The sequence below is a fragment of the Rutilus rutilus genome, assembly GCF_951802725.1.
Source record: "Rutilus rutilus genome assembly, chromosome: 22".
NCBI lineage: Eukaryota > Metazoa > Chordata > Actinopteri > Cypriniformes > Leuciscidae > Rutilus > Rutilus rutilus.
The window spans coordinates 2,388,905-2,454,762 of NC_140227.1; the positions used below are offsets into that span (position 1 = coordinate 2,388,905).

The window sequence follows — 65,858 nt, forward strand, 5'->3', positions numbered from 1 at the left end:
GTTATTGCTGTTTTTTTTTGTTGTGCTAAGTTTTGGACAAATTGACTATATTATTCTTGTAACAATTTGATATAATATAAATATTGCCTTGCAATAATAATTGTGCATTATTCTTTCTTACATGATTACACTTTGAAATGTATTCACCTGTGGTACACTGAAAGCATTTGACTTTTATAAGGAAATGAATCAACATTGAGAATAACCTTCAAAGTTGTGGTAAAAAAAAGGATTTTCAACCACAGTCTTGAAAAGAATATTGGCAAATATGTCAATGGACTTCCTGTGGTCAATAAACATAACATAGACATCACATCCTCATTTGTTACTGCATTTGGTTCAAAATTTGTAGCCAAAACCCTTTTTTCGGACAGCAGCCATATTGAATTTAGGGAATTTGGAGGGTCTTGATATACCCAATCATAAATGTAAGTATTCCTATGGGTTTCCCATGGTCAAAAAGGGTAAAATCAAGTTTGTATTTGTATCTCATCTGGCTCAAAAGCTATAGCCGAATCCCTTTCAGGCGGTGGCCATATTGGATTTAGCCGCCATCTTGGTCTCAGGGACCACTGGCTCGGGCAACCTGGCTAAATCATTTCAGTATGCCTTCAGCTACATCTGTGCCAAGTTTGGTGCTTGTAGATGAATTTGCGCGAACAATGTGGTGTAAGGCCCTTTACTACAGTCAAAACTGCTTTTTTGGACAGTGGCCATATTGGAATTGGAGGATTAAGGGGTCCAATGCACCGGGCCATAAATATTAACAATCCTATGTGTTTCCCATGATCAATTAAGCTGAAAAAGATATCAAGTTTGTATTTGTAACTCATGTGGTTCAAAAGTTATAGCCGGAAACCTTTTCGGGCAGCGGCCATATTGGATTTGGCCACCATATTGGCCCCGAGGGTCGCTGGCTCCGGCGCCCTAGCTAAATCATTTCAGTATGACCTGAGCTACATCTGTGCCAAATTTGCCGCTTTTAGATGAATTTGTGCGAAAATGCGCTTAACTAGGTGACTACGTTTTGCAGACGTGCCATGTGCTGATGTTCCAACAAAAAGTTGTGACAATTTGAGCTTAAAGTTTAGAGAATGTTTCGAAAAATGTGCCAAAGCGATTGAGAAAAACTGTAAAAACAGCTGAGCAACTGTTACACTACTAAATAATGTAGTTAAGTCAGTAATTTGGCTACTTTACCTATTTAAAGGACAGAGTGTATCAGTTAATAAGACAAAAAAGTTTCATTTTTGCACTGAATCTGTTTTAAATTCTTGCCTCAAACTAAATTTGTAAAGATGCCAAAGATGGATGGAGATTTTTTTGTGTATTTTTAGCGAATTACCACGAGTCATCTGATTTAACCCTCAAGCAGTTTTCCTAAAAAGAAAACAGCCCAAAAACAGTTAAAGTAATGGTGGTAATTTTCCTTGTAGTTTAAATGCAAGATTGCATAAGCAGCGTGAGAGAGGACAATGTGTTCAGGAAGAAATTTGAGGTATATAATTCAAAACATGTTAGAAATGTCCTATATGAATCTCCAATGTAATGCACTGCACACACACACACACACACACACACACACACACAGTAGGATTCAATAGTCTGAGAGCACTTGTGAAAATGCTGATGTAATACATATAAAAAACATATTTAAAAAGTAAATGTATGTTTTTAAGCTTGAGCATTGTCTTTTTGGCTCAATTCTCTGTTCGTTATCTGCTACACATGCGACTCATTTTAGTGTAAATCTTTCTTCTACTCATGTAGGAATTTTAAGTCAGAGTGTCTGTGATTTCTCTCTCTTCATGACCCCTTGGCCCAGGATTTCTCTCACAGGAGAGCAAATGAAACCCGTGGAGAGGAACTGGAGCAAATGAGCATCTTCATCATGATGGAGAACATTAGCACAGCGGCCAGAACAGAGAGTGAGAGACTTTGCTCATGACTACTGAGCTTTTTGCCTCAAGTGGAAACAGCTTCGTTTCCGCTAATAGTAGGATTGATTAGATTTCCTCATGGTTACATTTTGATCATGGTTAGAAAAACAACCACAAAAACAAATATGTAAAGCGATAATGCAGAGATATCTTTCAAAATTAAAACTATTTTTCTCCAAATCTTTGGCCAAAATGTTCACACACAGGCATGACACACAGATTCGGACTCTCAAACCAATGATTTAACTGATGCTCTTAATTCGTGGGTCTGGTGGACCCGTTGCATTTTTGTGTTTTTAATTCTACCCAATCGGTAACACTTTATAATAACGTTCAGTTGTAAGTCATTTATAAGTGGTTAGTTAATGATGAACTATTCATTTACAAAACATGCATAAATGATTAGCAAGTGATATACTAACATTTTATGTATGTTTTGTCAATTCCCTTACAAGTCATTTACAATTGATTAGTAAATGATTAACTAATCATTTACAAAACATGACTATGCGTTTCATGAATGTTTAATAAATGATGTTACATTTTTTTTAATGTTTTGCTCACATCAGGTGCACAGTGTTTAAAGACTCCATGTGTTTCAGAGAAGACAGCTGTCTATACCCTCATTAGTCAGCACTTACACTGCAGTGCACACTACACTACACACTACAGAAGACAGCTGTCTATACCCTCATTAGTCAGCACTTACACTGCAGTGCACACTACACTACACACTACAGAAGACAGCTGTCTATACCCTCATTAGTCAGCACTTACACTGCAGTACACACTACACTACACACTACAGAAGACAGCTGTCTATACCCTCATTAGTCAGCACTTACACTGCAGTACACACTACACTACACACTACAGAAGACAGCTGTCTATACCCTCATTAGTCAGCACTTACACTGCAGTACACACTACACTACACACTACAGAAGACAGCTGTCTATACCCTCATTAGTCAGCACTTACACTGCAGTGCACACTACACTACACACTACAGAAGACAGCTGTCTATACCCTCATTAGTCAGCACTTAAACTGCAGTGCACACTACACTACACACTACAGAAGACAGCTGTCTATACCCTCATTAGTCAGCACTTACACTGCAGTGCACACTACACTACAGACTACAGAAGACAGCTGTCTATACCCTCATTAGTCAGCACTTACACTGCAGTGCACACTACACTACACACTACAGAAGACAGCTGTCTATACCCTCATTAGTCAGCACTTACACTGCAGTGCACACTACACTACACACTACAGAAGACAGCTGTCTATACCCTCATTAGTCAGCACTTACACTGCAGTGCGCACTACACTACACACTACAGAAGACAGCTGTCTATACCCTCATTAGTCAGCACTTACACTGCAGTACACACTACACTACACACTACAGAAGACAGCTGTCTATACCCTCATTAGTCAGCACTTACACTGCAGTGCACACTACACTACACACTACAGAAGACAGCTGTCTATACCCTCACCAGTCAGCACTTACACTGCAGTGCGCACTACACTACACACTACAGCAGACAGCTGTCTATACCCTCATTAGTCAGCACTTACACTGCAGTACACACTACACTACACACTACAGAAGACAGCTGTCTATACCCTCATTAGTCAGCACTTACACTGCAGTGCACACTACACTACACTCTACAGAAGACAGCTGTCTATACCCTCATTAGTCAGCACTTACACTGCAGTACACACTACACTACACACTACAGAAGACAGCTGTCTATACCCTCATTAGTCAGCACTTACACTGCAGTGCACACTACACTACACACTACAGAAGACAGCTGTCTATACCCTCATTAGTCAGCACTTACACTGCAGTGCACACTACACTACACACTACAGAAGACAGCTGTCTATACCCTCATTAGTCAGCACTTACACTGCAGTGCACACTACACTACACACTACAGAAGACAGCTGTCTATACCCTCATTAGTCAGCACTTACACTGCAGTGCACACTACACTACACACTACAGAAGACAGCTGTCTATACCCTCATTAGTCAGCACTTACACTGCAGTGCACACTACACTACACACTACAAAAGACAGCTGTCTATACCCTCACCAGTCAGCACTTACACTGCAGTGCACACTACACTACACACTACAGAAGACAGCTGTCTATACCCTCACCAGTCAGCACTTACACTGCAGTACACACTACACTACACACTACAGAAGACAGCTGTCTATACCCTCATTATACACTACACACTACAGAAGACAGCTGTCTATACCCTCATTAGTCAGCACTTACACTGCAGTGCACACTACACTACACACTACAGAAGACAGCTGTCTATACCCTCATTAGTCAGCACTTACACTGCAGTGCACACTACACTACACACTACAGAAGACAGCTGTCTATACCCTCATTAGTCAGCACTTACACTGCAGTGCACACTACACTACACACTACAGAAGACAGCTGTCTATACCCTCATTAGTCAGCACTTACACTGCAGTGCACACTACACTACACACTACAGAAGACAGCTGTCTATACCCTCATTAGTCAGCACTTACACTGCAGTGCACACTACACTACACACTACAGAAGACAGCTGTCTATACCCTCATTAGTCAGCACTTACACTGCAGTGCACACTACACTACACACTACAGAAGACAGCTGTCTATACCCTCATTAGTCAGCACTTACACTGCAGTACACACTACACTACACACTACAGAAGACAGCTGTCTATACCCTCATTAGTCAGCACTTACACTGCAGTGCACACTACACTACACACTACAGAAGACAGCTGTCTATACCCTCATTAGTCAGCACTTACACTGCAGTACACACTACACTACACACTACAGAAGACAGCTGTCTATACCCTCACCAGTCAGCACTTACACTGCAGTGCACACTACACTACACACTACAGAAGACAGCTGTCTATACCCTCATTAGTCAGCACTTACACTGCAGTGCACACTACACTACACTACACACTACAGAAGACAGCTGTCTATACCCTCATTAGTCAGCACTTACACTGCAGTGCACACTACACTACACACTACAGAAGACAGCTGTCTATACCCTCATTAGTCAGCACTTACACTGCAGTGCACACTACACTACACACTACAGAAGACAGCTGTCTATACCCTCATTAGTCGGCACTTACACTGCAGTACACACTGACACCTGTTATAGATGATGTGTAAACGCATGAATACATCTTTACAACACTTTCTGCATCCCCTAATCTAAAGTGTAAACTTGTAAATGTGTTACACTTACCTGTTACAAATGATCTGTACGTGTATTCACGGCATTTACAACACTTTCTGCACCCTCTAATTGCTACATACATACAAAAAAAACCACATTATTTATTAAACATTTATGAAACGCATATTCATGTTTTGTAAATGATTAGTTAATCATTTACTAATCAATTGTAAATGACTTACAATCTACAAAACATACATACAATAATTAACATATCACTTAGAAATCATTTATGAACGCATCACTTGTAAATGACGGAATTTACAAAACATACATAAAATGTTAGAATATCACTTGCAAATCATTTATGAATGTTCTGTAAATGATTAGTTCATCATTAACTAACCACTTATACATTACTTACAACTGAACGTTATTATAAAGTGTTACCCAATATGGGTTAATATTTTCTCTTTGCCTTTGCTAGAGCACATTTAAGAATTGCAACCCTGTGCGGGAACGGCAGGGGTAGAAACACAAAACTCACTCTTGCACTCATACTCTCTCACACTTACACACAATCTCTCAGACACACACACACACACACACACACACACACACAGAGGGTGTACAGTGTGTGGTCATTTAAAATGTGTTCTGATATATATTCTTCACAGAAAAGAAAGCAGAGTTCTTTCAGAGTTCTGGAAGTACACCACAAATGACTGAATTATTAGTATTTGCTAAAGTAAATCACTTTCATTCTAGTGTGCAATATTTTTCACTGCGAGGACATATAGAACTTTTCCCCTCAGATAAATTCAACAGCTTATGTGTGTGTGTGTGCGTGTGTGTGTGTGAGAGAGAGAGTGTGTGTGTGTGTGTGTGTGTGAGCATGTTTTATTTTTCTTTTTCATTCATCAGAAGTTTTTGTTCATCTTATCAAATATATTGTTAGGTTTTCATTTCCAGCCAGTTTTACTGAAACTACTGTTTATTTCTGACAAAACCCAGCACACCCTAAGACAGATATTGTTACACTTTAGACAGAACTATAAGTAACTTTACAACTACATGTCATCTAACTCTCTTTAGAGTATTAGTAGGCTGTTAGGTTTGGGTTCGGGTTAGAATAAGTTGACATGTAGTTACAAAGTTACTTATAGTAGAATGTCTAAAGGGGACCATCGAAATAAAGTGTTATCACAGATTTGCAAGGAGCTCCAAATGCAGTTGATGGAGTTTCTGGCATTAGGCAGATATAATAAGCTATTAAACTATTATAAGTTTCCCTCTGATTATCTGGACAAACATCTTCATTACATCTTCTGTTGTGCTACAGATGAATAAATGAGCAATATCTATCTATATCTCTAAATAAAGTAAAAATGTATATGCAAATGACAGATTTTTTGAACATATGTGGTACAATAGTTAAGGCTGTAAATGTTGCTTATTTATTTATTTTTGTTTGTTTAATGCAATTCCATGATGGTAATTACTCTTATTTAGGAATTTAAACCTCAAAGTGTTTTGATTTATTATAACACAGGGTGCCTAATATACTATAACAACAGAATAATAGAACATCTGTCTCAAAAATGGGTTTTCATAAAGCAGCGTGAGGAACATGAGGCAGTGAGTTTGAAAATGAGAAAACTTTGATTCATCCTCTCCACTGTCAGATAAAGAACATATGTTTTTGTTTATTTCCTTTTCCTGCGGTGAAAGATAAACTGAGATGCTGAATTAATTCATCAGGTTATCACTGAGGAGTTAAAATAACTTCCGAAAAGCAGCCAAAACCAAAACTCTCGGTGCACGGTTCCCATGTGGCAGTCCAGGGAAATTCCTGAGGGAAAACAGAAGAAACAAAGCTATGAAATCTGAAGCACACTGGCAAGTTTATCACCAGCCGGTCCAAAACCACAGTCTTAGGTATTTCGCGATGAGTGCAGAGAACTGGGCAGCAAACAGGCCGAAAACACTGTGTATCTCTGGAATTAATTTATCTAGATGTGCTTATAATCATTACAATCCCAATTTAGTCCGAGCTTGGGTCAATATATTAATCTAATTCAGGTGCAATGTTTTATAACTGGTACTTTTAAGTGTTTTGTGCTTCCACACTTCTGAGCCTCTTTTGAAATTCTTTTGCAAAATGATTTTATAGCTTCCGTTGGTTAAACAAACAAACCTTCCAGCATTTAATAGTCATGTTTTAAAAACTTGACATCGCTTACAACTGGCATTAAGATCCGTCGCAGTTAGTCTGAACCGGAAAGCGCTAGGTTTAAAGAGGATCCAACCACTGAAACCAGATACTGTTTAATGGGTTTACAAGCGTGATTATAAACCAAACCAGCGAAGCTCAAATCTTGCCCTGCACTTGATTTCATTGGTCAAGTCTCCTGTTAAAGTTCAGTTCTCAGATTCAGTTCAGAGTTCAGAAAAATCATTGATGGATCATATTGTGAGAACCAGTAAAGCTATCTATCAGTATCTACTAACACTATGGTAAGGTTAAGGTTAGGGGTTAGCGGGTGTCTTTGTTTCAGTGTTGACCAGTCAAATCTTTAGAATCGGTGGCAGGGAGAGTTTTCTGCTTAAATGGCTTGGGAAACAAATCCATGTTGTTATGAAGTGGGAGGCTGGTAATGTACGTGTAAGTGAATACCATAATGTAGGTTTAAATGATTAAACAAAGACATAAATTGCACTCACTGAGTGGCATGTGGTGGCTCCAGAAAGCTTGTTATAAGGGGCTTCCGCACCGAAGGAACCTTTAGTTCCTACACTCAAAAAAAAATGATATGTTGGCTTTAATTAACTTTTTTATGTCAACAGGTTCCACATAACTGGGTTACGTTAAACAAACATAATTTGTTCATGTAACTTCAACATCATGGAATGAAGTCATTTTAGGCGACCCATTTAAGTAGTCTCAAAGTAAATTTTTAAAGCCTCCCTGACATGATTCACGTATCATATATTCATTCATCCATTAAGATTTCATTTATTTTAGAGACACACAATTGAATTGATAGACCCTTTGCTAGCTATTTACTAACAATAGCACATATTAGCGTCTTAAATGCTAAGATTTACATGCTCCATCAGCCAGTTGAATGTATCTGAATCAGTCCACAGTCCACAGTCTGCTCCACTCTTCTCCACCCACTGTAATTTAAATGGTTTTAATAATTCCAATGTAATTGAACATTAAACACAATTACACACTACCAAGTCTTCCCCTTTTCTCATTTTCTCAAAAAAAACATAAAATAACACTTAATTTGAAAATTTATTCTCTCTTAATTCAACCATATGCAAAGCATGCTGGGAACTAACAAGCACCGTAACTGTTTCAGTTAATGCAACACAAATCATTCATGTAATCCAACACAAACGAATTAAGTAAACTTAAATTTGACATATATTTAAGCAGATTGAACACAATCAAATTAATTTTTTTTCAGTGAACCATTGGCGGAAAAACATTTGGCGTGTTTGTTCGCAGCGCAGGAACTAGGAATGATTTTAGTTCTAGGAACTCCTTTTGAAGGAACTAATTTATCTCCTTCTTCAGAGTCGGGTCTAAACCGGCACTATAGGAACTACAGTGACGTTAGTGTTCGCTGATTGGCCGAACGCACGCGAAACACCAGCACTCGCCATTTAAAAAAAAACAGTGTAAACACACAGATTATAGCCTATATATTTACTCCACGAACTAACTCTACGAACATGGAAAACAGTGATAGACGGACCCTCTTAACCTTTATACTAAAGAGAAAATCCAACACGACTTTGAGGGGAACATTTGAGGGGGACATTCATTTTGGCGTCACTTTGACAGCGAATAACTTTACATCTGAGGCGTTTAAAGACTCTATTTGTCCATTATTTATTTCTAAAGAAACACGACAATGTATAAAAGGCTCCATTACCTTGTATCTTACGTTATGGCCCCGTAGAAGCAGTTTTTGTAAAAATAGGCTAACGATTGCATCATAACCACGCGACTCTCTGGAAATTACCGTGTAGACATGAGGAGAAGCTCACAGGCAATCGGAGGGATGTGGAGGCATAAAGTCCGATAAAGTCAAGGGAGAAGCCCATAGAGAGTCATAAAGTTGCTCCTGCTCCTAGCTCACGGACAGCTCCTACTCACACTCTCCGTCTCTGCAAGATTCGGAAGGGAATGATTCAGATTTCTCTTGGCACAGCTACTACAAGACTTACAACTGTCAGACAGGTTGCTCACGTCACATCAAGCTCAGTTTGAGTCTGCGCAGTACGCTCAGCCAGTTGAATTGATAGACCAATTGTGTTTGGATCTCGTCGAGACCCTTCCCTTCTAAGCTGTGGTCACAATAACCATTTCATCCAGAAATCCATACATTCGGTAGTTTTACCTGAGGGTAAAAAAGTTTCCCATACAGAACAAAAATCTGCTTAGTTACTTCTGTGTGAGCTGTGCTTCATACTTTGCTTACTGGCAATGGACATTTTTTGGCCCGTGAAATTTCTGCAAATTAACTAATGTGACACCTTTACTCCCGTCAGTCACACCCTATATTACTTTTGTGTTGAGCACAAATTCACTTGGGAAGCACTTTGATTTGAAAGTCCCTCTTAGAGTACTAACTATAAGTAACTTTGCAACTACATGTCAATAGCAGAGTATTAGTAGACTGTCTGATTAATATCTGCTGACACTTTATTTTGATGCTCCTCAACAGACATTCTACTGACTATAAGTAACTTTGCAAGTAAAATATCAACTTATTCTACTACCCAGAACCCGAACCTAACAGTCTACTAATACTCTAATGAGAGTTAGTTGACATGCAGTTGCAAAGTTATTTATAGTTAATTAGTCGAAAGTGGACTATTGAAAAAGTGCAACCTACATTTGAATGACTTGAATGGACAAGGTCATGGTAAATGGCTTGCAAGCAATCTATGAACAAAGAATATAAGGGGGAAAATTGCGATTTTGATTGTAATCAGTGTGTTTTTGTACCACGCAGGAAATTTTGAATCCACTATTTTGGTGTGTTTCCTCATGACTTGTCCCGTATCGATTAGACAATTGAGTGGCACGTAGCGGTCACATGTGTGTTTGCATACCTGGTTTCAGAAATCTGATCAGAAAACCTTTTGCACCACGTTGGGGCCTAAAGAGACCAGGTGGGATTTGTCTCAGTCAAAGTGCGGAAGGTCTTACTATGACGAAACCATTCAGGAATGTCATTCCATTCCTTAAACACATGCCTTCTAATTGGATCAGTCATGGATTAACCCTCAGGCAAAGAGAGGTTTGTATACGTCACCTGATCTGTTCACGGTTGAGTGGAATGGCTACCTTGCCTTTCATATTTATATTTATTCTTTAAAAAGAGTAGATGGAGAGACCCCATCTGTTTATGGGGAAGGACAAATCCTGGCTACCATAGTCACTCATCACTTCTGTGAGAAAATGAAGAGGAAAATCCAACAGATTTGACTATTTCGCTTTGAGCAACAAAAAACGTCTAGATTTAAAGTTAGATTTAAAGAAATTAGGTAAATAAGATCAGACTTGAAATACAGCAGGAACAACTTAAATCACCGACAATCTTCAATAACTCAGTCAGATGCAGTTCATATAATGGTGTGGGAAAAACAATCCCATCAAACAATCAATTACATGTATTTACTTGTTCTGAAACGCAGAAGTTCAGATGGTCAAAGGTTGACTGCTTTAGGAGAAATATGGACGAACAGCTGTGAGGAAAGGTTGGTGAGATGGGCTAGCGAGTATTACATGACTAAAGCTGTGATGAGTTATTAGCATGATGATGACGTGGTCACGTGATGCATTGTCTTCCTCACCTGTTCGGCTTTTGAAAAATAAGGTATGGTTAACCCAGCTGTTGGGTAAGATCGTCCTCAAGTTAAAGGAGAACTTCAAGAGTCGATTTCATTCAATCCTGATTTGTTTGTATTAACAGAAAGAAAAAAGGATTGGTATATACATTGGATTCTAAAAAATGGCACCTAAAAGACCTAATATAGTAGGCCAGCTTTGATTATGTAGATGATTTAATGACACATCTTGGTTATCTACTGACTTCCTCAGAATTTTCATCCGCATGCCGCTTTGATCTGATTTATTCACTTTGCTTTATGACGAACCTGTGATGAACCTACGGGTCGTGGCTGAGAAGGTAAAATTGCTCTCAGATGTCGCAGGGTTAAAAGGCAGACAGGAAATGATGAAGTGATGATCTAACATCTCCAGCAGCATCTTCAGACGGGGTTTAGACTAGATTAATGTGGGAAATGAGCAGACCTGCAGGCTGAATTTTTCTTTTTTCTTTAGCTGAATGCATTTTTATGATTTAATGATTTTCTTTATGCATTAGTGTGCTGTATACCTAAACAGGGTCTACATCATTGGCACACACCCAGCCTAACCCTAGAATGCATGAACCAAAAAACCTACACAAATATATAAAGGGGCCCAAAATGACCCATAATGGAAGGAATGGTTTTCTTTTGAAAAAAAAAAAAAAGTTGAAGTAAACGTTTAATAATTAAAATAATTGATGATGCACAAGTGTTTTGATATATCAAACATGTTTGTTTGTCCAATTTCCTTATATATGCATTACAAAAGTGAAAATGAAATGTGTTGTTCTTAAAATGCAGTTCTTAACCAACTTTGAACTACTTTAGATCTTCAGTCGAGCATATTCCAGTCTGAACTCTCCTCATTTCTCATACACCATGTGAAAATGATCTTTTCAGACAGAGACAGAATATTTCACAAACGATTTGCAGCATTCTAAGCATATCTTTTGGGCAGAGTTTGCTCCTATTCCTCTGTCAAGCATGAATGTGTGTAGTCCCAGCCAACATTTCCATGTGGGTTTTTGATGGTCTGTCACTTGGGCCCTCCATGGGCAACCCAAATGGGGCCCAGAGAAATCTGTCCATCGGCTCCACATGGGCCCCATGGATATTAGCCCAGAGGGGTCAAGATGGGTCCATAGTGGGCTCTCAGTGGGGCCCATTTAGATGTTCATTATGGGCTTACATGGGTCTAATAATGCTAATAATGGGGCCATGGTGGGCTATACACAAAAACCTTATGGGGCCCATTGGTGACCACACTGCACCCACAAATGGCCCCATGTTGTTGTTTTTGTGGGACCAAAGTGGGTGAAAAGTGGGTCCCATTTATTATTATATTATATTTATTAAGATTTCAGTGGATCACATAATAAGCCACTATGTAAAATTTAGTTTCAAACCACCTCTACCTGACAAAACAAAGAATTCCTAAAAAAGCCGATTTTATGTGGTGCTCAATATGTTTTAAATTACATGATAAAATATCACAACTGTAAAGAAAATGACTTCAACTTGGAATGTGTAAATCATGTTTTTATTTATTTATTTGAAAACCTCTTGAATGCATCAGGATAAAAAGCTCTTATTCCTGAGCCTTTACAGACTCCTCAGCTTAAAGAGCAAAGAAAGATAAGACATAGAATTAGTCATATTCAGCAAACAGCATAAAGCATTTATTCTAATGCAGTTTCAAGAAAATACATATTATTGACTAAATGTTTTATTTTTTCCCAATAGGAAATGACTATGGCCCTTCATGCATTCTTGGGGTAGTGATACAATCAGTTTGACCCCCTTTATGCATTCTATGGTTAATTATTCTTTCTTATAAGACATATTGTTTGCATGGTCTACCTGTGTTATGATCTTGTCTTGTTTAGTTTAATAGCTTTTCTTGTCTGCCTGAGTTCTTGTTTCCAGTTTGTTGCCATAGTTTCTAATTGAGTTGCACACCTGTTTCTTGTTCTGTTGATTATCCTTGTGTCTGTGTATAAGCCATCTGTATACTATTGTATATTTTGTTAATATTTTGAATTAGATTTTAATTTTTTACATGTCTGTCACATGCACGTTAGTTTGGACTATGTTTTGTCATCACCTGCCTTCATCACTCATTTGTTGTCACGGACCCTAATCACGTTCATCTGTTCACTCATCAGTCGCCATCATTAACACCTGTGTATATGTTCAGTTCTGTTTCAGTTCAGTGTCCGGGATCGTGTGTGTTGCTCTCTGTTCGCCTGTCTGTTGGTTCACTTTGTATTGGATATTACGTCTTCCTCATCAGTCTGCCAGCAACCACCCGTGACAATGTCCATATCATTTTTAGTTTTATGCACTTTTTTAGTAAACAAAATGAGAATTTTTCTTTGCAATAAAATATTGCAATATATTTCTGATATAAAATAAGTATTCTATTTTGATTTATTTAAAAATACGTTCATGTTTTTAATTGATTTTTTTTCATTAATAAATGTTTTTATTTTTTATTTTTCAACAATAATAACCCGGACTGCAGAGTCAAGGTTTAAATGTAAACATTTCATTTCCTCACTGAATATAGATAAATATTCTCCTCACAAAATGGTTTTACCAGTTATTTGTTTGAGCTTTGTATAGTTTGTATTCAGGTCATTAGCCTAGCAACATTTTACTGTCAAACGTGAGTCTCTTGTGCATTCCTCATGAGGAATGTGTGTGTGTGTGTGTGTGTGTGTGTGTGTGTGTGTGTGTGTGTGTGTGTGTGTGTGTGTGTGTGTGTGTGTGTGTGTGTGTGTGGTGAGTGTCAGTGGCGGATAATGAAGTTTCTTCTCCAGCTGTCTGTGAAGACCGGAAGACTGTCTGTGACACCTCATGGTCTCTGAAGGTATCACTACAACTGCCGAAGGCTGTAACCTCTCATTGGATGTTACTATGAAGTTGCAGTGTTATGCAGATTTCAAATAAATTTGGTTTATGTGTGTGCCTCACTGAACCCATGATTCTTATTGTCATAGCAATCTCAAAGTGTAAATCTTTGGCTTGCCATTTTAGCAGATGTTTTTAATGGTAGAGTGAGCTACTGTTGATCCTGAGACAGGTTTCATTATTTATTTATACTTATGCCCTCCAAAATCTGCATTACTTTCAATGTTCCATTGAACATAAAAGGTGAACTTTTAGGTGAATACCTAGCTCCTCTTTTCCATCATGAAAGTGAATAAGGACTGTCAAACTCTAAAATGACAACAACAACAACAAAAAGCATCAATAAAGTTACTCAGCAAACAATTACATGACCTAAGAAGATTTTGCTAACATTCTCATTAGGGTATGAAAACATTATTTCTGAAATTTCACTGAACATTTAAGTTTTAAAAACTTTTATTTTTGTTTATACAAACGTTAAGGGAACGTTCCATTTGATCATTTTTTCAGAAAAATAAAATGATACATTTAAGGACTGACTAATGTTAATTAGGAACATGCACTTACTATTGGGTTCGGGTTTGGTTTGATTTAGGATTAGTTGCATGTAATTATGCATGATTTACTGTTATTACTACATGCAACGTGTGTAAAAAGGACACTGTAAAATAACGCGTTGCCATAATTTTGTTCTGCTAACATTTTGAAAACATTAATGACCAGATAACTTTGAATGAACATAATCTTACTGGAAGATCGTTTGTTAATAACTTTTAGAAAACCTTGCAAGAACGTTCTGAGAATGTTCACTGATAGCTGGGCACTTGTCAATTCTATTCTATTCTATTCTATTCTATTCTATTCTATTCTATTCTATTCTATTCTATTCTATTCTATTCTATTCTCTCCAGTCTTCTGAAGTAAGATGACTTTATAACAGCAGAAGACTTGGACTATAACGCACACATGGTGATTTTCACTGGCCATCGAGAATCACATGGACTCATATCTCTCATTTTTTTCGGTCATTTTGGAGTTTGACAGCTCCAGTCCCCATTAGAAATAAAGAATGGTAATAATTATGCCGATGTCTCTCTGTGTGTTTCTGCAGAACCCTTGCTGCTTATCCAGACGTCAGGATTAGTTACCATCTTCTGAGTGATGCAAAGCCCAAATATCAAGATGTGTTATCATTGGCGACCGAGACCAGGATTAAATCACTTTATGGTCAATTATGCATGTAATGTAAGTTAAATTCAGTGTGAATGTAAATAAATAAAACCGGACTGGCCACACAAGCAGTCATTGATTAAAATCTTGCAAAAAGACGGAGTTAAAATCATATTGAACCACAATCTAAACCGCAAACCGACGTGATTCTCACATTCTTAACTCTCACTTTTACATTTTTGTGTAAGTCTGACAACATGCACGGTGCAGTTTGATACTTTGATACCTCAAAGTGCCTGTTTTTTCAGGATTCATTTCCCTGTGGGATCCATGTGGAATGAGGATTTGAATCCCATGCTGTGCATTCCCATATGCAAGTCCATCGGCCGTCCATGGCGACTTGCGTACTTTCAGCTGACTGAGAGGAAGAAAAAAACATGGTAGTTGAAACTGAGAATATAGATAGAAATCCACTTGGTTCCTAGCGTTTAACATGTTCGCATTTTAATTAATGACAGCAGAATAAACATGAGCTGACACGAACCAAACCGGATGATCATGTTCTCCGGCATAATATCTATACAAATGAGACGACGAATTAACTTTAAGCTCTACTGTAGCTGTCAGTGATATCAAATTGTAGTTCAATATTTTATCATTAATATTTTTTATCAAGATTTGTTGAATTGTTTGACCTTTTTTTCACAGTTTTTATTTTATTTTACTGGACTGATCATGAGACTTGTTCTTCCTACACACAGTAGACAAGGAACAAATTAAGTTAAGTCATCTGGAAACTTGTTGACAAGTCTTCATAAACCTGAAGGGCAGATGGCAGAATCTGATTGTAACCACATGCCAGGGATGGACCGCAAACCTTCAAAAAATAAAACATCAGAGAAGGAGTCTGAACAAATTGTCTTGTTTATATGCATGTAAAAAAAAAAAAAAAAAGTAAAATTAAAAAAGTTTCAGTTAAGAATCACAATATGGTATCTATAAGACACCATGGTTTTCATATAGCCATTCATCTTTTTTCACAGACACAGTTCATGAGAGAACCTGAAAAGGAGAATAGATAACAGCAGTATTTCTACAATTCTTTGTAAATTCTTTGTAAAAGTCTGCGATGCTGATATTTAGGCAGTGAGGAAATATGGACACAAATCTGCTAACAAGGCTTTAAATGAATCCACATTCTTGTGCTTGTGGTTTGAGTTGTAGTTCAGTATAAGGACATTTTCTGACACTTCAGGTAGTAGTATAATGGTACGAGATGTAAAAAATATCCTTTCTGCAAAATTTGTTAAAAAAAAAAGGAAATTGAGAATTATGGTTGAAGAATTAAAAGTCCAAAGTCTCTCAGAAGCATTAAAAGAGCAACGTTGGGGCAAAGAACAAGCACTGGATACAATTTACTGCCAGATATTAGATTTTAATTAAATAAGATGAAATTTAATTAGATTTAATTAAAAATGATTTTGAAATTAAAAGTTAAATTATACTGTACACCATAACAAACATGCAGTTTTCAGTGTGTTCTCTCTATGAGTTGGAGAGCCCGTGAAAAGCAGCCAGCCCCCAAATATGTATTACAACCCTGGTAATACATATTTATTTGAGTTCATTTTATTTTTATCAATCAAATTTGAAACACTCTTATATGCCCACTTGAATAAATAGTTAATTTTCCTAACAGCTCTTAAAGCTGCATTGCACTAGTGTGGTCTCTTGATGAATAGATCTGTAGACAGAACAAATAAAATATTGAAAGGGACTTTCTCAATTGATATCAGACCTCTGTAATTACCAGAGACTTAGTTAGGCTTATATTTTTTATTTATTAGTTAGGCTTACTTATTACACGTAGAGCCTCACGCTATGTCTGTGGATTATTTGATAAATAATGTGATAACGTTCAGATCTGCGTGTGATGTAATATTCTGACTGACAGCTGATTGAGCTGTAGAAGTGAGGCTGGGCTCCAGCGGGCGGGTCTTCTCGAGCTGATGATAGATGTTCACTATAAAACCCCAGCGAGAGAAACAGCGCAGTAAGAGCAGCATCTGCAGGACCTGAGGATGTTTCTGGCGAGCTCCACTCTTCTGCCTGAACACATGACAGTCCGTGTGGGAATAACGCCGCAAACAGCAACATGCTACTTCTAACTGCACGTGGATCACTCAGCACTTCTAGTCAATCCTGGATTTTAAACTGACTTATCTTTTTCACGGAGACTATCTGGAATAACTGGGATGGCCAAGGTGTCATTACTACATTTGGGAATTTTGCTTTTTATTGGACTAACAGTCGCAATGGCCAACGGTGGGTTTAGATTGCATTGCATTGTACGGTGGACTAAAATCACCCTGTGCACATAATTACCAAAAAAATACTTATTAAAGCACAGAACACGTTAGGCTATATTATAAAAAAGTATTTTAAACATATAGGCTATATTGAGGAGTTAGATGATGCATGCATCGAGGTGACTTCAGTGGTGCCGACTATTTTAAAATCTAATTTGGCGCCACTAGAAAAGGAACGTAAAACACTTGATACTGTACGTACAGTAATGACAGCAGATCATGATGTTCAACGTGATCGAAATTGTAAGACAGCGTCGACCACATTGTTTACCTGCGACCGCTTGCATAAACATCTTAGACTAGTCTTAAAAGTTAATAACCTCATTTTTTTCTTCAAGATTGGTCCTAACTATTGAAGTCAGTTACACAGGTAGTTTGGTCTAATCTGAGTCTGAAAAGTAAGAGTGAATAACTGCCAGTAGGTGAGACTAGTTATTAAGACAGGGTCTTAATTTATGGGTTTATGGGTCACACTTTATATTAGGGTCCTTAACTATGTACTTGCATTAAACAATGTGGTTATTGCATTGATGTTGAATAGCAAAACACTTGTGCTTGCTGTTGAGGAGTGATACAGGTAAAGTCAGGACAGGTTTGGTGAAATATGTTTGTGTGTGCATGGTTAAAGGGTAAGGGAAGTGTCAACAGGGAAATTATAGATGTAATTACAAAGATTTATTACATCCGTACAAGTTGTAAAAACACACAATAAGTGCATTGTATCAAATGATTCATTTAAATGTTAGTACATAAAGACTTTGTGCAACCGGCCCCTGCTCCTGCATTGGGAAAATACGGGCTCTGTCTAAATCTTTACCTAAAGGTTTGAAACCTTTTTTCTTCAGGGTTCAACCCTTCATTATTGAGTTGTGACCCGGTGCCTTACTGCCTATTTCACACCCTGAGGAAACCTAAGGCTTTGACCCTTAAAATAGTAAATGTCACTCATAAATGATATGCCTATTTTTGACTATTATAGGACTTTTTTTAAAATTCTTACCACATGAAGCACATTTTTAGGTTATGATATCAAGCACATTCTTTTTAAGGTGACAAAGTCAAACTATGACGATGTTTTAGTGCTGCTGCAACATGAGATCATTTGAATGAATAGTCTTGACATTGTTCTAATTAAAGCATTTTCATACTCAGGCTTTTCCACGTTTCGTCGAGATGTGCTTGTGAAAAACACAGCGAAGGACTTTACTAAAGTATCAAGTGCGACTCCTAAGCAGTTTGGTGATTCTGCTAATAAACCTGGAGTGTGTTATTTCTGCCAGCTCATAAAACCACGGAAGAGAGCCAAGAGATGCACATGTTACTCCTACAAAGACAAGGAGTGTGTTTACTACTGTCACCTGGACATCATCTGGATCAACACACCTGAGTACGTCTCTTTTACTGTTTACCTCTTACTTTAAAGATGGATTTACAATGGCTAACTTTGATTTAAACAATCTTTAAGTGGCATTTATTGGTAAATGGCATAGCATAAATAATAGTGAATAGATGAATTTATGAATAGGGCTACTTGAACACCAAAACATTTGTAATTAAATAAAACTTATTGTGTCAAGGGTTTATGGTTCTTATTAATAACCCCAAGAAATATTTTGAATGACAATCTACTGTACAGATGCCATGCACTTGTAAAATGTATGAAATAATCAAACCACTAACTATTGTGACATTTAATAAGAAGAATAAAATGATTACAATTTGGGGAAACTCTTTAATTTAAGGTGTTACTATGGTAATAACAGTAAATGATGCATAATAACTAACCCTGAACCAAACTCTTAACCATAACTCTATAGTAAATGCATGTAGTTAATTAAATTTACTTATCTGAGGAAGCTCAATGTAAAAGCGTCATCTTAAAATAAAGTGTAACCAAAAGAAAAATGTGTTGCTGCATTATATTTAAACTGCAAGAAGTCTTAGAAGAATTACATTTGGCAGTCTATACAAACTCAACAGAGGCGCGTGGACAAACGTTCTCCTTTCTGTCAGAACTGAATTATTCACTGGCCTGCCCTTCCTTATCACAGAGATAACACTGCAAACATTCTCATGCATCATTCTTATCCAAAATGTTCAGAATAATATTTTATTGTACATGATGATGATTAACGTATCCTTATAGAGTAACTTATCTTTATTAAGAGAGCCGTAAGTAGTTTCGGGAAATGTTTCAGTGTCTGCTACGAGCTCCGTCTTAGTAAATTAGCAAAACTATATGTCACCAACTAAAGTTGACATTTTAATTTGTGTGAGTGAGTGTGTGTGTGTGTGTGTGTGTGTACCTGTTTTTCTATCCCGGTGGGGACTTCAACCTGAATGCACACAGACTCATGGGGACTCGTGTCACAGTGGGGACCTAAACTGAGGTCCCCATGGGTACACAAGCTTGTAAATCATACAGAATGAGTTTTTGGAAATGTAAAAATGCAGAAAGTTTTCTGGGATGGGTAGGTTTTGTGTGTGTGTGTGTGTGTGTGTGTGTGTGTGTGTGTGTGTGTGTGTGGGGGGGGGGGGGGGGGGGGGGTCACATATTATATGTGAAATATATCAACTTGTTAAAGAGAATATATCATAAGTCATGTTCATAAAGAAAAACTTCAGAAATGTTGAAATGTGGGTCAGCATAGCCTAGAGTAATTCTTCTCTCTGAGAGTAATTAATATTCTCAGCCACTTGTCTAGGCACTTGTCTGGCACATAATACTGGCTAAAGAGAATAGACGAGATCAAAGAGAACGCTTTCATGACTGGATGTTTGCAGAAGTAACTCTTAGCAGATGAGGCCTTTAGCTCCCTGAGAACAGCTGTTCAGATTTACTGAGCCTCGGAGTCTGCTTCATTAGTTTCCATGCAGTATAAATAAGAGTCCTTTATTGAGGTGTTACCAAAAAACACGAGGTCTAATGAACTGGAAGTTGGCCCGTGCGTTGCGTAAGTCATGTAATCATTGAGCTGTTAAAGTCCTCAAACCAAGCTGTGCATGATGAGCGGAGGTGTAGTTTTAATGAAATAGGTTGTGTATTTTGTTGTATCTTGTTATTCTTACTGTTAAATATTACTACCACTGGACATTTTCGAACCAAACTGGTTTTTCAGTGAACACAGAATCTGCAGTAGATTTCTGTAGAATTGATACGCCTGTCATTCTTAAAAGTTCTATGCATCCTCGGCACTCTTTGGGAAAAAGGTTCAATGGGGTTCTATATAGAACTATAGGGTTCTTGATTTGATTTTAAAAATTAAGTTTTAAAATTCTTTATGCCAAAAAAAAAAAAGCTCTATATAAGGATAAACATCTTGAATGATTGCACAATGCTTTAATGTTTAACAGGTGATTTCATTTTTTTCTTGTGGTAAAATATGTTTACAAGCTATTTAATCAATAAAATTCAATCAAAATAAAAATTTATTAAAACTATATCCATTAAATGATCCCATGCATGGGAACTCCTAAAAAGTTATATAAATCACATACCTGTTTTGAACCCTACGATTTTTGTAGGGTTTGAAAGATTTTTAGCCCTACATTTTAAAGAACTATTTATACCCAAAAGATTCTATATAAGTCTTAAATAATTGCATAATATAATATAACATTTGGCAGATGCTTTTATCCAAAGCGACTTACACTGCAAGGTACAAATTTACATTCTTATCAGTTCTTGCTTTCTCTGGGAATCGAACCCACGATCTTGGTGATGTAAGCGCCAACGAGCTACTGTTTGAGCTACAGGAAAGCACTTGAAAAATCCTTTAATGTTTAAAGAAACCTTTTAAAGAACCCGAATCCTCTAAAAGTGTGTTCACTAGAGGATTCGGGGCCCCCTGAAAAAAGATTGATGTGGGCCCCCACCACCCTCCACCAATATCATATACTGTACAATAGATGAGCATGGAGGCCCACATATAACAGATGAAGGTGATGTTGTTGTAAAACCTTTATTTTAAAAGTTAAATGTTTATATAAAAACCAACAAAAAGCAAGAAATTGTTGCATAATAATAAAACCAATTTTAAAAAAGTAACAGCAAAATAATGTGTTTTTCCCATCAGTCTGTTATAATTCATAAATCAAAAAGTAAACATTTAGAAATTGCAAGAATGCAGTCAAATTTAAAAAATAAAATCATTTTTTAATAAAGATAATATGGAACTGGTAATTCATTCAAGTGCAGTGTGTGGTATTCGTGTTTTCTGGATGTAATAAATACATCATCAGCCGGCAGGTCAGTGCATAATGCAATGAGTCGTGACTCGTGTCAATTTTTTAACTCTATTTACAATAGTGTAAAAAGACATGGATTTTGACCACGTAACGATTCGGTCGATTGTGACGCGCACCGATAATGAAAAGTGACAGTCCCCGGTGTTGTGCCGAATTTCGACTCCCTGCCAAATTATTACCCTCGTTGAAGTCAGTATCTGTTGCCTAATCCTAACCCCTCCCCCACAACTAATCCTAAACCTACAAATATTAGGGGGTAATAATTCGGCGGGGGTCAGAATTTGCCACAACACCGGCAGTTTTCTTATTCCCAGCGAAATAACAATACAACCTGTCTTTAAGGACGTCTTTATCGACTGGGATACAACAACTCTCCTGGCTTCCCTCTCCTTCTTTTCATGGCGTTTCTGGTACCCTGATTTATCTTTTCTTTTCCCCGACATTTATTTGGCAGTCAGTCTCCTGCTCTTCCACCAAGTTCATCGATAACTTCAGGCACTGCCGCCTCAACTCTGATTGGTTCTGTTCACGAGCTGGGGTGGGACTTACAATTTCATTGGGTCCTTCTGATGTTTGTCACTGACTGAATAATTAATAAATACTTTAGATCGGACTAAACCATTTTTAGGGTGGTAAAAGAAGCAGATATAAAAAAAACAAAAATTGGTTTTCATTTAAATCTCAGGCATACAACTAATATACATATTAGAATTATTCATACAACAGGGGTCTATATAGTATAACTGCTGGATTTTGTGGGGCCCCTGGGCAGCGGGGCCCCTATAATTGTCACCACCTTTCACCCCACTAGCGACGGCCCTGAGTGTGCATGTTTATTAAACATTAAGGGTCATTTAATAATGCTGACAGCTATCAATAAGAGTCCAATTCTCTCAATTTAATGCGTTTTACCATATTCATATCCATGCTCAGGTGTTTGTACAGTGAGGTTGGCATGCCGATCACATTCATAATCTGGGATGGTGCTGACAATTTTCTGACCTCCACATTATTCATGGTTCAGTGTCACATTTCAGACCAGGCAGATTGTGTATGTAACCTGCTCCATGAGTGCAAAAGAAAGATCAAACTAGGGCAGTGAAACACTGCACAAATACTCTGAGCACAGATTAAATCCTTCTGTAAACTTCCAGACGCTGACATTTTAAGGTGGATGGAGACGTGATATACCGTATAATTTCAAGGGAGAATTTGAACTTTTCTTAAAAAAAAGATAGAAGGCTTGGTGGTCCAAGTCCTTTAAGTAAATCAAAGCATTAAAAGCCTTTCTCACTTTCACGGTTTGCTGCAAGGTCATAACCCTTTCCCCTTTATGTATTGGCAGGCGCACTGTCCCATATGGCATGTCAAGTTATAGAGGCTCCCAGCGGATACGGCGTTCTGCCGAGGCCAGCGCAGGAGGTCAGCGCTGCACGTGTGCTTTACACAAGGACCAAGAGTGTACCGCTTTCTGCAGTCAGAGGTAACAGTACACCCTCAAACCGCTAAAGTACCAACATAGGCTCATTGGGAAAGTGTGCCTCTACCATAGACTGTAAAAAAATATGCAGTGTCCGTGACGTCACGCGCAGGTTTCTGAAGAGCATTTTTGAAGCCCATCTTGGTAGCGCGTCACTCCCAGATAACCGAAAATGGGCATAAAGGCGGATTAGCTGAGGTGACGTGATGCTAACAGACAGTAGACAAACGGCTAGTAGTGACATCAGCGGCAGTCCATCTGTCACTCAAGTGGCCACACCCTTAATTATGCAGAACTTTAAGACTTTAAGGTCTTGGATTGACGCTATGGGGACGCCATCAGCGTATCCGGTGTCGGAAGCACGTGTGAAAACACTATAATATGATTGGTTGGTGACAGTCCGTGACGTCTTTAGGGCCTGTAGGGCTGTCACTTTTGTCAAAACACATCTGTTTAGCTATGCATTTACTGAATGAGCACTGTGCCAATGCTCGTCCGACTGTTTGTACTGTACTGTATTTTATTTTATTTTTCTAAACTGTTTTAATTATTCTTATTTCTTTTATTATTTTAATTTCTTCTATGTAAAGCACTTTGAATTGCCATTGTGTATGAAATGTGCTATATAAATAAACTTGCCTTGCCTTGCCTTGCCTTTAGCGGAGGTCCCGGAAGTATAAGAGGGCGCCCTTAGCACACGTCATCAACTTCTTTGTCTGAAGGAGAAGAAAAGAGGGAAGCTGTTATTGAACTGGCGAACGTTCAACATAATACTTTAATTATAAAATAAACAACAAATGTGTGTCCTCTAGGGCTGTCACTTTTGTGAAAAAATCCTGTTCGATTTTTGAGACGTAAGTGTTCATTCAATCGATTGTAAAATCGATTTTCCATGTCTAAAGACGTTTCCATTTTCAACGCCAAATATAGGCAAATCCACGGACAACTAACAGGTATTAGGACGAACGTAAAGAGGGCGCTTGAGACGCGCACAAGTCAGCAATATTCCTGATGATTTATTGGCGTGAAGTTTCGTGCACAATGACAAACAGGAGTGCAACAATAAGCAGAGTGGACTGACATAACATCAATGAAAAACTTCACTGCAGTCTTCAACATGGCTGTTTACGTCAAACAAGTTTCACCTACGTAGGCGATTGTAGACCGTAGCCCGAATCTGTATCTGTATGCATGAGACTGTCTGAATACCGGCAGAATTCACATTTTTGTAGTAAAAAGAGACACATTATGCATAAGTATAATCTGCTGTTATGTGTGTGTGTGGGTCAGAGCCTGCAGTTGCTGTGTGACGCGCGTTCGCTGCAAGCGTATCGTGACGAGCTGGACATGCTCCGAGAGAAGGCCGTTAAAATCGATTCCTTATTTTCGTTTTCGAAACTTGTGTTGATTGGTCCGATCGATTGTGCAATCAATTTTCGAATGCAAAGTGACAGCCCTAGTGTCTCTGGTGTCAAAAACACCACGGGACACGGAGGCACACACCTCCTAAAACACTTGTTAAGATTTTTCACGATCCTGCCTTCACCACGTGCTAACAATACAAACGGCTCCTGAAGACAAAAAACATATGCTACATATGCTTCTGATAATTCGGACATTTCACTTTGAAAGAGTTGTGAAATGTGCGATTATCACCACAGACACATTTTACCAATAAGCCTGGGTTGTGTGGATTATTATAGACTATTTAGTAATACAGTACAAATATTTGTGTATTTATCTAAATATCATCAAAATGTAGGCACATTCAATGCACCTGTTTTCATTAAATAGATTTAATGTCACTTCCACCAGCTTTCACTATCCCATCAATACTTTGTTTTCTTTTTTTGTCGTTCTCCTTCAGAAGGGGCAGGTCTACATGATCATCCATTGGAGCACAGCTAAACTGATATTTACTCATCTGTTGCACTGCCTGTTCATTCTTCTGTCCCAACACCTGGAGAATCACCTCAGAGAAAAGGTTCATGTCTGTCCAAAAGGAAGCCCATCGGGATTCTATTACGGAGAGGGAGAATTAAAGAGCAGAGCCAAGGAACAGAATGTTTGGAGAGGACTGGCGCTGTGATCGTGAAAGCATTACATAACTGCACCTAAGCTAAAGAAGAAGCCATGCATGGACTGCCACTCTCAATGTGAACGTGTGTGTCTTATGCATTTAGGTGAGATGTCTGTGATGGCCCAAATTTGGCTTGCCACTATGATCTGACTTCCAGATCAGACATGCATGGTGGGGTTGAATAAGCATTTTAACGCAGGACTTTGAAAAATATTTTAACCTTTTCAGACCAATCGCCATCATGTAATATTTAAAGGACTTTCTTAAAATATGTGTTGAACAATATATTTAAAAAAAAAAAAAAGTACTGTACAGCAAACTCTACATTGCAACATTGGCTTATTCTAAAAAATATGTTTGTATTTAATATGGCCTTTCATGATTTGAAGTTTCCTTGTGAATATAAATAATTAACGAAAAGACAAAAGGAATATTCCTGGCTCTCTCCAAGCATAAAAGAAACCATGCATTTTATGACTAATCTCAAGATGTCCATTTTAAATGCCACAATAACACACAACATATGAATAACTGTAATAGAGAGTATATGCATTATAGATTATATATTTATTACACTAACCAAACATGTTTTCAATACATTCTCCAAATCTAAAAAAAATGGCAATATTATATTACATTTAAAACCATTACAAGATAAACCATCCTTTATTTATTCAAAGCTTTTTAGTTCTTTTTTTAGTTATTTGAGTCACACACACAAAAATAACTCATTCCAGAGATGAAACTGATGAAATTCATCACCTGAAATGGATCGCGCCTGTTCTCACTTTTCATGGCCGTCATATAGGTCATTTGTACAAAAAGTCCTGTACAGATTCTCTGTTTATTATTAAATTAAAACCTTTGCTGTTTTTATATCCACGACTTGTGTTATTGTTTGTCCATATGGAGCTCAACTGTGAGCAACAAAACATTAAACTAAAGAATGCTGAGATTATTCTGCTAAGCTAATTTGAAACTTGTGGATCAAATGTAAAATTAATGCCGTCTGGCCTCAGGGTTGAATATGTTCTCTCATTACTTCACCAAGGTACGTCTTATCCTTTCACACGGGGGGCCTGGCAAGAATTGTTTGCTGTCTTGGAATGTGCCCTCAAAACAAGAGGTAATTCCCACGGTGCATGATGGGAGAAACACACATCAAAAACAGGTCCATCACAGTTCTCATAGGAATACCTTTAGGTAGAGTTCAAAGATAATATGCTTTGTGATTTTACATTTCTTAAGCTCTTTAATATTGTGAACAAGCTAAATGATTATGACATGCATTTCATTCATTTCAACATCTGTGTAAAAGCACTTTTACAGACATCTATCTAAAGCAAAGGCAGTAAAACTTAATTTTACTTGAAATATGGGAGTTTAGTGAATGAAAAGTATAAGTATAAAAAATATACTAGTTCTTTAACTGTAAAATAAGATTATGAATCTGAATCTGAATCAAAAAAAAAAAAAAAAAACATCTCAGTGTTCTACACACAACATTTGGAAGTGTTGCATTCATAATACTATGTAATTGATGTCGAAAATGTATTTTTGTTGGCTGATTTTAGGCCAGCCCATACAGAAATGTAATATATGTCAATATATGTAAATTACATATATAATGTTAGTGCCCATGTATGTCTGCTGCATATATGAGAATATATGCAAAATTCATATATGTAAAATACATATACATATATGAAACATATATTTCAAAATATATCAAAAATGGCCGTTTTCATGTAAGTGCCATATATTTTCCCGTATATGCACATATATGTGAAATATATGTAAGACGCATATATGTATACATGCATATATGACGCATATATGTATACATGCATACATGACGCATATATGTATACATGCATACATGACGCATATATGTATACATGCATACATGACGCATATATGTATACATGCATATATGACGCATATATGTACATGCATATATGACGCATATATGTATACATGCATATATGTACTTATTTCTATAGTACATACTTTCACATATATTAGGGATACAAATCTTATATCTGAATGCCTTGAAATTAAATGCCTATAGTTGGAGATTTTGTTTATTGTGTGAATACAAAATATAGTATTTTAATACAATAATGCAGTGTTTTGTCATTTTTGACAAATACATCCACAAAGTACCATAACCATATGCCACAGCTTTAAAAATGCATCAGTATCACATGCATGTACACTGTAAAACTTTTCACTGTAAATTTAGTTAAATACTGGCAGCTGGGCTGCTATCCACATACTGTATTTTTACAGCACTACTACAGTAAACAGCATTTACAGTACTCCACTGTAATTACCAAATACAGTATATACCACATTTTACATTATTAAACTTGTCGACAGCAATAAATTGTATTTTTACAGGGAATACTGCTTTTATTATTACATAATTAAAATATTATACTTTAAGGTTTCATAAGAGTAGTCACACTAGGAAAAAGAAAACAACATTTTCTGGGTTTTAAAACATTTATTTAGTTAAATTGCCTTCTGTGAACATGTTGGCTGAATTACTTTTTAAACATAAATGCAATTTTAACACTTAACAACAAACCGGTAACAGTCAGCACTTAAAGGAATAGTTCACCCAAAAATTTAAATTAGCACATGATTTACTCACCCTCAAGTCATCCTAGGTGTATCTGACATTCTTCTTTCAGACGAATACAATCAGAGTTCTATTAAAAAATGTCCTGGCTCTTCCAAGCTTTATAACGACAGTGAAATGCTGATTCTTTTTTGAAGTCCATAAAAACGCAAACGAAATCCCATTCAAAGTCTGCAAGGTTTCGCAGAAGTGAGGACACCTGTAGGCTTACAGTGGTGTTCTTGTTTTGCACAACTTGGCCAGTTTTCTTTGAAGTTACCTGTCCTTTCTTTGTTTTTGATCCACGTTCAGGATTGATGTCAAGAAACTAAAAGGCAGAAAAAAACAACAATTAAATATTATTAACTGAAGGTATATATTTTCAGGGGTGCAAACACATGTATGGTCAAAAAAGAGAGAGGTAATCGAAGCCCTCGTCCCGCGGCAAATATCCAGATACTACATTGCCACCATCCCCAACCCACCCCTATAGGCACATAGAGTCAAATGAAATTTAGAAAAACTATCTTGCACTTCTTCTTCTTGCTTTACTGCTACTTCCTGAAAACAATTTCACCTGATGATTTGAATAGCTCTTTTTGTAAAGAATTAATAATTCTAGGATGATTGGGGTAATTGTGTAGGGTAGGCCTAGTGCATCTGCATAGAAACTAATAAACAAAATACAAATATAAATACAATAAAACACAAATACACGAGAAATAAAGCAGTACTTTATGTTTTTCAGGTAAATTAACTGTATTAAGTATTAATACAGTTTATCTTTAGACAAAACGTGATTAAGCTCTTTCTCTTTTGTTGTTTGATTGACACAAACAGCTGCAGGTACATTGGGTGCTGTCCCTTTAAGACGAATGCACGTATCTAATACCGGTAATGACACGCATCCGTTTTATTTTGACTGCGTTTACGGGGAAACTCGTTGAGACGGACACTGGCTTATTTTTTCGTGCACATGTTTGTTCAAACACAAATAGATAAGAAAGAAAAGGGAATTCGGTGTTCACGAACTTCACGTGCTGTCTGCGACTGAGTGGCTCTGTGCGCCGACAGACCATCTACATTTGGATGTTAAACATAATATATATAGCCTGATACAGCAAAGACAACGTCGGCAGTATTGACGGCAAAATAGGCTACAGAATATTTCGTTCTGTAGGCCTATTGACAGGGGCAATATTTGAAAATCGATAATTAGGCCTATTTTTTAAATTGCAATTATATATGCATTTGTCAAAACCGAGAGACTTTCAAGCATCAAAATTTAATTTATTAATATGTATTTGCGCCTTCTATTTTGTCTGAAAACTTCCAACACTCTTGCGTGTCGCGTGAAAAATAGGCGTCGGTTACGGTTCTATTTCTAGCATGCGGTTTCGGCGCGGCTCGAGAAGTGTGTGTGTCACGCAGGCATTGTGCTCTAACACAAGCTCTAACCAGTTAACATGAGAGCCGACATAAAAACGGACACTCCACGCCACGCAGAGAGAAATGTGATGCAGTGGCAGATCCAGAGTGAGACAGAAACACTAGTGGTTCACGCTTGCGCACATACTGCTGGTTTGGCGCGCAGTGTTCTGATTCGCTTATTTCCTATTTACTTGTTGGTGGACGCAATCCAGAATTACTGTTGGTTAAATTATAATCAGACCCTCTCAACGCCCATCCCCCCTCCCCTCCTTAAAAAAAACTCTTCGGATCTGCACGATTCACACAAGTCACCCAAACTGACGTGAAAAAAGCGGGAGGCGCCGAAAAGCGCGCTGTTTGCACCCCTGATATTTTGACAAAGAGAGACAGCACAAAAGCTGTCTAAAACTGAACAACATAAAAAAAAAAATGCAATGTTGGATGTTGTGAAAAAAAAAAAAAAAAAAATACAATGTTGGATGTTGTGATCAATAACTGATATTTTTTCTGCCCTGGTAAAATACATCAACTCAATGTGTCTGTTTACATGCGCACTGTCAACTAACTAAATTTTTGGAAGTGGGGTTGCCAGATTTAAAGTTTTCTTCTACAACTTTTGTCTACTCATCACCCAGCTCATTAACAATATCATCCCCTCATCTGGTGCCATCAGAGTATCAGTGGAAAGGCAGTCTTTAGACTCTCCGTTTATATAGAGCACACACTGCCAGAATCCAGCCCAAACCTTTGTGACAGAAATTATTTAACTTAATTGCAAGCCTTGCAATGTTTATTGCATATATGACAACATGATTTACCAGACTAAAATGCATGTTTGCACCCAAAAATTAAAATTCTGTCATTATTACTCACCCTCAAGACTTTTGTTCATCTTCAGGACACAAATGAAGATATTTTTGATGAAATCTGATAGTTTTGTCCTTCCATTGATATCAATATCATTGCAACTGTCAAAGCCCAAAAAAGTGGAAAAAACATTGGTAAATATATAGCTACAGTGGTTCAACCCTAAATATTATGAAGCAGGGTTTCTGCACATTTTTTAAAGTCAAATTTAAGGCTTTTTAAGACCTTTTTAAGACCCGAAGAAATCAAAATTAATACCATGCATTAGGGGTGTGCAATATTGACAAAATATGTCTCGATCGATATTTTCAAAGTTTTCTTGATAATAATTAGATAACATTTTACTGATTGTGTTTCTGTGCTTGGTGCCATGGCTTGTTTAGGCCTGTTGACAGCTGACTGACAAAGATATTCATATTTTTCATATTCTATGCAGTGGTCAGTTTACAGCAGTGACAGAAATTAACATTTTTTATTAAGGGGTAATATTTGCCACCTTAAATTGATTTCAAGGGGCATTTTCACCTATATATGGACATTTGTAGATGTTTCAACAAGATATCTTTCACATCTACTGCAGTCAGATTCACCCGTGTTCACTCTGAAGGAATCACTCACATGGCTGGGCACTTGTAATGACACATCAAGGATGTTACGAGGCTAAAAGCAGGTTTAAAACTTGAAGTCAACAGGATGCAAATTTTAAAAAGAGGATAACACGGTGTAGGCAACACCGATTTTTGTCGTTGTTCTCTGTATTGACAGCACTCCAAATTTACAAAAAATTTACCGGAGTTCTCCTTTAAGGTTGCACTAGTTACATGGATTATTTAAACAATGTTTTTACTAGCTTTCTGGGCCTTAAAAGTTGCAAAGACGTTGCTGTCTATGGGTGGTTCAGAAACCTCTCAGATTTCATCAAAAATATCTTAATTTGTGTTCTGAAGATGAACGAAGGTCTTACAGGTTTGGAACGACATGAGGGTGAATAATTAATGACAGAATTTTCACTAATCCTTCAACTGAAAACAACTTGCACTGACATATCTTAAAATATATGACTGCCACTGTTTTATCTCAAGATGCACACCAGTAATGTTTTTTTTTTTTTTTATGATACATTATTATAAAAGCTGCTTAAATACCCTAATTTTATTAAGGCCTAGACCTGGCTTAAGCTAAGCCCTGTATGGAAAACCAGGGCCATATTGTTCATACCAGTAGTCAACATAATAAATACTGTCAAGTCAAGGTTAGTGACACAATTCAGTCTAATATATATATATATATATATATATATACACACAGTGCTATGCATAAGTTTAGACACCCATGCTAAAGTTGACTAAAAAGAGGAATAAAAAAAATCATCTTTTGGAAATTGAACTTAATGCCTTAATTTAAAAAATTAGGAAAAATCCAACCTTTAAAGACACCAATTTTCTTTGTGAATGAATAATGTATCGTAAATAAATAAATGTTCTTCCTTAAAATACAGGGTGCATAAGTTTGGACACCCCTATGTTAAATTCCCATAGAGACAGGCAGATTTTTATTTTTAAGTATTTATTTTTTATTGTTTGGGGGGATACTATGCATCCTGATAAAGTTCCCTTGGCCTTTGGAATTAAAATAGCCCCACATCATCACATAGCCTTCACCATACCTAGAGATTGGCATGAGGTACTTTCCATAAGATCATCTCTCAATGCAAATCAAACTAGCTATTAGGCTAACTGAAATAAAACCATGCCAATCTCTAGGTATGGTGAAGGCTATGTGATGATGTGGGGCTATTTTAATTCCAAAGGCCAAGGGAACTTTATCAGGATGCATAGTATCCTGGATCCATGAAGTAACTGGCCTTTAAAAATAAAAATCTGCCTGTCTCTATGGGAATTTAACATAGGGGTGTCCAAACTTATGCACCCTGTATTTTAAGGAAGAACATTTATTTATTTACGATGCATTATTCATAAATTAAGGCATTAAGTTCAGTTTCCAAAAGATGATTTTTTATTCCTCTTTTTAGTCAACTTTAGTATGGGTGTCTAAACTTATGCATAGCATTGTATATATATGAATGGCAAATATGCCAATGACTAACCTCTGAACAAACTCAAGGTGCTGCCTCTTCCTGGTACTGCAAGCTGAAGTTAGAGGAGGAGGCAAACAGCGCTGCCAGGCCAGTGATGAAGAGGCTGTGATCCTTCACACACACCTTGACCTTCCAAACTTAATATCCAGCACTGGTTGCTTAGAGATTGACCTGTAATGAAAACAAAAAACAAACAAAAAAAAAAGAATAAATAAATAATATTAATAATTAAAATAACTACTGTGGGTTCCACTGTGGTTCGATGTAGTTGTCTATTCATAGTTCTATGAATTAAATTTTTAAACAAAAAATTAAAATTGGTTAGAATGCTAAAATGCACTGGCATATAATTTTGTTTGTTTTAAGCATAAACTCACTTAATTTTGACTTATTCTTTAAGAAAACAAGACAATTTTTACGTGTCTATTAAATGCTTCTTCATGTAAGAATTGTAGATATCTGGACTGTAAACAAAATAAAAACACTAATTAAGAAAAACATATTTTGCAGTGGGGTGAGTAAATGATGGCTTTTCATTTTAGGTTTCATCTACCCCTTTAATGTTTACATACCAGGAAATAAGTCGTGGACTTTCTGGCAAATGTAGATTGCTGGACATCAGCGATGCAAATTCCTGAAACAATTTTTAAAAAGGACAGCACAACCTTGATCAACAGAACCAAAACATAAAACATATTACAAATTAATGAGATTTGCTGAATAATCTCTACTTATCTGCTTGAAGGATAACACTGTCTAACTTCTTTGAATTAGGGAGTAGTTGGACCATGGGATGGCAATCAGGAATAGGCCTACTACATTTGAGAACAGCATTAGGAACATGGATTTTCATGTGCTAGCGAAATTCTGACAACGATTCAAAAGCACGATCACAGAACTGACAGAATTTGACAGCATTTTTTTGTTTACCACATATAGACTATAACTGTAACACTACTTAAAAGCACTTACATTAACAATGGCCATCAGAGTGCAAAGCCTAAAACGAAAAAAATATATATCAAATGCACGTCATGCAAATAGCATGGTAAAGGTTGCCAATTATATGAAATATCGAAGTTAACGTTACTTGGTAAACAGGTGAACAGAGTCAGTGAATTGCTTGCGCGGCCGTGGCAGTAAACCGCGTTCGCAAAATCAAACCAAATAACGTTACGTGAAAACAATGTAGAAACGAAAAAAAAAAAGAAAAAAAAAAGTATATATTGGCTTACCGTATCACTCAGTTGAACAATTCTCCATCTTCTCAAACTCTAAATCCCACTAATCGTCACGCGCAGGTTAGATTATTCAATGACAAATTCTTCCATCCGTCTTCAGGTAGCTGCTACCGTTAACGTCGTCCTTTTTCTGCTGCGTCACAGGCAACTAATGTTTGAAACACGAACCGAACCGAACCGAACCGAACCGAACCTCAAAAAAGCTTTAAAATTGCTCACAGATTCGCAGACATTGTTTATCTTGATAACAGGAATGATTATTTGTTCAGTTGAATCCCGCTGACAAAACGAGTTTGCCTGTTGTAGCTGCCTAACGTTACTGTCTGCTGCTGCTCGCATGACGCGTCACATTTGAACTGAATTGAGCGCGAAAGAAATCAATCCCACAATGCAATGCCTTTTCAGTCAGTATGATGGTGGTAACGAATTTATCAGGACGAAAACAGAAATGTGCTGTATATTTACAGCTGTTCTGTAAAAGATACAGCTTAATACTGTATTATGGAAATACAGTACAATTCTGTAAGAAATTCGTTGTAAATTTACAGTAAAGGGTTTCAGTGTATGTTTACATATTAAATATTTATTAAATATGTTGAAAACAAATATGTATGTCACATATTTATAATTAATGTTGTCCATATATGCGAGAAACCAATACTATACTGTAATATATGCAGATATATGGTATCATATATGGATGAACTCAAATATTTTCTTCACATGTTTGGACACATAAATGTTCATATATGCTGCAGGCATATACTGTGTTCTCAGATAAGTCAAATATATGCATAGATATATGTTGCAGTCATATATTGTGTTCTCAGATAAGTGAAATATATGTAGAGATATATGTTGCAGGCATATATTGTGTTCTCAGATAAGTCAAATATATGTAGAGATATATGTTGCAGGCATATATTGTGTTCTCAGATAAGTCAAATATATGTATAGATATATGTTGCAGGCATATATTGTGTTCTCAGATAAGTCAAATATATGTAGATATATGTTGCAGTCATATATTGTGTTCTCAGATAAGTCAAATATATGTAGAGATATATGTTGCAGGCATATATTGTGTTCTCAGATAAGTCAAATATATGTATAGATATATGTTGCAGGCATATATTGTGTTCTCAGATAAGTCAAATATATGTATAGATATATGTTGCAGGCATATATTGTGTTCTCAGATAAGTCAAATATATGTATAGATATATGTTGCAGGCATATATTGTGTTCTCAGATAAGTCAAATATATGTAGATATATGTTGCAGTCATATATTGTGTTCTCAGATAAGTCAAATATATGTATAGATATATGTTGCAGGCATATATTGTGTTCTCAGATAAGTCAAATATATGTATAGATATATGTTGCAGGCATATATTGTGTTCTCATATAAGTCAAATATATGTATAGATATATGTTGCAGGCATATATTGTGTTCTCATATAAGTCAAATATATGTATAGATATATGTCATGCTATTTAAAATATAAGTACATATATGGCCATATATTACATTTTTGTATGGGAGTACTCAAACATTTCCTACACTCAGCTGACACAGAACGAACCATTTCTCCGATTTTTTACAAGACCATTAAAAGACAAATATGAGTGAGGCTAATCCACATAAATATATCACCAAAAACAAACTCCCGTAGCGGTCAGGACGCGCGCATGTGTCTCTCGCCACGTCTCAGCAACCCCTCTGCGTTGTGTTGTGTTGTGTTGTGTTGTGTTGTGTGATGCTGAATAAAAACTGGAGTCGAATTCCTGGTGCAGTGGTTCTTTATTCTGCATGAGTTGGGAAAATGCAGTTAAATCGTTGCATATAATCAAAGTTGGGTAATCAAGCCTATACTCCTGCCAAATATCTGAACACAGCAGAGAAATCAGCAGTCACGCTTCACAGGCCAACTTTTACACTAACATACGTCACATACACTCAGTTAAAATTCCACGTTCACAGATAAAACGGCTTTAAAGGAAAGATAACTCACATGCATACTCATTTACATCTTAACAAAACACTGATCAAATAATTAGTGACTTTTAACACACTTTCAACAGGAGTGAATGAAATGCATACCTCGCTCTGCTCAGACCTCCCGCGAGCCATGCGCCAAAACTCATTAAGAAATAATATATTTGTTTCCCTTTTCTTTTCTCACATTTGCATATTAATTTCCATCAGAAACCATAAGGATTTTGTGTGAATAAAAAAAAAAAATACTCGTTACACCTATAACATGCGTTGAGTGACAAATGTAGCATACCTGTGTCGTCTGTTCACATGACCGGAGAGAAGCCTGACTGCAGAAATTCTTCCAGGGAAACTCCACATTTTTCCTGGAGCATTCAGTCACTTTTTGCAACAGGTAGAAGTGTGATGTGTCCCTTCGGGATGATTTTCTGCATTTTAAGGCTGACTTTGGCTCACTGACACATTTTATCAGCAGAGCATGACAAAGCTACTTAATAGTTTAAACAGAGCACATTCTCATCCGTAAGAACAAGCAATGCGTTTGTTTGGTGATATAAGACAAAATTTTGTTTTAAAAAGGTAAAATGATGGCAGTCCTGTCACAAGTTGATGTTTTTATTGAGTATTGAGTATGTACGGTGGCGAGAGAGCTCAACACGCTGCAATGGCCACCCTGTTGACTTAAATGGGGCAAGTTTTAAACCTGCTTTTAGCCTCTTAACATCCTTGATGTGTCAGTGCACAGGTCATGTGAGTGATTCCTTCGGAGTGAATGCGGGTGAATCTGACTGCTGTAGATGATGTGAAAGAAATATATAAAAAATGATGTTTATTCAGCCAGCGCACATACCTGTATTTACATCCTGTTTTCGGTCGAAGTCCACAGTAGTCGATTGTCGAGTTCACTCGACAATCGACTACTGTGGACTTCGACCGAAAACAGGATGTAAATACAGGTATTTGCGCTGGCTGAATAAACATCATTTTTATTAATATCTTTCACATCTACTGCAGTCAGATTCACCCGCGTTCACTCCGAAGTAATCACTCACATGAACTGTGCACTTGTAATGACACATCAAGGATGTTAAGAGCCTAAAAGCAGGTTTAAAACTTGCCCCATTTAAGTCAACAGGGTGCAAATTTTAAAACGAGGATAACACGGTGTAGGCAACACCGATTTTTGTCGTTGTTCTCTGTACTGACAGCACTCCAAATGTACAAAAAAATGGGGAGTTCTCCTTTAAGAAAACATCTTCATCAGTTTCACAACACACGTGTGCTCCAAATACTCACAACACAACCAAATACAGAAACACACTGCAAATAACACAGACCACAACGGAAATGTTCAGGGGACCCCAATAAGTGACGAACCCGGCTGGGACGTGCAGCTCAAAAGTCTACTTTATTTTATTTTATTGAATTTTTTTTTTTTTTTTTTTTTCACAACATACAGAGATGACATGTTTATGACATACAACTTTGTATACAATGTACAAAATGTTCAATGTCATCAGAATACAAATGAGAAAAGAACAATGAGCTGAAAACAAAAATAAATAAATAATAAATAAATAAATAAATAAAAGATAGAGAAAAAGAACATGAGGGAAAATAATTAATCTATACATCAGGTACATTCTGCAAATGTTGTCATGTTATGTTTAAATTTTCATAAAGAAAAGTTTCATAAGAAATGTTAGGTAATGCAGGGTCCAAAGTTTTAAAGTTGAGACACTCACACATAGATTCTGTTGTGGTCTGTGTTATTTGCAGTGTGTTTCTGTATTTGGTTGTGTTGTGAGTATTTGGAGCACACGTGTGTTGTGAAACTGATGAAGATGTTTTCTTAAAGGCACAATATGTAACTTTTTTGCTCTAAAAATAGCAAAAATCACTATATCTATGTTATATATTTTTTTTAGTTGTGTACTTACATTATACCGACTGTTTCCAACAACTTTCAAACCAGGAGAAATTTGTAATTTAATTCGAAGACACGGACCGTTTCTTTATTTCCGTTTTGTCGCCGTCAATGGCGTCATATCTATGTTGTCCCTGGTTTCCGCTCGTACTGCCATAGCAACCAGAGCTATGAACCAGAGCCCTCTGATAGTAACCAAAGCGACTGACGTGGACCACTGTGAAGTTCGCAATGTCTATCTGCACGCTGTTGTTGTTTCGTTCAAACATTATGGACCATGGCAAGCAGACTTTGGATAAAAAAGGAGAACTAAACCGAGAATCAATATCAGCGCTGTGTTTTCGAGATGCCGAGAGCTAGCGTCCGAGACTTCGATCGCTTCTACATGTACTTTATTAAACAGGTGAGCACATTTACATAAAACTAATCAATGTTATATAGTTCAACAATGATAAAATGTTAGAATATGATCTGTATGTTATTCTAATGTTGATCTAGCTTACTGCTAGTCTCATACAGACAAACTAACACATACATTTCAACACATTCAAATGCAGTTTAGTGTGATAGTGTAATGTTAGACCAAGTGAAACAGCGCTGCGTTACCTCACAAGTTTAATTTGTCTAATAAACTGACCTGTGAGTTGTAATTCTGCACTTGCGTGTAGTTCGGTAGAAATGTCCATATTGCTTTTATATCCGCGGAACTCGCGTCGCGTGTGGAGCTGATAGCTGTCTCTTAGCAATCCCGACCTGCTTCATATCACAGTCATGATAAAAGCATCGATGTATTCAGTCATCCATAAACATTATTAGATCGGTCGGCTTGACGTTGACGACAAGATCCATAATTCTTAGCAAATGTTGCGTCATAGCGACCCCTAGCGGCGAAAAACTCCATACTGTACGTTTAATGTGTTTTCTTCAGTTGCAGTGCATTGAGCTCTCTCGGCCACCGTAAGTATGTCCAAAAAACATTCACACTTGTCATATAATTGCCATATTCTTGATACCATGCTGAAAGATTCATAATCAGGTGTTGCTGGTGTGAATCATTATGATGTAGAATCCTCAATCACATTGAAAAAGTTATTCTTCCTCAAGATACATTTGAAGCAAAATTACTTAAGAAATTAAGTCTTGTTTTCTGAAAAAAAAAGGAAGATAAAATTTAGTTTATGCTTACAATAAGAACAAATATCTGCCAATGGGGTCAGAAAAATAAGGGAAAACAAGATTATTTTTCTCCATTGACTGATATTTGTTCTTATTTTAAGCATGAAATCACTTCAAGTCTTCAAACAAGACTTCATATCTTTTGGTTACACTTTTTCAATAGTCCACTTTAGACATCCTACTATAGCTATAAGTAACTTTGCAACTACATGTATAACTCTCATTAGACTATTAGTAGACTGTTAGGTTAGAGTCCGGGTTAGAATAAGTTGACATGTTGCAAAGTAATTTATAGTTAGTAGAATGTCTTGAGTGAACTATTGACATAAAGTGTTACTATCATTTTTTTTTTTTTTTTCAGTGCACATTAAAAATGAATAACATTCTTTCCTTTTTGATGGATCAGCTCATACACCATTCATCAGTTACAGTGGAGAACATCGGCCAAATTCACAGTCCATATAAGTCACTGAGGGGAGACGCTCACATAATATAATGCAAATATGGATTCATTTGTGCTCAGTGGGACCATGAGAACATGAGAAAAACATCTCATCTTGAGCTCCACCTGTTCTTTCAACCACATTATAAACTAATAAGACATCCCGTCCCCTCATCTGCCTATACAACAGGTCAAATAAAGTTCAACTCAAGATGACATTCATTCACCAAAGAATAAGACATGCTTCTGCGAAGATTTGCTGCAGGGTTTGTTCACAGTCCATAAAATGTTCCCATGTATTTACTACAAATAATCAAATCTGCAGAGGAATTCAAGCATATAGCAGTTATATTTTCAACATGATGTCGTTGTGCAAACAGCAGATATAGCCGCCCAGCTCAGTTTGTTTGATTATTAAGTGTTTTCCACCCACAAGTGAAAGCCAAAATAATAGCCGGCCCCTAATGGATTGTCAGGCCAAACTGTAGTCACGATATAACAGACCAATCACTGTTACGGCTTCATGTTGGTGTAGTGCTTCATGCAACAATGGATAGTCATGAGCTTGAAAAAAATGCACTCGAAATGTAATATTGTATAAACGAATAAGACTTGTTTTCTGAGAATATTGGGCTGAAATTTGCATAAAACTGAACATTTCTCAGATTCCAGCAGGGCACTGCTTTTAGTCGAAATATATAGCAGTTTTAAACCTAAAATGTTATTAAAGCGTCAGTCTTGTTTTTCAGCACACTGCTGTGAGGTCAGAGGTAAGACTACTTATTGGTGGGTTTGGTCTCACGCCAAATTTTATTAAAAGTCATACATATTGCATTGGTTTCCCTTCTGATTTGGAAATAGCTGTGATTCAGTGTGTCAAACTGTGGGATACATTAATCTATCAGACGTTCTGTAGGAAAAGTCGTTTACTGCCCTCATGAGGATTTATCTGCCAGGAATTTCTTTCATCCAGCTAACAAGTGGAGGTGAAGAAAGAAGAAGTGATCTCATGGAAATGGCAACAAAACCAATTTTTACACTGATCCCAATTAGAGGAAATGTTTAGCTCGCTGTCTGATTGCAAAAAAAACACACAAAGCTCTAGAAAAAAACTGATTTTTATTTCTTCTTTTTTTTTTTAAGAGAAAAATGTATTGCCAATACATCTGCTAGTTTAGTTTCAAGCTGCATGTTATTTAAATGTACAATTTACAGACATAGTCAAAACGATCCTAGTTCATATGGATCCGTGAAAACGACTAAAAATGCTGGATTCTGCTGCCAGGCCAGTAGTTGGTGATGCACCTTTGTAAAGAAACAGTATGCGCCTGTAAACTGAAGGCGCATGACATCACTATTTTCACAAATTCTCATTTTTGTAGTTTACATGGAGGAACGGTATCGTTTTCAAAAACTTGCATTTCCAGGCCCCCAAAATACAGTTGTCGTGTAATGAACAGCTACAACGCAACTAGTGCTTTTTTTTTTAGCTAAAAAAAAAGTGTTGTGTAAACGGGGAGAAAATAAGGAACAGGTGGGGTTAATCAATAAACAAATGAGTAACCATGGAAACAAATGGGAACATACATTGAAACCATGGCCAGTAATGAACAGGGACAAAGGAAACAAGAACTAAGGGTACATTTACATTTACATTTATTCATTTATTCATTTAGCAGATGCTTTTATCCAAAGTGACTTACAAATGGGAACAATAGAAGCAGTTAAACTAACAATAGGACAACAATATGCAAGTGCTATGACCCTTCTCAGTTTAATCTAACAGTTTAATCTTTTTAATAAATAGATATAGAATAGAAGAGAAAGTGTAAGTATTAATGGATCAAGTGCTGCCGAAAAAGATGCGTCTTCAGCCGTTTCTTGAAAATGGCTACGGACTCAGCAGCTCTGGTTGAATTGGGCAGATCATTCCACCTTCAGGGGACAGTCAAAGTAAAGGTCAGAGAAAGAGATTTTGTGCCTCTTTGATATGATGCACCACAAGACGACGTTCACTTGCAGAGCAGGTTCTTGCACAAGCAGCTCTGTCTTCACAAAGTTTAGTTGAAGGCTTAGTTTAGCCCTTCATCCAGCCAGAAATGTCAGTCAGGCAGGCTGAGATGTGAGTAGCTACTGTCGGATCATCAGGCTGGAATGAGAGGTAGAGTTGTGTGTCATCAGCGTAGCAGTGATAGGAAAAGCCATGTTTCTGAATCACAGATCCTAATGATGTCATGTAGATGGAGAAGAGAAGTGGTCCCAGACTGAGCCCTGAGGCACTCCAGTAGCTAGATGTTGAGTCTTAGACACCACACACCTCCACAACACCCTAAAGGACCTACCTGAGAGGTAAGACTTGAACCATTGGAGTGCGGTTCCCGAGATGCCCTTCATCTTTAGGATTGACAGGAGGATCTGGTGGTTAACTGTGTCAAAGGCAGCAGACAGATCCAGCAGGATGAGAACTGAGGATTTGGAAGCTGCTCTTGCCAGTCGCAGAGCTTCAATTACTGAGAGCAGGGCAGTCTCAGTTGAGTGTCCGCTTTTGAAACCAGACTGGTGGAGACTTCTGCCTCTGAAAGCAGAGAGAAGGAGGGTAGAATGTGTGTGTTAGCTGAGCCCCTTTCATACAGAGATTCCGGAAAATACACAGATAATGTGTCCTGGGATTTGATATCTTTGTATCAGTTGCACTGTTAGTATCTAGTGTTGAGAGCTGATCAGGTGGAGGAAGTGTGGATAGGTGAGCGTAGGTTTCGCCGAAAGGTTGAGAGTGAGAAGGAAATGATCTGAGGTGTGCAGTGGAGTGACCAGTGTATGGTCAGTGGAGCAGTAGCACGTGTAAATAAGGTCCAATTGGTTGGAGGTCGAATGAGGCAAGCAGAGTGTGGAAATCAGCAGCCTGAGGTTTTTCTAGGTGGATGTTGAAGTCTCCAAGAGCTATGAGAGGAGTACCATCCTCTTGGAAGGATGAGAGTAGCACATCTCTCCGACCTGGGGGAACGTTTACTCAACAACAATGTACAAAAAAAGTTTTTCCTTTTTGAATAGTTTCATGTACAGATGACAAAGTTGTCAAAAACTATCCCCGTTCAAACGGATCTGCGAAAACGACTACAAATGCTGTATTCTGCTGCCAGACCAGTAGTTGCCGATGTTCCTTTGTAAAGAAACCAACGCATTCTCATCCTAGGGCGTCATATACTGGCGCTTTTGACATTTCGTCTACATCGAACGCACATGGCACCCTTTAGCGTCAATATGAGACGCACAGAGCTTTGTTCGGTTGTGGGTAGGTTTAGGTCTGGGGTAGGGTTAGGGTTAGACCGCTAGGAGGCGCCTTCTGGCCCATATCTATCTGCGTCTCATATTGACGCTAAAGGGTGCCATGTGCGTTCGATGTAGACAAAATGTCAAAAGCGTCAGTATATGACGCCTTGGGATGAGAACGGGCTGAAAGAAACGCACCTGTAGACTGAACATGTAACATGCATGCGCATTACGTCACTGTTTCACAAATTCATGTTTTTGTAGTTTATAAGGAGACGATAACAGTATCGTTCTCAAAAATTTGCACTTTGAAATCCTTTACAAAAGTTTGCGTTTCCAGGCCCCCAAAGCACTGTTGCATTGTAAATGAACAGGCAAAAACACATAAAATGTTTTCTGTTTTGATTTGAAAATGGTGTCGTGTTAAAGGCCCCTAACACAGGTAAACAGAAAACTATGTTTTCACAAAAACATTCAGTTTACAAATTTCCCTCAAAATGAGCTAGTTGTGGTTTTGACCAGGGGGGCACTGTTTCATAAAATATTGAAGCTTCCTCGGGCGCCGCCATTGATTAGCGGACCCCCACCTGCTGTTAGCATTCCATTGACTCCCATTCATTTTGGCATCACTTTGACAGCGAATAACTTTACATCTGAGGCGTTTAAAGACTCCATTTGTCCATTATTTATTTCTAAAGAAACACGAAAATGTATAAAAGGCTCCATTACCTTGTATCTTACGTTATGGCCCTGTAGAAGCCGTTTTTGTAAAAATAGGCTAACGATTGCGTCATAACCACGCGACTCTCTGTCGCACAGTACAGAGATTACCGTATGGACAGGAGGAGAAGCTCGCGGGCGATCGGGGGGATGTGGAGGCAAAATGACAAAATAATTAATCAGAATACTTAGCAAAAGTTACTCCTGCTCCTAGTTCACGGACAGCTCCTACTCACACTCTCCGTCTCTGCAAGATTCGGAAGGGAATGATTCAGATTTCTCTTGACACAGTTACTAGAAGACAGACGGGTTGTTCACTTCACATCTACGTCGTCAAGCTCAGTTTGAGTCTGCGCAGTACGCTCGACCATCAGGAAGTGAGTACTTCTAATTGACTTCACTTTTCTAACCTATGGGGTCGCTGTGTCCAGTTTATATAATGTCTATGGTTTTGACTTATGAAAACAGTTTGAACTGTTCAGGATAGATCTGCGGAGATATAACACATAATACTGCGTTTGACAGAATTCAATATTGATATTAATAAATAGGTCCGGGTGAAATATACAAGACACAATTGTATACAATTGAATTGTTTTGGATTAAATTTATGTTTGATACTTTGAAAGCTTAAAAAGGCCTGGCACTTGACACAGAATACACCTGTTGTTTTGTTTTGTTTCCAGTAAGAACGGTTTGATTTAAATGCTGCCTGACAAGTTTTCAAGACTTGTGGTTAATGCTCTATAATTAAAGTAAACAACTGCACATATGACTCAAGGTTATCTTCTGAATTGCGGATGTTGTGAAACACTCTAAAATGGAATTGCAACAATGTTCAAGACTCAGGGAAGGAGGAGGTGGGAACCAGCGATCAATCAAACTAAAGTTGAATCCAAAAATAAACAAACAAACAAACAAAGCGAAAGTAAAGCGCCAGCCCCTCACAGACGACAGCCACTTTTAAACATAATAAAACACAACATAAATAGTCCATGCCTGGTCCTCTCTCGTCTTGCACTGTCATCACTCCTTCTTTTATCCTCCAGAAGTTTCTCTGTGAGACTCGCTCCGTTCCCACGACTCCCGGCCCCGCCTTGCTTGCCACAGGAACCATTTCCTCATTTCAACATCTTCCATTCATTTAGTGTGTCACAACACTTACTGTCATTTGTACTAATTTTTTAGAGTCTTGATTTCCCTTTTACTATCCCGCCATTGACGTATAGACTCACCTAAAGGATTATTAGGAACACCTGTTCAATCAACCAATCACATGGCAGTTGCTTCAATGCATTTAGGGGTGTGGTCCTGGTCAAGACAATCTCCTGAACTCCAAACTGAATGTCAGAATGGGAAAGAAAGGTGATTTAAGCAATTTTGAGCGTGGCATGGTTGTTGGTGCCAGACGGGCTGGTCTGAGTATTTCACAATCTGCTCAGTTACTGGGATTTTCACGCACAACCATTTCTAGGGTTTACAAAGAATGGTGTGAAAAGGGAAAAACATCCAGTATGCGGCAGTCCTGTGGGCGAAAATGCCTTGTTGATGCTAGAGGTCAGAGGAGAATGGGCCGACTGATTCAAGCTGATAGAAGAGCAACTTTGACTGAAATAACCACTCGTTACAACCGAGGTATCCAGCAAAGCATTTGTGAAGCCACAACACGCACAACCTTGAGGCGGATGGGCTACAACAGCAGAAGACCCCACCGGGTACCACTCATCTCCACTACAAATAGGAAAAAGAGGCTACAATTTGCACGAGCTCACCAAAATTGGACAGTTGAAGACTGGAAAAATGTTGCCTGGTCTGATGAGTCTCGATTTCTGTTGAGACATTCAGATGGTAGAGTCAGAATTTGGCGTAAACAGAATGAGAACATGGATCCATCATGCCTTGTTACCACTGTGCAGGCTGGTGGTGGTGGTGTAATGGTGTGGGGGATGTTTTCTTGGCACACTTTAGGCCCCTTAGTGCCAATTGGGCATCGTTTAAATGCCACGGCCTACCTGAGCATTGTTTCTGACCATGTCCATCCCTTTATGACCACCATGTACCCATCCTCTGATGGCTACTTCCAGCAGGATAATGCACCATGTCACAAAGCTCGAATCATTTCAAATTGGTTTCTTGAACATGACAATGAGTTCACTGTACTAAAATGGCCCCCACAGTCACCAGATCTCAACCCAATAGAGCATCTTTGGGATGTGGTGGAACGGGAGCTTCGTGCCCTGGATGTGCATCCCACAAATCTCCATCAACTGCAAGATGCTATCCTATCAATATGGGCCAACATTTCTAAAGAATGCTTTCAGCACCTTGTTGAATCAATGCCACGTAGAATTAAGGCAGTTCTGAAGGCGAAATGGGGTCAAACACAGTATTAGTATGGTGTTCCTAATAATCATTTAGGTGAGTGTATTTCCGCTTCCCAGTCATTGATGTTTTTTTCCGCCTTTCCGTGTATTCACTGTTACATACGGTAGGGGGCGCTATTAGGCATCTTCTGAAAGAGTACTGAATCTCCTGATCAAAACACCTGCGAAGAAGAAGCAAAAACAAAGAATATCATACGTAAGCAGATGCCCTAATATTACTGAATGAAATGTTGACCCAGGACGAGCTACAGGACTGTGAAGCTTTGAGTGTTGATGGACTCGATCTACTCCATCTGTGTTTCGATCATCGTTCTGAATTTGAACTGCACACAGTCTTTGACAAAAACGCGATTTTCTCAGTGTTTTGCTAAAAAATTTAGCTTTTTTAATGCAACTTACCCACATTTAAATGTTGATAAAAAAGGAATGCATGAAGGCATAATAGAGGCTTTGTTCTTTCTTTTGATATATTGCATATTCAGATATTCATCCAACAAAATATTTTGGGGGTATGAATTTTTTTGCGAGATTGATCAAAAATGCTGGCAACTTTGTTTGAAATACCCTGATGGGGAAAGAGTTCATTTCCAAAGACTGCCACACACTGGAGGAGTAACACTGGCACCCCTTTGATGTTACAAAACAATTTGAGGCAGAAAATAAACTTGAACATTTTAAATGTTTACAGCCACTGATTAAATGTATTTTCCCTAATGTCATCAGGTGATTCAAACAGCAATAATCTCATGGGCACCTGCCCATCTAACAAAAATGGTTATGGGAATTTTCATTTTATAATTTTGAAACATTGTGGGAACGTTACTTTTGAGTGTTCCCAGAACATTCTGAAACATGTAGCAACATAAAAAAAAAAAAAAAAAAAAAAAGTTAGATGAACGTCCAATTAAAACATTTCAGAAAAACATTCCATGAACGATGTATAGATAAGTAATGTTACTGGAAAAACATTTGTTCATAACTTAGAGAGAACATTGCCAGAACGTTCCCTGTTAGCTGGGTGAATTCCTTTCAATGTGAAGTGTGTGATTGCTGTGCCTCTAGCAGCAACACACACAACTGTCAAAGGCTGAGTAGAGACAATGCTGCTAAATCCCTCTCAGTCTGGTCACTCAGATGAAGTTGCACACAAATTACGCACATCACCTTTAAACTGCTGATTCTAATAGCTCTTGTCAACATATGTAGCAAGACTCAAATGCTGAACTGCATCTGTTGCATTTGGCTGTTGTTGATTTTGGCTCATGGTCTTACAGGTCTCTCAGATTCAGCGCTGGCTCTTCTGAAGTTTGATTCGCAGATGTAGAGTGAGGAAGCATGACATAAAATGTGTTTAACATAAACCAATAAAACACATGTTGGTGTGGTTCCTTTCATTCACAATCAAAGCCTAATTAACAGGTCATTGAACAAATGTTACATAGCCTGTAATAAATATCACAATCCAGTCGTTCAGATTTTTCTCTTCTTTCAAGCACACCTCTTGTGAATGTCTGAGCATCTCTAGAAACATCAATAGTGGTTTAAGAAGCAGACAAACAGGTCATGATTTCAGGACATTCAGGCAGACTGAACAGACTATTCAAAGAAATATTAAGCTTATGCATTCCTCAAGGTTCTGTTTGTCACTATGTGCAACATGTGCTTTTAATATACCATTGTGAATACTGAATAAAACAGCTTTATAAAAAACTATTAGTGTAATGCTAATACATTTTTAATGAGCTGAAATGCTATTTAAATGTTCTTGAATGTGCATTTAAATTAAGCTTCAAATATATCATAACTGTAGTTTAAGACATATGAAAGTATATTTTAAATGAACCGTAAAGAAATACACTTAAATGCACTAAATGTACTTGAAGTGGTTCCATTTTAGCACAATTTAATACATTAAAATATATTGCAAATAGCTTAAAATTGATCTTAAGCATATCTTGAAATACACTTAATATATTTGAAGTTGTTTCAAAATAATACATTTAATACGCACTTAGTATAGTACAATTTAAATATATTAAAGGTAGGGTAGGTAATCCTTTTTCTAAAAAAAAATTTGTTTAAACTGTCTTTGTATACCAATACATAATTAAAATGTAAGTACTCTGAAAAAGAAAATATAAAAATCGAGTGACTGTAGACCTTTTAATCTGCAATAAACACAGCTCATTATTTCCATTCACTCCCACCCCCTCCCTTCTGAGCTCCTTCCAAAGCCACGCCCCCAAAACACATGAACGCGCAACGCCAAACGCTCAGGCTGGAACAAGACGCATTTATTTACCTGAGACGAGTGGAGAGGAAGGAGCGCAGTACATACAGTGACATCATGTCAGAATCACATGTAATAAAATACCTAACTTTATCACTATGAATATAAACAAACAAGATTTCTTTTAGTACTCACTATCAAGCTAGCATATCGATAATGGTCAAGTTTCATTCGGTAACGAGCTATATTTATAAGGCAAAACTAAAAACAGGTTGCATTGATACACGTTTTTCCATTTCCATCAGTTACACTGTGATGAAGGTGAATTTCGTGTAAAGCCGCGTTTCCACCGCAGGAACTTTCCCCAGGAACTAGGAACTTTGGGCTGGTACTCGATGTGTTTACACCGCAGGAACCAGGGTCTAAATGAAGTTCCGGGTAAATATTTCCCCCTCCGATAGTCCCTGCTCACGAGGTAGTACTTTTTCAAAGTTCAGGAACTTTCAGGGGTGGGACTTGTGCGCTGCACAAGCTGATTGGTTGTGTTCACGCCGCATTTTGGTTGGATGAGTCCACGCAGCATTTTCTTTATTTTTAACCTCCCTTTTAAAAAGTGGCTTCATGCAGTAAAGTTGTCTGTCTGCAAATATGGAATTTAATAAAAAAAACTGGGGGACTGGCGACGAGTTTCAGGCTTTATTATTTGGGTATTTGTGGAAGAGGAAACTTTCTGCGCGTTCGTCACAGCCATCTCACGGCCAATGTCCGCAATAGCTGATAACATACAATTTTATATCTAACGTTAGCATTACGAGCTCTGAACACGCTTTATCAGTGCTCGTCTCTTTTCTGCCACAGCTTTTAATATTAAGTCATTATGTTTACACATTGTCATCTATTGCAAGGCAAACCATGTTACAAATTTACTATAACAGGATTGAAATAGCGCTTTGAGGTTGGTAACAAACAACTATTTACAAGACTGTCACTTTATGATTGATAGACGGGGTTCAGGCTTTTTTTAAGCGTATTTGCGCGAAAGGAAATTTTTGCGCGTTCGTCCCAGTCATCTCACAACATACCTTGTCTAATTAATACGCATACGAGCTTTCTGAACACGCTTTAGTATCAGTGCTCGTCTATTTTGTTATGTTAATTACCTCGTTAGTAAACCAATAACTGCAGCACAGTTTGAATCTCCTCCATACTTATAAATGTGGCGCTCAAAACTGATTACTGTCCGTCGCAGACTGGGAGGAGCAGTTGCGCGCAGTTTACCTTCCCGGTACTTTAGACCGCGGTGTAAACGCAGAAAGCAACCGGTCTGGGGCAAAAAAGGTTCCTGGGAAAAAAGTTCCTGGGACAAATTGTTCCGGGTAATTTCGGTGGAAAAGCGGCTTAAGATTCATAACATATACGGTGTTTTGCATGTAAGAGTTTCCATGATGAAAACATTGTTGACTCTAATGAAGACTAACGTACACTCCGAGTCCGGAGACAAGTACCGCATCGTCGGTTCGAGGACAGGTCCGGGGTTGAGGGCGAAGCAGAGGAGGTCGTTCAAGAGTGCGGGCAGGGTCCGAGGAAGTAGTTTTTGCCTTGTTTGCCTTCGCTGACTGCATATGCAGGTGCTTTGAGCTGAATATTTCCGGGAACGGTGACATGTGATGAGTGCACGCAGGGCAGCGCGCGCAGTGGGGCTCGGGCACGAGACATGAAGGCATCTGATTGGTTCTTTACATTCGCACCGAATGGCAGTGATTGGTCAGAGTTTTTACTGTCCTGCAGCTGCTACAGAGGTCTAATTTTTTTCATTCCTTTTTCTAAACACATAATGTATTGACTACTATCAGGATGGAAGGACCATTTCACCCAGTATAAAAAAAAGTGTTTCTGAACAGGATTACCTACCCTACCTTTAAGTATGTCCAAAAAAGCACAATTTAAATATAATTCCTTTTCACCTGGGAATGCATTCCTCAAGGATCTGTTTGTCACTATATGCAACATGTGCAGATGTGTTGCTCTTTCGCAGCCATGGAAAGGAGAAGATGATAATTAATAAAGCGGGAGATAAACATTCCAGCACTTCTGGGTCATGGTTGAAACGGGCTTTGATGATATAGAGCATGTTCAGATTTGAAACAGCATCAGTGACAGAATAAAATAGATGTCGGGCCAATGTTATTCACTTACTTTACTTTTATATTATGTGTAGCACACTTAATCATGATTTATTTTGTTTTGGACTGTCAGCTACGCCAAGATGGCATTGATTCAACTCATTTTACAACAAGATTAATTACTGCACTGCACACTGTTTTGGCTTGCCATGACATCTGCAGAAAACTTCGGAAATTAGCTGTGGATTTGAAATTTCCTCTTATAACACCAATGAGTGTCATGTATAATATGTAATATGGCCAACAAACAAACAAACAAACAAATAAATAAATGTTCATAAACAAAAAAACGTTAAAAGTTTGCATTGTTGTTTATGGTGGGGAAGAGTCTTATGATTCCCCTCTTAAGAAAAATGCATTTATGTATGAATTTAGATATATAATGATGCATCTCCCAATGTATTATTAATGGAAATAAATAGAAACATTTAGTAATTTATTTCTTGTAGCACAACATTTATAATTATTTCAACAGTTCTTTATTAAATTACTTTTGTCATATGATTCTATATATATATAATAAAGATTTTAAAACCTAATGTATATATGTAGAGGCCTATACATATTAAATTGCTCATTTTGTAACTGAAGATATGTCAGTAACGCTATGAATTGAAATTAGCCTAGAGGCTTTAATAAAAGTAATGACCACATGAATTACAATAAACATTCAATTAAAAAATAACAATGCTAGTAACAATATGCCACTCAGGTCCTAAATTATTCAGTATAATAATGTTAAATGTTATTGTTGCCATGACTTAAAATCTGAAAATCTGCTATAATGATATAATTTAGGTTTTAAAACTGATTTAAGAATTTTTTCATTTTAAGTTTTACCAAAAAAATTCTTGCAAATTGTTCCCTATATTAAAATGGTTTTAAATAAATCAATAGTGTGTATATATATAAATATATATATATATATATATATATATATATATATATATACACACTATATATATACACACTATTGATTTATTTAAAACCATTTTAATATAGGGAACAATTTGCAAGAATTTTGTTGGTAAAAATGAAAATTCTTAAATCAGTTTTAAAACCTAAATTAAGTATATGTGCTTGTTGGTTTGACTTTTAAAACCAGACTATATCATAATAGAAAAGCAGAATTGACATACTTGTGTTCCAGTTTGTTTGGCGTATTTATTTTAAACGTTGTGATTGTGATCGTTGTAGGATGGTCTGAGTATTTGATTAAATGTATTTTTGTTTAAATAAAGGTTTTTTTTGGAGAGAAACATGCATGTTTTGTGTAGAAATGTTTAGCCGTGTGCAGCTGAGAATCGGTTAAAACCAAACCTATTCCCACATGCACTATAGTACCTTCAAAACAATTGTTAGGTTAAATTATAATTTTTTTAAATCCTTAAAAAACTAGAGGAACCGTTGAGGTTAGCAAAGGCGTCTCTCTTCCTAGACTCCAGTGCCTACAAAATAAATCCTCTTCCACAGTAAATTAGGAATGTTTCGCTCATGAGAACCAAAACTTACAAGAATTGTGTTGGTAGTTTAAACATTCGCCATTGACATCCAAAAAACACAATGTTGTTGTTGTAGCGCAGGGAGCTCAAGCCGAACGTTTTACAGGTCAAAATTAGCGTCCAGGTTTGCAAAATGTCTTAAGTGGACATATGATTTATGAATATCATGAATAAAATAAGAAATTATGACATCATCAGAGATTTAGACAGCTTCATGGTATATTCTCAGGCAATGTGAGAATGAACCAGTCATTTCCCAATCCCCTTCACCCCATTAATTCTTCAATATTTACTGTAATAATAATTGTATGCATTACATTGTTCAAAAGTGCATTAAGGAGTTTGCAAAAAAAGAGTTTGTGCTAACTTTCCAATTACCAAAGAATACTGAATTTTTTTTTACCGTATAACTGCCGTAAACCAGCACAACTGTTTCCAACACTGATAATAATCATAAATGTTTCTTGAGCATCAAATCATCATATTAGAATGATTTCTGAAGGATCATGTGACACTGAAGACTGGAGTAATGATGCTGAACATCCAGCTTTGATCACAGGAATACATTACAGTTTAACATATATTCACTTAGAAAACAAAAGGTAATTACCTAGCAAAATGTAATCTGTGGACATGATAGTAAGATTTACAAGCATAGCACTGTACGAATGAACTGGTTTCATCATAACACATCTGACAGCGATTACTTTAAAAACATTCCAAATACTCCTGACATTGTAATTGTAAATGAGGTTATGAAATCTGTATGTGTCTTTGAGGTGGGCTGCTGTTTTGACCTGTATATGAATACTTGCTACTATTCCAAACTATTGAAATATCATCCTCTTGTAGATCTCATTCTCCAACTTGGATACAACTGTAGATGAATAATTCTGGTATTTGGAGGTTTGCAAAAAGGCTTACAAATTTCTGCTCTGTTTCAGCCACCATATAGGGAGCATGCAAATATGGAGACGGAGATGTTTTGTTTATCCTTAATGTGTTGAGTATCATAAATGGAAGGACCTGTACAAGTATGTGAGCCATGAATTGTAGATCTGTCACCTTGTCAAAAACTCTTCCCAGAATATTTGGATCTTGTTTTCTTTGTAATGTCTTTCAGATCCAAATCCAATGTGTGTGTGTGTGAATATGCACACACATATATAAATATATTCCTATATTCCTATTTTTGCCAAACTATTCTTAAAAAGTTACGATTTATATATAGATATATAATTTGATAACATACAAATGTTGGAAAAAAATATGTATGACCTTCACCTGGTGTGAATATTTACATTCAGGATTTATTACAATTCAAAATGCCCAATAAAAAGAGTCGGTCAAAACACTGAGCATCAGCCAGCGATCCGGCAGTGACCCCGAAGAGCTTAACACACACAGACATGCATACAACGATTTAACAGTGATTTAGACCTCAGATGTTTCATACCAGAACAATACAAACATTAATATGGATACATTGGAGGATTTTCTGACACACAGGTGCAGTTAAAATGGCTTTACTTTGTGACTTACTGTAGGTTCTTGGAAAAAAGACAGGAACACATTTCAAACCACAACGCATTAAAGTGCATAATGCATTATTTACTTGAGAGGGTGCATAACTTCTTTATTTAAAAAAAAAAATTAAAATAGCAATCTCTAACTTTAAGAGTAAATTAGGTCTAGAGTTTGGCGTTCAGAGGGAGAAAGGCTGATGTCCCGCATCAGGCAGAAGTTTAAAATGGTATTTTCTTGAGTGAAAAAATCCTCCCAGGTTGGTTGTTCATCACAGCAGGAATACCGGGAGAGAGTTACAATTTATGTTTCTGTAGAGTTATGACATTAGAGACTTGACTTGACTGTAGGTCTGTTCGCACTTGTGGGAGTTTCTCCGCTTAATGAAGTGAACAGTGATAAAAAGCAACACAGTTGATCACAGAGTCCATTCTTTACAGAAACCAAACTTGTTCACCCTTACCCCAACTTAATTTGTCATTTTAAAACATAGTTCATCAATCCTGAATGATCATTGCAATGCTCAGAAGGGACTGTACAGTTTTCCTCAGGTCTTTGTGTGTCTCCACAAAGGCTTTGTAAGGAACATGTCTTTTATTGTGAAAATTGTCATTTGAGTTCATGTTCCTATTGTAGTTCTGTTCATAGTTCTTTTGTTCTTGCTAATTAGACTCAGGTGTCTCGTGTCATCTAATTAGTTAGGTTATTATATAACCATGGTGTTCATTCTTCCCTGCACGGATTATTGTCTGAATGTAAGTTTGTTCTAATGTTCGTGTGAAGGTGCTCTTCATGGACTCATTGTTATGGTGAAGCTCTACGCTCTATGTCATGTGTTCTACGCTCAAGCCATGAATTACTGTTTTGAGCCATTAAACATCACTTTTATCTGCATCTAGATCCTGACTCTAACTTGGTTCTTGGAGCACATTACAGGCTTACAGCACAGCTCACACAGTTTGTAATGAGAATGCCATTGCCAATGAGCATATCCAAGGAGATCATGCAGGTCTGGGAAATATTAAAATTGTTTGAAGAGTTGCAGTCTCTCTTATGGAGTTCCAGCTGTGTTTTCCTACAACTGAATGAGAAAGGTTAACATTATTTCCCTTAATTGTTATTTTCCTGCTTCAACCCATTTCTTGGTTCATTCTTCAGCTTGTTATTTTTTTTTTTTTTTTTTTGGTGGTGTAACTAAGCTGTCAAAACATCTTTTGCACTTTTACTAATATGAACTTTCAAACAGGCATCACTTTTCCGTATTGGTGCTCATATGGATGATGAAAGTTCATGTCTGGACTGTGACATGTCTGAAATCCCCTTCTTTCTTAAAGCGTGGTCATCTTGCTTCTGCTCTGATTTATCACAGTGAGAAATGTTTCAATTGGAGTGAGGGAAATTAACTGCTTTTTGAGATGGTGTCAAGCCAATCCCCAGCAAAAGTATTTCAGATATACTACACTCACTAAACTGTCTGTAACAGCTTCCATTTCTGCTACATTGACATCAAAGTGATCAAATCTGACTCACAGTGATCACGACACTATCGTCTCTGTAGAGCTGTTTAAATCTAAAATAAACTCATTTTATAATTGATGAACTTTACGCAGAACTGAATTAAGCTGAATAATGACACTGTTGTCTTTTTAGAGCTGCTTTACAGCCAAATTAAAAAATGTTCTCCTATTTGGTGAAGTTTGCATTCTTGATTCTGTGTATTACTGTGAAGCTGCTTTGAAACTCTCTGTATTGTATAAAGCGCTGTAGAAGTGTCTTGACTTACACAGAAAAAGGCCCGATCCATTTAAATATTTTCCAAGGTATGTCAGTAAAGGGCTCAGTTCTGTTAAATGCTGTTTGGACTTGGCTGATGCTCAACAAAAACTCAAAACAAAAATATCACACATCAGCAAGAATTTGTACGATGTGAATACGACTATTAGAATAAAATAGGCATGAAGCCCAACCCTATAAACACACCTGGCATGGAGCATTAGGAGATCATAAAGTATGCAAATGAGAACGAATTACCCTCCAATTCGCCAAAATACATTGTCTTCTTGTTATTCTATCATCTCATACTGTTTAAAGATATTATTTTACTGTGTACGAGTACTAAAAATCGGAAGAAAAAATGTGAATCTTTGTCTATGCAAACCTACCATCACAATACTAGGGTGTAACAATTACTTTTAGAAATATAATCTTGATGGTCTCCTTAGAAAGCGTTAATAACAGTAATGGAGATGTAGTTTAAATCAAAATTAGGTCACACTTTTGTTTAGGGTCCAATTCTCACTATTAACTAACTATTAACTATGACTTTTGCCTCAATAAACTCTGAATTAGCTTATTTATAGTTAGCAAGGTAGTTGTTAAGTTTAGGTATTGGGTGGATTATGGGATGTAGAATATGATCATTCAGAATAAGGCATTTATGTGTGCTAATAAACAGCCAATTTCCTAATATGCATGCTGATAAGCAACTAGTTGATAGTGAGAAATGGACCTTAAACTAAAGTGTTACCTAAAATTAATACCAGGTACTATAACTGTGAGTTTACTTCCAGCTAAAAATAGCCAAAGCAGAAAATTCAGAATCACAGTTAATGTAACAAATCCATGATGGTTTCTGTGTAGTACCAAAACTTTATTTATCTTAATTTACTGCTGTGTGTTGCACAGTGGACGAAGTTAAAGCCAACTGGGAAAAGCTACAAGATGAGGAGAAACATGTTCTCTGTCGGCGCCACCTATCGGTCAGTGTGAAAGGGCCTTTATATATCAGATGTTCAGCCAATGGTTATATAGAGCTTAGTTTGTTTACCATAGAATAAGCCGTCTGAGATACCCTCATAAGATGAAAACTTAGTACTCCAAACACAGAACAACAATAATAAAAGTGATCAAATACAAAGGGCTTGAGTGGAGCCCAACAAACCACCCCTGCCTTCGGCAGCCATATTTGAATCAGCTTGGAATGGGGTTGGGGTTCAAATCCGAGTGCCCCCTTTGGCATAACCAAAGCAGACTGTGATCTTTGGTACTGGTGTCCTAGTTCACAACAAGCCAAACACTTTATTTTACCTTCTACAGACGGATTTAAGAAAATTACTGAAATATTTTTTTATACTTTGACAAAGGTTCTTCTGAAAGGGGGTATAGCTCAGTGGTAGAGTATTTGACTGCAGATAAAGAGGTCCCGGTTCAAATCCGACCCTTTAACATGTCCCAATCTGAATGTGATCTTTGGTACTGTAATCCCAATTCACAACAAGCCAAACACTTTGCTATTTTACCTTCTACAGACAAATTTAAGAAAACAACTGAGTTTTTTTTTTTTTTTACTTTGAAAAAGGTTCTTCTGAAAGGGGGTATAGCTCAGTGGTAGAGCATTTGACTGCAGATCAAGAGGTCCCGGTTCAAATCCGACCCTTTAACATGTCCCAATCTGAATGTGATCTTTGGTACTGTAATCCCAATTCACAACAAGCCAAACACTTTGCTATTTTACCTTCTACAGACAAATTTAAGAAAACAACTGAGTTTTTTTTTTTTTTTACTTTGAAAAAGGTTCTTCTGAAAGGGGGTATAGCTCAGTGGTAGAGCATTTGACTGCAGATCAAGAGGTCCCCGGTTCAAATCCGAGTGCCCCCTTTAACATGTCCCAATCTGAATGTGATCTTTGGTACTGTTATGCTAGTTTCCCACAAGCCAAATACTTTGTTATTTTACCTTCGTTCTTTTAACTTCTAAAGACAAATTTAAGAAAATTACTGGGATATTTTTTACTTTGAAAAAGCTTCTCTGAAAGGGGGTATAACTCAGTGGTAGAGCATTTGACTGCAAATCAAGAGGTCCCCGGTTCAAATCCGAATACCCCTTTTAAAATATCCCGATCTTTGGTACTGTTATCCTAGTTCACAACAAGCCAAACACTTTATTTTACCTTCTACAGACGAATTTAAGAAAATTACTGAATTTTTTTTTCTACTTTGAAAAAGGTTCTCTGAAAGGGGTTATAGCTCAGTGGTAGAGCATTAGATCAAGAGGTCCCCGGTTCAAATCCGAGTGCCCCCTTTAACATGTCCCAATCTGAATGTGATCTTTGGTACTGTTATGCTAGTTTCCCACAAGCCAAATACTTTGTTATTTTACCTTCGGTCTTTTAACTTCTAAAGACAAATTTAAGAAAATTACTGGGATATTTTTTACTTTGAAAAAGCTTCTCTTCTCATTTGACTGCAAATCAAGAGGTCCCCGGTTCAAATCCGAGTACCCCTTTTAAAATATCCCGATCTTTGGTACTGTTATCCTAGTTCACAACAAGCCAAACACTTTATTTTACCTTCTACAGACGAATTTAAGAAAATTACTGAATTTTTTTTTCTACTTTGAAAAAGGTTCTCAGAAAGGGGGTATAGCTCAGTGGTAGAGCATTTGACTGCAGATCAAGAGGTCCCCGGTTCAAATCCGAGTGCCCCCTTTGGCATGACCAAAGCAGAATGTGATCTTTGGTACTGTTATCCTTTTTTCTACTTTGAAAAAGGTTCTCTGAAAGGGGGTATAGCTCAGTGGTAGAGCATTTGACTGCAGATCAAGAAGTCCCCGGTTCAAATCCGAGTGCCCCGTTTGGCATGACCAAAGCAGAATGTGATCTTTGGTATTGTTATCCTAGTTAACAACAAGCCAAACACCAAATCAAGAGGTCCCCGGTTCAAATCCGAGTACCCCTTTTAAAATGTCCCGATCTTTGGTACTGTTATCCTAGTTCACAACAAGCCAAACACTTTATTTTACCTTCTACAAACGAATTTAAGAAAATTACTGGAATTTTTTTTCTACATTGAAAAAGGTTCTTCTGAAAGGGGGTATAGCTCAGTGATAGAGCATTTGACTGCAGATCAAGAGGTCCCCGGTTCAAATCCGAGTGCCCCCTTTAACATGTCCCAATCTGAATGTGATCTTTGGTACTGTGATCCCAATTCACAACAAGCCAAACACTTTGCTATTTTACCTTCTACAGACAAATTTAAGAAAACAACTGAGTTTTTTTTTTTTTTTTACTTTGAAAAGGGCTAACCAAAAGGGGGTATAGCTCAGTGGTAGAGCATTTGACTGCAGATCAAGAGGTCCCCGGTTCAAATCCGGTTGCCCCCTTTGGCATGACCAAATCAGAATGTTAGCTTTGGTACTGTTATCCTAGTTCACACCAAGCCAAACACTTTATCTTACCTTCTACAGACGAATTTAAGAAAATTACTGGGATATTTTTTCTACTTTGAAAACGGTTCTCTGAAAGGGGGTATATCTCAGTGGTAGAGCATTTGTCTGCAGATCAAGAGGTCCCCGGTTCAAATCCGGTTGCCCCTTTGGCATAACCAAAGCATACTGTGATCTTTGGTACTGTTATCCTAGTTAACAATAAGCCAAACACTTTATTTTACCTTCTACAGACGAATTTAAGAAAATTACTGAAATATTTTTTTCTACATTGAAAAAGGTTCTTCTGAAAGGGGGTATAGCTCAGTGGTAGAGCATTTGACTGCAGATCAAGAGTTCCCTGGTTCAAATCCGAGTGCCCCCTTTGGCATGACCAAAGCAGAATGTGATCTTTGGTATTGTTATCCTAGTTAACAACAAGCCAAACACCAAATCAAGAGGTCCCCGTTTCAAATCCGAGAACCCCTTTTAAAATGTCCCGATCTTTGGTACTGTTATCCTAGTTCACAACAAGCCAAACACTTTATCTTACCTTCTACAGACGAATTTAAGAAAATTACTGAATTTTTTTTTCTACATTGAAAAAGGTTTTTCTGAAAGGGGGTATAGCTCAGTGGTAGAGCATTTGACTGCAGATCAAGAGGTCCCCGGTTCAAATCCGAGTGCCCCCTTTGCCATGGCTAAATTGGAATTTGATCTTTGGTACTATTATGCCATTGTCCAACAAGCCAAACACTTTGTTCTTTTATCTTCTACAGACGTATTTAAGAAAATTACTGGGATATTTTTTCTACTTTGAAAAAGGTTCTTCTGAAAGGGGGTATAGCTCAGTGGTAGAGCATTTGACTGCAGATCAAGAGGTCCCGGTTCAAATCCGACCCTTTAACATGTCCCAATCTGAATGTGATCTTTGGTACTGTAATCCCAATTCACAACAAGCCAAACACTTTGCTATTTTACCTTCTACAGACAAATTTAAGAAAACAACTGAGTTTTTTTTTTTTACTTTGAAAAAGGTTCTTCTGAAAGGGGGTATAGCTCAGTGGTAGAGCATTTGACTGCAGATCAAGAGGTCCCCGGTTCAAATCCGAGTGCCCCCTTTAACATGTCCCAATCTGAATGTGATCTTTGGTACTGTAATCCCAAATCACAACAAGCCAAACACTTTGCTATTTTACCTTCTACAGACAAATTTAAGAAAACAACCGAGTTTTTTTTTTTTTTTTTTTTTGAAAAAGGTTCTTCTGAAAGGGGGTATAGCTCAGTGGTAGAGGATTTGACTGCAGATCAAGAGGTCCCCGGTTCAAATCCGAGTGCCCCCTTTAACATGTCCCAATCTGAATGTGATCTTTGGTACTTTTATGCTAGTTTCCCACAAGCCAAATACTTTGTTATTTTACCTTCGGTCTTTTAACTTCTAAAGACAAATTTAAGAAAATTACTGAGTTTGTTTTTTTACTTTGAAAAAGCTTCTCTGAAAGGGGGTATAACTCAGTGGTAGAGCATTTGACTGCAAATCAAGAGGTCCCCGGTTCAAATCCGAGTGCCCCCTTTGGCATGACCAAAGCAGAATGTGATCTTTGGTATTGTTATCCTAGTTAACAACAAGCCAAACACCAAATCAAGAGGTCCCCGGTTCAAATCCGAGTACCCCTTTTAAAATGTCCCGATCTTTGGTACTGTTATCCTAGTTCACAACAAGCCAAACACTTTATTTTACATTCTACAGACGAATTTAAGAAAATTACTGGAATTTTTTTTCTACATTGAAAAAGGTTCTTCTGAAAGGGGGTATAGCTCAGTGGTAGAGCATTTGACTGCAGATCAACAGGTCCCCGGTTCAAATCCGAGTGCCCCCTTTAACATGTCCCAATCTGAATGTGATCTTTGGTACTGTGATCCCAATTCACAACAAGCCAAACACTTTGCTATTTTACCTTCTACAGACAAATTTAAGAAAACAACTGAGTTTTTTTTTTCTTACTTTGAAAAGGGCTAACCAAAAGGGGGTATAGCTCAGTGGTAGAGCATTTGACTGCAGATCAAGAGGTCCCCGGTTCAAATCCGAGTGCCCCCTTTGCCATGGCTAAATTGGAATTTGATCTTTGGTACTATTATGCCAGTGTCCAACAAGCCAAACACTTTGTTCTTTTATCTTCTACAGACGTATTTAAGATAATTACTGGGATTTTTTTTTTACTTTGAAAAAGCTTCTACGAAAGGGGGTATATCTCAGTGGTAGAGCATTTGACTGCAGATCAAGAGGTCCCCGGTTCAAATTCGAGTGCCCCCTTTAACATGTCCCAATCTGAATGTGATCTTTGGTACTGTTATGCTAGTTTCCCACAAGCCAAATACTTTGTTATTTTACCTTCGGTCTTTTAACTTCTAAAGACAAATTTAAGAAAATTACTGGGATATTTTTTACTTTGAAAAAGCTTCTCTTCTCATTTGACTGCAAATCAAGAGGTCCCCGGTTCAAATCCGAGTACCCCTTTTAAAATATCCCGATCTTTGGTACTGTTATCCTAGTTCACAACAAGCCAAACACTTTATTTTACCTTCTACAGACGAATTTAAGAAAATTACTGAATTTTTTTTTCTACTTTGAAAAAGGTTCTCTGAAAGGGGGTATAGCTCAGTGGTAGAGCATTTGACTGCAGATCAAGAGGTCCCCGGTTAAAATCCGAGTGCCCCCTTTGGCATGACCAAAGCAGAATGTGATCTTTGGTACTGTTATCCTAGTTAACAACAAGCCAAACACTTTATTTTACCTTCTACAGACGAATTTAAGAAAATTACTGAATTTTTTTTTCTACTTTGAAAAAGGTTCTCTGAAAGGGGGTATAGCTCAGTGGTAGAGCATTTGACTGCAGATCAAGAGGTCCCCGGTTCAAATCCGGTTGCCCCCTTTGGCATAACCAAAGCATACTGTGATCTTTGGTACTGTTATCCTAGTTAACAATAAGCCAAACACTTTATTTTACCTTCTACAGACGAATTTAAGAAAATTACTGAAATATTTTTTTCTACATTGAAAAAGGTTCTTCTGAAAGGGGGTATAGCTCAGTGGTAGAGCATTTGACTGCAGATCAAGAGTTCCCTGGTTCAAATCCGAGTGCCCCCTTTGGCATGACCAAAGCAGAATGTGATCTTTGGTATTGTTATTGTAGGAGCCATATTTAGAATTTTTGTGCACTACTAAAATTGAGATTATTTATTTAATTCAAATTTGTTTAATTCACTTATTTTATATTTTTCTTTTATGTTAAATTTTTGGACTAACCTGTTCACGTGAATGGACTTGCTCCTCCTCCTTGACACGTCATTACGGCGCGAATGTGCAGGTCTTAAATGTGGATTACAATTGTTTGGTAGACAGGTTAGAGGGTTGAGAGCAACAGTTTTATTTAATCGCATGCTATGGTATTGATGCTCACAGCAATATTTGTTTTGTTTGTAAAGTTTAATTTAATATTTTTGCTTGAAAGTAAACCGGAGATTGTAATCAATAAATCGCGGCTTTGTTATGACTGCATCTCCGTGCGTGCTTTGTGGACATGTGAATCGGGAGAGACTCCTCTGCTAACCTCAACGGGCTAAAGAAAGTTGGAAAAGGATTAGCCCTTACAATTATTAAAGAAAACTTGCACTAGAGATCGATCGACGAAACTAGAAAGGACTTTACTGGATTATCTTCTCAAGAAAACTTGGAAGCTGTGCTGTTCACGGCCGAAGTGGATGGATGCGATTTAACAATGAACAACGCATCAGCTGTGAGTACAAGAATGTAAACAAACATGCATGTAGCGTGAATAGTAAGACAAACAATCGTCAGAGGTTTGGAATGTGCGTTTAAACGCTAAAGGAGCTGTTAGTATTTGTGTCCTGTATAACATTATGGATGAGGAGATTCAGACGGCCGCTGCGGCCGAAAAGCCTTTAAATTCACGCATTGCAACGCGTAGAGGCAAATTAGGAGTATGCACGAGGAAAATGAATGAAATTAAAGCTCTGCTTACTGAAGGTGGAATTGTTGAAGAGGTAGATGATTGCATGTCGGCGTTATTATTCTATATCCACGACTTCAAAAGTGTGCATAAAGCAGTGCAAGAGCTCTTGGCAGAAGAAGAAAAGGAAAATGATCATGTAGATTGGTTTGAAACTAGAATGATGAATTTCGATTACTTTATTGAAGAAGTTGAAATATGGAAAAAAGAACAACAAAGTCAACCAACAGCAGTCGAACCTAAAGACAGTATTTCAAACATTTCTAGTGTGTCTGTAAAGTCTAGATCATCTAAGGCCTCTTCTGCAGCTAAAATAGCTGCCGCTGAAAAAGCTGCTTTAGAAGCACGCGCCAAAACTCTGCCTGATATACAAGCGTTGCAGATGGAAGAAGCCATTATAAAATCAAAGATTGAAAGGGCAGAACTAAGAACTAAAATGGCAGAAGCAGATGCAAAGATCAAAGTGCTGATAAATAATGCTGAGTCACAAGGTGATGATATGAATGACTATTATGATGCAAACATGGAAGATAATGTTGAACCCACTTTTATTGATGCCTCTGCAATAGAATTCGCTCCTGTAACAGCTGTACCTAAAACTCCACTCCAGAGAGCAGTTAGTCACGTACAAAGAAGCTCTCGAGTAGCAGCAGACGCAAGTCCAGCAAGTCCACGGTTGGAGGTCAGTAATAGCTCAAACAGAGGCTTAAGCTTAATGGCTCAAAGGCAAAAGGAAATGACTGATCTTATGATTAAGCGGCAAAATCTTTCTCTTTTGCCTAAGAGAGAAGTTCCTGTTTTTGATGGAGATCCACTGTCCTATCAGTCTTTCTTTCATGCTTTTAAATATCTGATTGAAGACAAGACCAGCAGCAGTCAGGATAGACTCTACTTTCTTGAACAGTTTACTGCTGGCCAAGCCAGAGACCTTGTTCGTAGCTGTCTGCACATGGAAGCTCGCAGAGGATATACCGAAGCTCAGCTACTTTTAAAGAAACATTTCGGCAATGAAATGAAGATTGCAAGTGCTTACATTGAAAAGGCACTGAATTGGACAGCCATAAAAGCTGATGATGGAAAATCACTTCATGCCTATGCTCTGTACCTTAGAGAATGTTGCAATGTTATGCAGGATCTAGAATACATGGATGAACTGGACGTTGTATCAAACATGAAATTGATTGTATCCAAACTTCCATACAAGCTCCGCGAAAGGTGGCGGACAGTAACCTTTGAGTCATTCCAAAGAACGAATACTCGTATTAGATTTAGAAATCTTGTAGAATTTCTGGAAATTCAGTCTGAGATTTTACTCCATCCAGTTTTCGGAGATATCAAAGATCCTACTCCTGTTAAAGGGACAGTTGTAAAATCCAGAACAACCAGCTTGAGGATACCACCTAAAAGGGGCAGCAGCTTTGTTACCACAGTGACAGGAGTTAATGAGCAAACAAGCAGAGAGGCACCTAAAGTGCAGCAGCAAGCAGGCACCACCCATGTTGCTGTTTTGACCTCATGTAGTTTCTGCCAAGGTAACCATGCACTAACTGATTGCAAAATATTAAAATCTGAATCCCAAGACAAAAAGGTTGGATATCTCAAAAGGAATGGTCACTGTTTTGGATGCTTAAAAAAGGGTCATATGAGCAAAGATTGCAATAAGAAAATGGTTTGCCAGATATGTCAACGAAAACATCCTACATTGCTCCATATTGTCAATGAAAATTCAAAGAAGCAGATTTTGCCAAACCCAAACTTCACAGAATCAAAAGAAACGCCAGTTAATAGTGCACTAGTATCAGCTGATCGTGCAACAGGGGCCAGTAGGGAATGTGCACTAGCAATCGTGCCAGTCCAAGTTAAAGTTGCCAAAGGCAGCAAGATCATTAAAACCTACGCCTTTCTTGATCCAGGCAGTTCAGCAACGTTCTGCACTGAGAACCTCATGAATCAACTGAATGCCAAAGGACGCAGAACTGAAATTCTTCTGAGAACAATGGGGCAGGAGAGACCTGTTAAGAGTTATGAGCTCACAGGACTAGAAGTAGGTAGTATTGATGGAGGTGGACACATAGATCTGCCTAAAGTATACACTCAACCCAAGATCCCTGTATCAAAAGAGAACCTACTCACTCACCATGATCTTGAAAAATGGCCTTATTTGAAAGAAATCGAACTGAAAAGAATCAACGCTGACATTGAAATCTTGATTGGAATTAATGTTCCAAAAGCTATGGAACCGTGGAGAATAGTGAACAGTCAAGGAAATGGACCATATGCGGTCAAGACTGTGCTAGGGTGGGTGGTTAATGGCCCACTCAATTCTTGTCCCTCTATGGATGAAGTTGGATTAACGTCAGTGATGGCCAATCGCATCTCTATAGAAAATCTTCAGGATCTGCTTATCAGGCAATATAATCATGACTTTCCTGAAAAGGATTATGAGGAGAAAAGAGAAATGTCAGCTGAAGACAAAATATTCATGAATATAGCAACGACTTCAGTGGAACTCAAAAATGGGCATTATCACTTACCTCTACCGCTTCGTGATAAAGATGCAACCTTGCCCAACAACTATGAAGTGACAGCACAATGTACACTTAACCTTGCTAAGAGATTCAAGAAGGATCCTGCTTATGCAAATGAGTATAGTGTGTTCATGGAGGATGTGCTGAGGAAGGGATACGCAGAAAAGGTGCCACAAGAACAACTCCAAAGGAATGATGGTCATATATGGTATATACCACATCATGGGGTGTACCACAAGAAAAAAGGAAAACTTAGAGTTGTTTTTGATTGTTCATCTTCATACAAAGGCAAAGCTCTTAACTCCGAACTTCTCCAAGGTCCTGACCTGACCAACCCACTTCTTGGTGTGCTGCTTAGATTCAGGAAGGAACGGATTTCAATAATGGCAGATATCGAAGCAATGTACTATCAGGTACGAGTTCAAAATCATCATCGTGACTTTCTTCGATTCCTGTGGTGACCACAAGGGGATGTTAACCAGCCACTGGATGTTTATAGGATGAATGTTCATCTCTTTGGTGCAGTATCATCTCCCAGCATTGCCAATTTTGCCTTAAAGCAAACAGGAATTGATAATTCTGAACGATACAGCTCACAAGTCATTGACACAATTAATCATAGTTTCTACGTCGATGATTGTCTCAAATCTGTGGCTTCTGTGGAAGAAGCAATCAAGCTCACTAAAGACCTCAGGGAAGTATGCACCCTAGGAGGATTTACTTTGAGTAAATGGGTAAGCAACAGTTTTGAAGTCCTTGAGACTATTCCAGAAAGTTGCAGAGCCCCTCTTGTGAAACATCTGGACTTGGATAGAGAAAAACCTCCTCTTGAGAGGGCACTCGGAATCCAGTGGAACATCCAAAAGGATGTCTTTACTTTCCGGGTAGCAGTTATAAATAGAGCTCCTACAAGGCGAACAATCCTTTCTGTAGTCAATTCTATCTATGACCCACTAGGTTTCCTTTCCCCGTTTGTTCTCAAGGCTAAGCAAATCCTGCAAAGGCTCTGCCATGAGAAATATGGGTGGGATGAAATAATCTCAAATGAAATGATGAGACCATGGCAAAGATGGCTTACAGAGTTAGACCAGCTGAGCAGATTTGAAGTGGACAGGTGCATGAAGCC

At 37.6% G+C, this 65,858-nt stretch overlaps 1 protein-coding gene and 1 long non-coding RNA gene across 3 annotated transcripts; one reads left to right on the forward strand and one right to left on the reverse strand.

The window, feature by feature from the left end:
* Positions 1-17,137: 17,137 nt before the first annotated feature.
* On the forward strand, positions 17,138-26,226 carry LOC311282220 (endothelin-3). The gene is made up of 4 exons (XM_084395854.1): positions 17,138-17,497; positions 18,694-18,928; positions 23,135-23,272; positions 25,137-26,226. The coding sequence occupies exons 1-4, from the start codon at positions 17,428-17,430 to the stop codon at positions 25,153-25,155; spliced, it is 462 nt and encodes a 153-aa protein (XP_084251980.1). The 5' UTR covers positions 17,138-17,427; the 3' UTR covers positions 25,156-26,226.
* Positions 26,227-27,966: 1,740 nt separating this feature from the next.
* LOC311281584 lies at positions 27,967-33,142 on the reverse strand. 2 transcript variants are annotated; one of them, XR_014625820.1, is made up of 3 exons: positions 32,944-33,142; positions 32,381-32,542; positions 27,967-28,303 (listed from the first exon to the last, which is right to left on the reverse strand). It is a non-coding gene; the product is annotated as an uncharacterized lncRNA (long non-coding RNA). The 2 variants fall into 2 exon arrangements; XR_014625821.1 differs by lacking the exon at positions 27,967-28,303 and adding an exon at positions 30,307-30,374.
* Between the last annotated feature and the right edge of the window lie 32,716 nt (positions 33,143-65,858).

Coding starts and splice junctions, on each gene's coding strand:
- LOC311282220 (XM_084395854.1), top strand. CDS start 17,428: ATGGCCAAGGTGTCATTACTACATTTGGGAATTTTGCTTTTTATTGGA. Junction 17,498..18,693: donor AACAGTCGCAATGGCCAACG/GTGGGTTTAGAT, acceptor TTTCATACTCAG/GCTTTTCCACGTTTCGTCGA. Junction 18,929..23,134: donor ATCTGGATCAACACACCTGA/GTACGTCTCTTT, acceptor ATGTATTGGCAG/GCGCACTGTCCCATATGGCA.